Source organism: Lactuca sativa, chromosome 5 (assembly GCF_002870075.4).
Source record: "Lactuca sativa cultivar Salinas chromosome 5, Lsat_Salinas_v11, whole genome shotgun sequence".
Taxonomy (NCBI): Eukaryota; Viridiplantae; Streptophyta; class Magnoliopsida; order Asterales; family Asteraceae; genus Lactuca; species Lactuca sativa.
Window position 1 is genome coordinate 184,412,080 of NC_056627.2, and position 72,089 is coordinate 184,484,168.

Below are 72,089 nucleotides of genomic sequence, written 5' to 3' on the forward strand. Positions count from 1 at the left end.
ACAAGTAATCCAATTTCTTTTTTAAATCAATTGAAAATAAAAAGAGTGTAAAAATTAGCATTTCTTCATAAAAAGAATATCTCTAATCATAAATAAATATACTCATTAACACATGCTTACACTGTTATTCACAAATGAAAACATTGTTATTCACAAATAAGTACCATGTTATTCATAATTGAATAAATGAATATCTATAATCATAAATAAATACATTCATTCACTGTTATTCACAAATGAATACACTGCTATTTACACATGAATGCATTGCTATTTCATACACTGTTATTCACACATGAATGCACTGCTATTCACAAATGAATACACTGCTATTCATAGATAAATACAATTTTTCATTCTTCCATTTCCTCTCACACTCCCTTCTTTTTCTCCTGTCTTCGAGCTGCAACAAAAACACCCCCACCAGAGGTGTTTGCTGGTGGTTTCCGGCGAGCCAATGGCAGCAGCCCCCTCTGTTTTCTCCCACTGTTTTACAACACACCGAGCAACCCAAACACCCTATGTTTTCATTTTCTTTCTGCCTTCCTCCCCCTCTCATCGACAGTAACTGGAACAAGAAAACGAAGTGGTGAAGAGGTTGCCATAATAGCCCCTGCCACTCTACTACTGCGATGAACCACCAAATCGGTGGAGGTGCCCCTTATTCTTCGCTCCTGAAACAATTTCATACTTCCATTGTCAGATTCTAGAATATTAGACAAAGCCCAAACAAAATTCACTTATTTTACAGAAATTATAAGCATTAAAACATTACTCTAAATAACCAAATCAGAACATTTGAAAGGTAACATAGTCTATATGTCAATCCATCATCAATGAAAATAAAAAACCTAGCATATAACAATCTGCTCAATTTATTATCATTAAAAATGTCAACGTATCAGATTCAGAAAATCACCATATCAATCATGTACCTTCTGCTCTACCAAAATAACTAATTAGAAACTAACATAAGCAGCCTTCACGCATCATCTCATTCATAAAAAAAAAAAGGAATTAAAGCAAATAGAACAAAACAATGAATAAGTAGTAGTTTGACGACCAATAGAGAGAACTAGCAGATACCAAACATGGTTTGGAAGAATCGAGAACCGAGATTGACAGAAATTGATAATCGAATTTTTCTTCCCTTTTCAAATGGGAAGATTTTGCTTCCCAAATTAGCGATAGCGATTGTTCCATTCCCGCTTCTGCCCCCCAATGCCTCTATAGGATTCCGCCACTGGGTTAGGGTTTGGTTCTGAGGGGGTTTGCTGAAGCGAAAAAGGGAAATTGATAGAATGAGGACGGTGATAGAGAGATTGAAAATGGAGGTTTTCAATTTGTGTGAAATCGTCTTCATTATTATGTCGTCGATGTTCAAAGCAGGTAATGGAAGGGTTGGGGAAGGATCGTATGGTGCTGACGGCTCAATTAGGGTATAAAGGTTTGAATACGTGAGTGAGAAAGAGAGAGGGGGAGAGAGAGATATTCCAGCAACTTGACAAAAATAGGTTAACGTTTAATGACTATATTACCCTTTAGTTTATTAAAATTTACAATCTCATCCCATGACTTTTAGAAATTTACAATTTCAGCTCTAAGACTTTTATAAATTATATTAGCCTTAGATCGTAATATTTGAAGAGCTCATATATGTTCTCGCGTTCTCAATCTTTTTGGTGTTTTCATTTGATTCTACTCCTAAATATATATATATATAACCCATTAGAATTTATTGAAAATTTATTTTAAGAAATGTGAAATTCTCAAAAAATGACAAGTGGAAAATAACAATTTTAAAATTTTAGAAAAATAATATGTGTCAAAATGAAAAAGAATATAACAAGTAGCAAAAAAAACCTTTCATTTATATATATATATATATATATATATATATATATATATATATATATATATATATATATATATATATATATATATATATATATATATATATATATATATAATGATTCATATGATACGTCATAAATTTTTTGTTATACTAATTATATATTTTCATGTAAAATATGATAAAGTTGGTCCAAAAAAGAAGAGAAAAGGCGCGTGGGTAAAATGAAATTGGGAAAGAGACGTTTATATCCATGAATGAATGTCATTTGGGGTGAAGTTGACGTTTTCAACCAAACCAAAAGTGCGTCCAAGTTCTCTTCATCTTCGCTCATTTATATTAGTTTTGTATTTTACTTTTACTTTTCTCCAAGTACATCATACCACCTCACGTTTTTATTCATACTATATTTTTTATAAGTCGTGTATATATATATATATATATATATATATATATATATATATATATATATATATATATATATATATATATATATATATATATTTGAAGAATAACTTTATATAAATTGTGAAACCATAAAACCAAAGACCATACAATTGGTAAAATTTAATGAATTTACAGTTATACAATAATGATGGAACTTAAGAATATATGCATTTTATGGTCCAAATTCTGTAAAAAATATTGTATTTTTTTTTTTCATATTCTAAAGATTTCTTTTCTCTAATTTAACTATTAATAGTTTATTTTTATTAAAAAAAAAGTATTCTAAGTTTCTTTTTTATATTAATAAGTTGGTAAAAAGGAAGGTTATTTTTAGTTTTACGATGTTTATTTTTTAACTCCAAATTTTCAATAGTTAGTTAAATTGAATAAAAACATTTTGAATGGTTAAATCGAAAAGTTTGAAGTTGGTTTTTATAGAATTCAAAGTGTTTATGTAGTTTTATTGAAAAAGAAAAGAAACTCAGTAGTTGAAAAAAAAATAGTTAAACCGAAAAAAAAAACAAAGAAAAAATTCATGAGCGACGATATCTTTCGTTGTAATTACTTCGGTCAAAACCATAGTAAATTATATAAGACAAAATTGCAAAAATTGTCATGTGGTATGCATTTTTTCCGGGTTTTGGTCCAAACCATGTGTTTTTTGGTTTCGTGGTCCTTTTGGACTGGTTTGGTTGTGAAAATAGTCCCTTCGAAAATTGAAATGACTATAATACTCTTGGGGTATTTATTTATTCTTTTTCATTTTTTTTAAATCTCATAATAATTATTTAATTATTTAAACAATTAAATAATAAGTATCTCTCTCTCAATTTTTAATCTTCCCAACTATGGATTTGGCATCAAGATCCCGTTCACACAACCTTGGAGAACCTCCAGGTCAATCGCAGCCTAGAGTTGAGCTACCCAAACCTATCGTCGTTCTGTGCTTGTTCACTGAAACAACCTTGGGGGAAACGTACAAGGAGAACAGTGGCTCTATATCAAATGAAATCGCAAACGAAGCATCAGCGTCCTTTTTCCCTTTTGCTTCTGAATATACTCAGACCCGGTGCAAGTGCACACCTCTGTTTTTCTTCTCAAATCACCTGTCGGAGTAGTCACATAAACACCCTAAAATTCTCCATCGTTGCACTAATGGAGTTCAGATCAGGATTCAATGCGTAGCTGAAGTAAAATCAAGTCCAAGTCAATCTTCAATGGCGGTGTGATAAGAACAGTGCTTCAATTAAATGAAGTGTTCAGGCCCAGATTATGGATTCCACTCTAAAACCTGCAACTACTTCCAGTGAGTTTTTTGCTCTTTCTTTGAAGATCTTTTTTGTGGAGCAAAATTGAATCTCATGAACTCCCACTCCCCCCTTAAGATTGTTGCGATCGTTGCTGCCTTTCCCCCTTTCATCCTCCATTTCTTCTTCGTTTCCTATCTTGAACCCACCACCGAAGTGGGTGTTTCCCTAGAGCAAACATCGGAGGCGGAAGCCCCCTTTTGATTCCCCACCTTCTCACCTTCCTTCTTAGATAGAAGAAGCGCAGGAGCTACTTAAGCAACCCTTGCTGCTTTCCTTACTCCCCAGATACAAACCAATAAGGCACCGGAGGTGCTCTTCTTCTCAAAGGGTCTTCCACCACCGAGCCTTCCCTGTCACTGCCTCGTTCGTGATTATGCTTCTCGATCAGATGAAAACCAATGACTGGAGGTCCCTTTTCCCATCGTCGACAGCATAAGGTTCCCCCGTTCTCCTATTTCCTTTCTCGACAGATGAATCATTGGACGGACAGATGAATCATTGGAGGCGATTGATTAAAATAATTTGCTTTAGGGTTCTGATTCGGACTAGAAAAAAAATTAAAAGAGAGAGAGAGAGAGGGAGGGAGAGGGAGAGGGAGAGAGAGAGGGAGGGAGAGGGAGAGGGAGAGAGAGGGAGAGAGAGAGAGACTTATTATTTAATTGTTTAAATAATTAAATAATTATTATTAGATTTAAAAAAATGAAAAAAAAAATAAATACCCCAAGGGTATTATAGTCACTTCAATTTTCGGAGGGACTATTTTCACAACCAAACCAGTCCAAAAGGACCACGAAACCAAAAAACACGTGGTTTAGACCAAAACCCGGAAAAAATGCATACCACAGGGACCATTTTTGCAATTTTGTCATTATATAACAGCAAACATATTATATTGTCACTACATGGATTACAAATTTAATTTTGAAAGGACTCATCAATTACTTTTTTTGTTGTCAATAAAACCTCCTAAATTCTAATAAAATCTGCAAAACGGTTAAGTTTTAATCTAAGGCTACCAGTCTCTTCATCTGCAACACAAATATATGTTTTTGCCTCTCACTCCAATTTTTTATTTCTTCCCCCATTATTTTCCAACCCTCCTCCGTTTATTCCCCCATTTGGGGGGATATGAATAGTATTATACCAAATATGGTGATATACTATTCATATTTTCCAAAATGGAGATGAACTTTGCGTTGTCGGTTTTAATCTCTCTGTTTATATATTTATACATTTCTAGTTCATTTTTACCTACTAATTATAATTTAAATATAATATTTTGTTATATATTAAATTATATTAATTAATTATAAATATAAAGTTTGTGTTTTGTTCATCAAATTCATATAAAAGTTTAAATACATATTGAAATTTTAAAAAACGATAACGTATTTTACAAAAACTTATAATTAAAAGTGTGTATGTCTAATATTTATATAAATGTATGTATGATATTTATTTAAAAGTATGAAAGTGTAACATTTTTTTATAAATGCATGTATAATATTTATTTATAAGTTTATTATAAATATAATCTTTTGTATTTAATATTAATGTAATGAAAAAATATAGATTATATTTTGTTAAAACTAAATTAGTAGAGGGGTGTGTTTGACGATCTATGTAAGTTAGAATAATGAAATATACTAGGAATATATTTTTTGGGGGTAAAAATAGGATAAAAAATGGAGTAGGGTTGGAGATGAAACACTTTTTCCCCATTTTTTACTCAATTTTTGGGGGAAAAATGGAGATGGTCTTAGTATTTGTTTATCAATTCTACCTTTTCTGCAACTCAGCTGAAAGAGCGTCTGCATTTTCATTAAGTATCCGACTCTTTTCCGAGTCCCTTCCGTTGGCTTCTTCAATGCCATCATCGCTTTGAATATGTAATTAAACATTTTAGCTGATAGTTGTTGACTCGGGCTATTAAGAAATGAGTTAATATTGGAATAACTATAACAATATTCATCTTCACAATGTCAAACACAAAATTCATATTAACTCATTTTATAGTAAATAAAATAATGTTATGATTGAAACACTTTATATAGTACTTGTAAATAAAGTGAGAGGTGGAATGTAAATATTATTATGTGAAATTATAAAGAATGTGGAGTGGAAATTAAATATTGTTTGCTTAATTATAATTTTACTAAGAAGAGCGTCTTTATTGACAATTTTGTAAGAATGAATACTCTATGTGAAAAGTATCTTTTATTCTACATTTTCTTGCACCTCTTTGGAACATATGGATGTTCATTAAGTATCCAACTTTTTTTTTGAGTCATTTCCATTTGCTTCTTCAATTGGCCGTTATCGTTTCGAATATGTAATCGGTCATCATAGCTGATAGTGATTCACTTAGGCCATCATGAAAATTAGTTAATATCGAGACAACCATAACAATATTCATCTTTATAATGCCAAACACCAATTCATACTAACTCATTTTATAGAAAATAAAAGAATGTTATGATTAAAATACTTTATATAGTTCTTAAAAAGAAGATGGTATGTGGTAGGTGCTAGGTAAGTATTATTAGGTGAATTTGTAAGGCTTGAGGTAGTGGTTCCATCGTTGACACCATGTCACTACCGCATCATTTTTGCCACACTACAGGCTCAACATCCCATCATGGGGGAGGGTTGAAAATGGCAACACCGGTAAAAACACACATGCATGCTCTTTCTATTCCATCACTTTCTCTCTCCTCATCAACTTATTTTCATGGGGCTTCTTTTACCTTGTCATGCCACGATCGTGGGGTGATGTTGAAACAACCCAAAATACGATCCAAAAATTTTTGTTTTAATATTACTAAAAATCAAATCCTCGAATATCATATATAATAAAATCATGGAATGAGTAACTCAGATGTCATAGTATTGTGTCAAAACAAAACTATATCAATCATAACAATATCCGAAATAAACTCCCAGGATAAAATGAAGTTGTGGTGTGTGTGATGCCATCAACTCGAGATCTTCCCTTTGCTAGTGGGAGTACCTGAAACCAAAACTGAAATTGTAAGCATGAAGCTTAGTGAGCTCCCTCAAATTACCACATTGTTGGATTAATGTCTAAGTCCATAACTATAATTGGTAAGACTTGACCCGACCCGGCATGGTCCATTTGGGTTGCATGGCATCATGCATTTGGATAGACTATAATGAGAGAAATAACACTTAAGGTTTGTTAATATATTATAATTCTAATATATTAATAAGATTATTTAATTAGTATTGATCAAGAATTAATCTAGGATTAATTAAGTGATCAAAAGAAGACTAATTAAATATATGGGTTGATTGTGTAAATCATCCATACTTGTATAGTGGGCTAATGCTCCATGGATTATCAAGTTGGGCTAAAACCCATAGGATGCTCCATGAATGCTCCATGGTGTATTTGAACCCATGGATCCAAGGAAATGGAAAGCCATGACAATTAGGGTTCACCCTAATTGTCACTAACTATATAAGCATCTTATTGTTGACAAAATAGGCACTAGAGAATATGTGAAAGGGCTAGCCGATTTTCATGAAGTGTGGATTTCTCTCTAATCTATTCCAAGTGTATTTGGTGTTGTGTGAACCATTTGAGGTGTCACACTTGGGGCACTAGGCACTCAAGTTTCATGAAGACATTCTACATCAAAGAGGTATGTAATTCTAACTTGTTATATTCATATGAATCAATGTTATTATGCTAGTTAGGATGAATACCTTGGAAAGTTCATATTTGAATGTATAATAGAGAAAACATAGATACAAGGTATTTAGGGTTGCATGTACACTTAGGAGTGTTAGAATGCTCAACACCCAACAGTGGTATCAGAGCCTAGGCTTGTTTTCTTGTTTTCAATTATACTTGATGCAAATTGCTGAAAAATGCTGAAAAAATCAATTTTCTGGCTTTCTGGGCACTGGACTCGCCGAGTCCACTGATGAACTCGCCGAGTCCATCAAGAAAATCATCCTACTTATCGAGTAGGTTGATACACTCGACGAGTAGGAGCCCCAGACAACATATTTTTGAGTTTTTTTTGGCTAGAAATGGACTAGGAACATTACCCTAAGCTGTTTTTGAACTTATAAACTTATTTTTGATGTGGTAATGTTCATACTAATCCAATTTCAAAGATAATTGTCAATAGATTCATGTTTTGTATTAGTTTAAGTGTTACGCTAATTACATGAAAAAGTTTGATTCCAATTATCTTGTTCATATGAGTTGCTTAGATTAATAGAAAAGGTTGATTTATTATGTGTATTTGATCCATTTTAATCTAAGAATTGATTCTAAAATGTGTTTGTGTAACTTTTCCTCAAGTTACATGAAAGGTCACATTCAAGTTTCTTAAAACTCATAAAAGATGGCAAAGGTTACAAAATGAAGAGCCTTGTTCTCATTAAATGGTTTTATGACACCATAACGTGTCCTCAAGTTATGGACGTTCAAGAGTCACTTCATTAAGTAATAAAATGTGTAACCTTAATTAATTCCATAAGTTACAAAATAAAGAAAAGTTACATTCTTTTATTAGTTTAAAGTCTTCCATAACTTGTCCTCATGTTATGGAACTTGAAGAGTCTTTTAATTAAAACTAATTTAAACACATAAGTTATGGAATTAATTAGTTTTGAATAGTTTCAAAACTTTTCCTCAAGTTTTGGAATTTGAAAATTTTTCACTTATGAATACTTTAATTCCAAGTTAGCCCTTCGAATTTTAAAAGTTAAAATTCAAACCTTATACTTTATAATATTATAAGTTAATAATATATATATATATATATATATATATATATATATATATATAAGTATGTATGTATGTATTAGAGTAAAGTCAGTCTTACCGTTAGTAGGCCTCATTCACGAATCCGGTCTATAAGGGGGGAATAAGGTTACTGCCTATAAAATGGCAGTTTAATGGGTGTCCACTCTCACCCACCGCTTACTTGACCGGTGGAGGGTCGTTAGCCAAACGGGTAGGACAAGGACTAGAATTCTACCTTCATTAAAAGTATTAATGATAAATACTAAGTAACTAAACCTTTTATAAATACCCAATCTTAGTTACTTAGGAAAATGTGAATAAGGTGTTAATCCATGAAATTACACTTTGCACTTTGTTTAAGTCGGTTAGTGGAGCGTGTGTGGTTAACCGACACACTAACTCGTATTTAACAAGGTAGGCAAAGGGTAACTTAATGTTTATCATAGTATCGGTGGAGCGCGTGTGGTTAACCGGCACATCGATTGAGCGGTAAATATTAAGGGTACCAAGTATATTTGCATGGTTATTCACACCTTGTTTTGTGATCCTCGGCATCCCAGTCACAAAACCTGAAGGGCACACTCGAGATTGAAACATGCCATTGAAAAGTTCAATGAATCTCGAAAGAATCTAGGAGTTTCAAAAAAACCAATTAAAACCTAATATTACATTTCGTTTGTCTTGGTGGAAATTGGTGAATCGTCATTCACCTACCTTCAAATATTTTTTAGCTTGGATTACGACATCCCTCTTCCAAGTTATAAAATAGTTTGTTGGGTCCTAGCCTTAATATTTCATATTGGGTGTTATATTAGGGACTTTAAATCAACTACCTTGAATATCTCCCAAAATATGTATGGTTTAGACATTTATGATCTTCCCAAATCTCTTGAAACAAGCTTTCCTAAATGAAGATGATGTCCCATGGAAATCATACTTCTTTCACCTCCTCCAATTATTCTCCCTAACCCACAAGTTCTTGAAAAGTTTAAGGTCACTCAAGCCCTATTGGCAAGCAAAGGTCTATGTGTGATCACATCTTGGAGATGTAGTCACATATTGACAAGTCGGGAGAGTTGGGTGTCAAAGTCTTGAGAATGTTGGTGGCTCAACTACTTTCTAAGTCACATAGTGAGTTCCTTTGACATGACCCTTAATGATCTTATCTATTTGCTAAGATAAACTTCCTAAAACTTTATGGACATTGACAATGAAGACACTGGAAATCCAGAAAAAACATTCTCTTCCCAATGGAAATGGATCGGCCATAGTCAACTTGGTTGACCAAATGGTAAAGAGAAAAGCTAAGTCTGTGATAGTCCTGCATACCATTACTAAAGGGTCCATATGTTTATATTGCCAAAGGAAGGGGCATTAGTTGCGAAGCTTCCAATTTTACCTAAGGATGTTAAAGTCAATAAGTTTGACTCTACTTCAGGTAAAGTCCACTATCTAACTCTGCTAAGTTTCTATTTTGAGATTCTTGATAAATGATGTGACTGGGTCACATGTTGATGTTTTAAGAATCAAAGAAAAGTGAAGAAACTTAAAGAAAGAATATGTTGAATCTGATCACGTAGATGGATTTCTATCGCATAGTTTGAAGATTGGGTTCTTGAGCTACTTCTTAGGAGTTATGATATATTGCTTAGGAATAGATAACAACAAAGTTTTCATGTGCTTTAGCACTGTAAGGATAGTTTTTCCGCAAAGCTTTTAAAATAAAAGGAAAAATTTTGATTTCATTTATTTTAAAAATATCCTTACAATGGCATTTGTGGAAATTTTTTGTTGCTTATAAGATTCCATTAAGAGAAAGAGTGGAAATATGAATTTGATTCGTTCATTTGTGGTAGTGTCTAAATTTACCAAATAAGGAAAGAATCTCATCACCCAAGTTTCAGTTGGATAGAGACTTGGAATCATGCAAGTTGTATAGCATGATGAATGAGAACTTTCAAGCATCGGAAAAAAATTAAGACTAACTACTTGTTCACATGGATGTGTGAGTCAAGTAAAAGACTAAGGGATCGAGTACACATCCTTGTGCACTGGTTAAGTCCACCACAAAAGATCGATAAGACTATTCGTCATAATTTACTATAGCTCAGTAAATATGGTTATACTTACAAGCTTAAGTGTAATTCTGAGACATTGGAAAAGGTTCCAATGTATGGCAGAGCGAATAAGAAGAATCAACTTAGGCAGAAAGATACAAGTTTCTCAAATCTCAAAATATGGGAGAGTACTTTAGTATCATGTTTTAAGACCATCTTAATGATTTTGAGACCTTATCACAATTCATCCTCTAAGTGCATTCTGATAGTTAAGAAGAAGAGTTATGAATTGTTGAAGTGGTTAAATCAAGAAGATGATTCATACTTTGTTCCAAAAACAATTCTTAGAGTTATACTCTAAGATTGTAACTTGAGTGACATGTCTTAAAGAAGGTTTAAAACACTTGTCAAATGTAAGAGTAAAATTTTTCTACTCTTGTATATTTGAAATTGCTAAGTTGTGATGTTTTGGATAAAAACAAAGACCAACTAAGGCCAATTGTATGAAGTGTTTGTCTTGATTAGAATCCACACTATCTCTTGAATATCTGACAAGAAAGTCTTATATGTCAAGGGGACAGTGGGAGTCTTAAAGGTCTTGAAAGTCTTAAGAACTAATCAAGAATAAAACCTGAAGTTCTTCACTAGCACACGACTTGAGGTTTATAACCTATCGTGTTGACATATTCTGTGTCCATTCCAATTAAAGTTGGCTTTGCATATGAGTTCTTATAGTTCTCAATTGGTTGCGCAACAACTTCGAAGCAATGGCAGGCCCTTGAGCTGCCAGATGGCAAGAAATCAAGATTGAGTTCAGTCCATATGAGTTTGAATTTGTCATTATCCTTGTCTTGTGACTATGGTTTTGACAATTCACATGGATAAGAACACATAAACCATTAAATCTAAGTGTCATAAGGTTTCTCTCTGATTCATGAAAATGATGGTGAGGAAACACTTTCACTAAGTAGATTTTAACTAGATAGAAATTGTGATATTTGCATTCTCAAAGTCGTTAATGGAGCGTGTGTGGTTAACCAGCACACTAACATGGACTTGTGAGAAGTGGCAAAGGTCTAAACAATTGAGACTATGATTACGACATCCCTTTTCATAGTTCTTAAATTGTTTAGACACACTTATGAGCTATCTAAGATAAGGTGTATGATATTGATAAATTTTATCAAAGCAATCTAGTATAAAAAATCTGAACTTTGGTAAGAAAGTCAATAAAGTATTGTTTTTCTAGAAGTTCAGCTGATTTCTAAGTACATGTCAAAGCCAGTGGGAGCATAAGTGTTATGCTAATAATCATCATGTTAGTGGGAGCATGATAATTATGATAAAGGTTGCAAGTTAGCAATGTTAATTATAGAAAACAAAAGATTTCAATTAGGAAAAAGTTGTTTTTCTATAATTAAGGGAGAGGATATTATACTTCATCTCAAATCTAAAAGCTTAGATTGAGGTTTTAATCGTATTTAGTCAAGTATATATATGAATGTTATGTTGGAATGGTTCAACATAAGTAAATTTTATATATGGGTCCATTATTTGCATTCTAAAATTCGATTATGATTACAACATCCCTTTTCATAATCTGAATTATGAGAACCTGGCAAATCATGTGCTATAACATTCATCCTTTCTAAATTTTTCAAAATGCTCAGAGCATTAAGAGGGAAAAGTCTAGAATTGGATATGACTAAAATGATTAAGCAATTGTCGAGGACAATCTAAGGTTTACCAGAGATTGGTTGCTCAATGACAGTTGGTCGTATAGTGTTAATTCTGGAAGAACCATATTGACATAATCTATAAGGAGACAACACTTGTTCAGAAGTGATAGTCAAAATGGAATATGGAAATGTTTCAAAGTTAGAAATTTTTCAATCTGTGTAAGATTAGAAAAACTTAATGCAAGAAGGATGTCTCCATGGATTTGATATCCTTTGGATTGCTCTGTAATGTTTGTTGTCAAGTCTTTGTGACTTTATGCATAATCATTACAAGAGGATCAATGCATATAAGTTTAGAATCTAACAAATTTCGGTAAATGGCAGGAATTTGGAATTCTTGCATTTGCAGTAAGGATTTGGGACTGTGAAATGAGAATCATTAGAATTATGTTCAATCGATCTCTTTCACAAAGTAAAGATCGTAGACAAACATAGTATGCACACTTGGTGTATGGCATGACTAGTGTTTAGAAAACATAGTGTACATGCTTGGAGCATGGGACAACTATTGTTTTAATTCAAGAATAAAGTTGATAGCTGAAACAGTATACAATGAATAATGTGTAATCATATGGTGATAAATAAAAGGTGTTTTATTTATATTCATAAGTTCTGAGACCATATTGGATTCGATTATTATTGTGTTTCACTTTGCATGTTTTAACTTCCAGAATAACTAGGTTGTTTTGTCGAACTATTGGTGGGTTGACTTGACCAACAGTCCCACTGTAGTTTCCTTCCTCAGTCTGCCCTTCGTTCAACTCGGTCTGTTTGATCTGAATAGTCGCTTCCTCTCGATTTTGCTGGAGCAAACGTCTGGTTTCCTCCATTTGACGATCCAACATCGCTTGGATCATCGCTTGCACTTCGGCCATCGTGACTGGCTCAGCAGTGGCTTCCATCACCGGTATTTGCTCAATCGTTGGGGGCTGATCTCGGTTCCCATTTGCATTCTCATTTCCGCTACGGGTTCTTGCCATCTTGATCTATACACCGAATAAGGTGAATCTAGACCTTTACTTAGGATTGACGTTTAAATCATTCTTATCACTTTGAAACATTTATATGCTAGTTCTAATATCGTAGTTAAACGCTTAGAATCCTAAACACATAAGGTTTCCAGATTCGGTCGGCAACAGACCATAGATCCGAACAAATAACAGCATATCAGGCACAAGCATTTAGCACATAAAAGCATTTTAGGCACAATTCCTAAAATAATCTAGTGCTCACACCTCACAATCATCGCTTAGCATTCTAAGTTTAAGTCTAGAAATAAATCCATATTCCTAGTTCGCTTAAACTAATGCTCTGATACCAACTGTGACATCCCCAAAATCACGGCCAGAAAAGACCGGTTTGTTTATGCTTTATAAAAATCAGAGTAACTTCTTTTAAAAAATGTTGCGGAATTTGTTCCCAGAAAAACATGATAATCGCGTTATCAAAGCATTTCTAAAGAAATATATTTTTATTCACTTTTAAAAACATTTGGGATGTCGTCGTCAATACAGAAACATAAGCATAAACAGAACTTACATTTATTTACACTAGTGATCTACATCTCTTTTAAATCTCTCAGTGTAATGTGACTTCATATCGACACCTGTGATACAGATAAACTGAGTGGGTCAGGTTGGGAAACCTGGTGAGCACATAGGGTTTTCAACCCACAATAATATATTTATTATGTTCAAACAATCAAACAATCAACCCAATTACCCATCCCCATTATCTTCTTTACTCTTAAGGATTTACCCTAAGTATCAACCATTCCTCTTTCATACATTCCTAAGGATCATCCTAAGGAATCGGCATGAAGTCCATCGTCGTCGGGGTTTAGGCACTAAGTCTTCATAGTCGCCAGAATTTATACAACAGACACTAAGTCTGCATAGTCGCCAGGGTTTTGGCACCAAGTCTGCATGATCACCAAAGTTTAGGCATCAAGTCTGCATGATCGCCAGGGTTTAGCCTACACCGAGTGAACACATTGTTCACAACACTTACAGGTTGCGAGCCTGCTAGTGTTCCACTAGACTGTCTAGAATAGTCCGTGGCTGTCATCCATACTCTGCTGAATGACGGGGCCATCGTTTGGGAAAAGGCTTCTCACATCGTTCACCTCTCACCCTCACCTCGTGGTCTATAACACCTCTCAACTCATCATCCAACTTATATTCCATCTATTACATCTACCCATGTTTTACCCCAACATTTTTGTAGATATAAAATACATATACAGTTTAAATCCTTTAAAACGTGTATAAAATCGTTCAACTAGCATAGACAGCAAGTACTCAGATAATACGCACACATAACACATAATTTATATAGAATACTTCATATCTATGTGTAAGATGAAAGAGACCATGCACTCACTTGAGAAGGTGGTGACTCGGTACTTGGACAGCGCTTCGTTTACTTTAAAATAATTTCCTTCGACGAAATCTAGTATTATCACCACTATATTTTAGTCTAATATTACTGTGACTAATTATTAGTCTTATTATTATTATTATTATTATTATTATTATTATTATTATTATTATATAAGCGTTTAAACAATACTTTCCAACCACTATGTACAGACAGGGGCAGACATAAAACACTGGAGGGCAGGACCATTCTGGCGTATAGCACTTCTGAAATCCAACAACACTATGCGGCCCTTTAAACCAGATTCTCCGTACCGCGAGTAGTTAAAAAGATATTATAACGACACTTATATAAGTCATAATAATAGCTCAAATATTTATTATAAATTTATAATAACAATACTAATTTTAAATATAAAATATATTTTAAAATAGGGTAAGCATAACTTACTTACAAGGGGATTTTAGCTAGGAGTCGGGCTCTGCAGGGGCAAAACTTCGTCGCTGAATCTTTCTAAGAAAGATTCGTGCAGCGCTTCAGCGCTCACCTTACTATACTAAAACTACAGAAAGAGAAGTCGAATCACGAGGGACTGAAATGCTCAGGGGATAAGGAGAGAAAGAATCTTGAATCAAGAGAATGGTGTCAGAAATATGAGAGCCCAAGGCTCTTATTTATACTAATTGAATTTTCAAAAACTACCCTCCATAATTACTTAATGACTTTTTAGTTATATAAACAACTAAACACCCCTCTATAATACTATTTTAAATGGATTTAATGATATTTGTACTAAACTAATGTCGAAAGAACTCAACATTAGTCTTATAATGACCGCATCGTCGATACCTTTCTAATGATATATACATATGTATATATGTATACGTATACATGATTTATACTTTATTTTAATACGTAAATATGCTATTATAATTTGTAACTCGTTCATACGAACTCCGTTTTTGACGTTCTTTATATCCACGCATAGGTGGAGACGTACTCTACAACTTTCGTTTAGACTCCGTCGGCTAATTTTGACTTTATTTTTAAAGTTATATTTTTAACAGACCGGGACAGGATTGGTCCGTTAAAATCTCATAACTTCTTTATCCGATGTCCATTTTCGTCTGTCTTTTTATCGTTACGCTACTAATAACGAGATCTTCGATTCTCGTGTAGGTTGTGTCGGCTAAAAATCAATCGATCTAAAATTCGAATTTCGGGCTGTACACCGCTAATCCGAAACTTCGAAAAATTATAACTTCTTCATACGAAGTCAGATTTGGGCGTTCTTTTTATCGATGTTCTTAGTTTAACATATTCTACGACTTTCGTTTAGAGCGCTAAGGCTAAATCTCGCTCTATCATAAATTTACTATTTACGTTTCCCGGCGCCGTGCCGGTTCCGACGCGAAACTTCGACGGGTCATAACTTCTTCGTTATAACTCGGATTTTGGCGTTCTTTATATGTACGGAAACCTTGTGACATATTCTAAAACTTGGTTAAGATTATTTATTATAAATAATCTTTTTGTCGAAAAGTCGTTTTCGACCCCTATTGCCTCTAAATTGACTAGCCCGGATCTGCGGGCGTTACAGTCGTCATAAATCGGAAATCGGGAAACAACAAATGGACAGAGAGAATGATTATAATCCATGTCTCAGACCATATGATATCTAGAATGGAGGAATATATGATCCCTTCTCTAATGGACAAGTCATTGACAAAGGTCAGAGATCATCGGCAAGGTCAAAGTTCGACAGAAGCTTTTGAGAGCTGCGATTGCCAGTCGGTTCTTGAAGTCATACTTGCAATAATAGTTTTAGACTTATCCAAGTAAGAGACTGTTGGATTAATGTGTAAGTCCATAACTATAATTGGTAAGACTTGACCCGACCCGACATGGTCCATTTGGGTTACATGGCATCATTCATTTGGATAGACTATAATGAGAGAAATAACACTTAAGGTTTGTTAATATATTATAAGTTCTAATATATTAATCAGATTATTTAATTAGTATTGATCAAGAATTAATCTAGGATTAATTAAGTGATCAAAAGAAGACTAATTAAATATATGGGTTGATTGTGTAAATCATCCATACTTGTATAGTGGGCTAATGCTCCATGGATTATCAAGTTGGGCTAAAACCCATAGGATGCTCCATGAATGCTCCATGGTGTATTTGAACCCATGGATCCAAGGAAATGGAAAGCCATGACAATTAGGGTTCACCCTAATTGTCACTAACTATATAAGCATCTTATTGTTGACAAAATTGGCACTAGAGAATATGTGAAAGGGCTAGCCGATTTTCATGAAGTGTGGATTTCTCTCTAATCTATTCCAAGTGTATTTGGTGTTGTGTGTGTTGGATATAGTGTCTAAGTCCATAACTATATTTGGTATCTACTTGACCCGACCCGGCATGGTCCATTTAGGTTGCACTTCACCCGAACAATTTATGGATAATCTTTTAAGAATAGTATAAGTTATGTTTTATTAATATATTATAAGTTCTAATATAGTAATATAAGATCATATTATTTAATTAGTATTGATCTATAATTAATTTAGGATTAACTTAGAGATCAAAAAGTATTACTAATTAAATATGGGCTTCTATATTTATATAGTGTGGGCTAATGCTTATTTGGAATGGGCTAGGCTTGCTTGGAAAGTCCATGGATACTCCATGGAGCTTTAACCCATGGATCTCATGGAATGAAGAGACATGGGTATTAGGGTTTACATGGATGTAACCCTAATCCACCACAGTATATAAAGGAGGCGTTGGTTCTTGAAATCACACTAGTTGTGGTGAGTAAAGTAGAGGGCCGATTTCAAGATAGTTTTGACTATTCTCTCAAGGTTCCAAAGTTTGTGGTGATTTGTGATTTCCATTTGAGGCATCCACACTATTGGTGCTAGGCTCTAGAACTCCAAGCAATCAACTACAACTACAAGGTAAGTAATTCTACTAGCTTTATTTGATTCAAGTTCCCCATGCCATGCTAGATAGGATAAGAACCTTGGAAAATAATTATTTGCATGTATCTTAGTCAAACATAGATCCAAGGTTTATTAGGGTTGCATGTACACTTAGGAAGTGTTAGAATGCTCAAAACCCATCAGTGGTATCAGAGCCTAGGCTTGTTTGTTTGATACTTGATGCAGAATATTGGAAAAAGTCGAAATCTTGCTGTCTGTCTGCTGAACTCACCGAGTCCATGGGGGGACTCGCCGAGTTCATGTGTATCTTCATCCTACTCGCCGAGTAGGTTCGTGCACTCGACGAGTTGGAGCCTCAGAATGCAGATTTTCGACTTTTGCTGCTGGAAATGGACTAGAAACATTACCATAAACAGTTTTGGTGTTATAAAACTTGATTTAGATGGTGTAATGTTTATGTTAATCCATTTACAATGGCTATAATAAAAAAAATTTACAAGATTTATGAGTAATTTATGATTCTTGAAATGTTCATATTCATGTTCTTGAACTTACAAAGATTAGATGATCATAGGAATTGTTTGTAACCTACTTGGTAGTTTAATTCTTGATCATAATGTGTTTTAATGGAGTCCATAACTTGTCCTCAAGTTATGGAAAACCAAGAGTCACACTTGAATTAAAATCATTAAAAGAACACAAGAGTTAGAAAAATGAAGAGTCTTCATTTTAATACTCAATTAACTTCATAAGTTATAAGAAATGAAATGTTTTGAAATTTTACAAAACTTGCCCTCAAGTTTTGGAACAAGTAAAGTCATGATTAAAACTTTAGTTCCAACCCTTAGAATTTTAAAAGTTAAAATTCAACCCTTATACTTTATAATATTATAAGTTAATAATATATATATATATATATATATATATATATATATATATATATATATATATATATATGTATAAGATCAAGTCGTCTTACCACTAGTACGCCTCATTCACGAAGCCGGTCTATAAGGGGGGTATAAGGTTGTTGCCTATAAAATGGCAACTTAATGGGTGTCCACTCTCACCCACCACTTCCTTGATCGGTGGAGGGTCGTTAGCCGAACAGGTAGGACAAGGACTTATAAATTCTCATTAAAAGTATAATGATAATACTAAAGTAACTAAACTTTATTGAATTCTCAATCTTAGTTATTTTAGGAAAATGTGAATAAGGTGCTAATCCATGAAATTACACTTTACACTTTGTTTAAGTCGTTAGTGGAGCGTGTGTGGTTAACCGACACACTAACTTGAACTTAACAAGGTAGGTAAAGGGTGACTTAATGTTTATCATAGTATCGATGGAGCGTGTGTGGTTAATCGACACATCGATTGAGGGGTAATACATTAAGGGTACCAAGTAATTTGCATGGTTACTTCACACCTTGTTTTGTGATCCTCGACATCCCAGTGACAAAACTTGAAGGGCACACTCGAGATTGAAACATGCCATTGAAGAAAGTTCAATGAATCTCAAAGAATCTAGGAGTTTCTAAACCAATTAAAACCTAATTAAAAATTTCTTTTTTCATGGTGGAAATTGGTGAATCGTCATTCACCTACCTTCAAATATCTTATAGCTTAGATTACGACATCCCTCTTCTAAGTTATAAAATATTGTGTTGGATCCTAGCCTTAATACTACATTTGGTTGTTTTATTAAGGACTATCCCTAAATCTAATCTAATCTATTCCCTCTTCTTTTCAAATGTCTTTTGATAACAATGCTTCTGGCTCTAACCCTACTAGCTCCTTCTCTCTCATGAATCTTTGTGGGAGAGTCATCTTTGATGGATCCAACTTTACTGATTGGATCAGAAACATCAGGATGGTCACTCGGTATGAGAACAAAGAATATGTTCTCGACAAGGAGCTAAAGGTACCCGAGCCAACTGCTACTCCTGAAGAGCTTGCTGAATATGAGGTCCATGAAAGAGATGCTACAAAAGTAGCATGCATCATGATGGCCACCATGACAGCCGAGCTCCAAAAGTTCTATGAGGACTATTATCCTTTTGAGATGCACTAGGACTTGATGGACCGCTACCATCAAAGTGCTCGTCAAGAGCGATATGAAATAATCTCCTCCATGATAACAACACGAATGAAGGATGGTGAACCCATCACAGGCCACATGCAGAAAATGCAAAGGTATGTGGACCGTTTACTGAAGCTAAATGTGAACTTCCCCAAGGAGTTAGCAATAGACATCATTTTGCACTCCTAACCATCGTGTTATGATCAATTCCACATGACATATCACATGAACAAGGAAGAAGTCACCCTCAGCAAACTTCAGGGACTCTTGAAGACCGCGGAAAGTGGTCTAAAGGGTAAGTCGGTTGTTACTACTCCTACTCCTACTCCAACTGTGGCCAATGTCTTGGCAATCGGGCATGGCAAAGGGAAGAAGGGAAAGAACCCTTCTAAGGGTACCAAGGGTAAGACCCTTGAAGGCTCATCTTCAAGCAAAACCAAGAAAGGTTTTGTCACTTCTTCTGCTAACCCTAATGAGGCTGAATGCTTCTATTGCCATGAAAACTCGCACTGGAAGCGAAACTGCCCAAAGTACCAGCAAGATGTAAAGGATGGGAAAGCAAAACCCAACCATGCAGGTATATACACTACATTGTCAAATAACTCACCTCATTCTAAGTCTTGGGTCCTTGACACAGGTTGTGGTATTCACATATGTTGTGATTTGCAAGGACTAAGAAGAAGTGAGAATGTGGAGCAGGGAAAGATAAAATTGATCATGGGAAACAGGAAAGCTTCACCTGTCACCAAGATAGGAGTTTTTTCCTTAGTGCTAAATAGTGGGTTTACATTAGATTTGAATAGGTGTTATTATTCGCCAGAAATGGCAAGAAATGTTATTTCCTTTCATGCATTGTATAAACAAGGTTTTACCTTTTATTTTGATAAGAATAATGGTAGTATTGATGCTTTCTTTAATAATGTTCATTATTTTAAAGCATTACCTTGTGATGGCGTGTATGAAACTGTATCTGTTGTAGATAATCTAGGAAATAATGTATTGTGTATTGACTCTTCCACTAGCTTAGATAAAGCATCTTTATGGCATTGTCGTCTTAGACATGTAAGCAAGAAACGCATAGGCCAACTCCAAAAGGATGGAGTCTTAGAGTCATTTGACCTAAAGTTAGATGATAGTTGTGAATCTTGTTTGCTTGGTAAAATGACAAAGTCACCTTTTACTGGCACTTGTGCTAGGGGTGAAGGTTTGTTGGACCTCATACACATGGATGTGTGTGGACCCTTCAGAACCGCCACAAGAGATGCTAATCGGTTCTATGTGACTTTTACTGATGATTTTAGTAGATATGGATATGTCTACCTAATCAAGCATAAGTCAAAAACCTTTGAGAAATTCAAAGAGTTTAAGCAAGAAGTGGAGAATCAGATGGGCAGGAACATTAAGATGCTTCGATCCGATCGTGGTGGTGAGTATCTTAGTACTGAGTTCCTTGACTATCTTAAGGAATGTGGGATTATCTCACAATTGACACCTCCTAGGACACCACAGTTGAATGGTGTAGCTGAGAGGCGCAATCGGACCTTGTTGGACATGGTTTGTTCAATGATGAGTCAAGCTTCACTACCAATCTCATTTTGGGGGTATGACTTAGAGACTATCGCCCATATCCTTAATCTAGTCCCTACAAAGAAGGTTGCCAAAACACCTCACGAGATGTGGACTGGAAAAGTTCCCAATCTAGGCCACATCAAGATTTGGGGTTGCGAGGATTTCGTGAGACACGAGACTCACGATAAGCTTGAACCTCAAAGCGAAAGGTGTATTTTCATCGGCTATCCACAGAAATCCTTTGGCTACATCTTCTACAGACCCAGTAATAATGTGGTCTTTGTAGCAAGAAGAGGATTCTTTCGAGAGAGAATTCATGAGTCAAGGAGACAGTGGGAGGCAAATTGACCTTGAGGAACTTCAAGATTCAAGTGATGAAGGAACCTCAAACCATAGCCCTCAACCTGAGGAGGAAACTCCTGTTGAGCCAACTGAAGAATCTGTACCTCTCAGGCGTTCCACCAGAGCTAGGAATGCACCTGAGCATTATTATGGTTTCCATATTACTGCAGAAGGTGAGACACTTATTAGTGATAACACACTGGTAAATCTAGATGAGCCTAACAGCTACACGGAAGCCATGGCAGGCCCTGAGGCTGCTAAATGGAAAGAGGCTATGGATAGCGAGATACAGTCCATGTATGACAATCAAGTTTGGAACTTGGTTGACAATGTACCTGATCGTAAGATAGTTGGGTGCAAATGGATCTTCAAGAAGAAGACCGATATGGATGGTAATGTACACACTTATAAGGCACGACTGGTTGCAAAGGGTTATTCTCAAACTCCGGGAGTTGATTATGATGAGACCTTTTCACCAGTGGCCAAGATTAAATCTATTAGGGTTCTGTTAGCCATTGCTGCATTTCATGAATATGAAATATGGAAAATGGATGTCAAAACCGCTTTCCTTAATGGAAAGTTGGCTGAAGATGTTTACATGGTTCAACCAGAGGGTTTTGTCAGTACAGAGTACCCCAATAGAGTGTGTAAACTCGAGAAATCCATTTATGGATTGAAACAGGCACCTCGCAGATGGAATCTTTGCTTTGATGAGAAAGACAAAGAATTTTGCTTTTCAAGGAGTAAAGATGAATCTTGTGTCTATATCAAGGCTAGTGGGAGCATAGTCAGCTTTTTGGTACGGTATGTGGATGACATACTACTCATAAGAAATGACATCCCAACCCTGCAGGAAGTAAAGTCCTGGCTTGGGAAGTGTTTCGCTATGAAGGACCTTGGTGAAGCTCCCTATATTCTAGGGATAAGGATTTTGAGAAACAAGAGTAAAAGACTAATTGGACTTAGTCAAAGCACCTATGTGGACAAAGTGTTGAAAAGATTCAACATGCATAACTCCAAGAAGGGTGAGTTGCCCATCCAGAGTAACACCATATTGAGTAAGACACAAAGCCCTAGTACTGAGGCTGAGATAGCATAAATGAGTCGAATACCTTATGCTTCATCTGTAGGATCGATCATGTATGTTATGACGTGTACTCGACCTGATGTAGCCTTTGCTTTGAGCATGGTTAGCAGGTATTATGGGAACCCTGGTCAGGCACACTAGACTGCGGTAAAGAATATCCTCAAGTACCTACGAAGGACTAAGGACTGGGTCCTTACCCTTGGTGGGAGTGATGACTTGAGAGTTGTAGGCTATAGTGATGCTAGCTTTCAGACTGACATGGATAATTTCCGCTCTCAGTCGGGCTGGGTCTTTACCCTAAATGGAGGGGCAATTACTTGGAAAAGTTCCAAGCAAGAGACAGTGGTTGATTCCACTTGTGAATCAGAGTATATAGCAGCAAACGAGGCAGCAAAGGAGGCTATATGGCTAAAGAACTTCATCGGAGACCTTGGAGTTGTACCAACTATAAAGGAGCCAATGGAGATTTTATGTGACAACAATAGTGCGGTTGCCTTAGCCAAGGAACCAAGAGATCATGGAAGATCCAGACACATTGACAGAAAATATCACTTCATCAGACATCGAATAGAAAAAGGAATCCTTGTGGCAAAGAGGGTATCATCGGATGAGAACCCAACAGATCCCCTCACGAAGGGACTGACTCGGGCTAAGCATCTCCAGCATGCTTGGAGCATAGGGCTGAAGGATGATATTAGTTTTAGTAGTTAGATAATCTTGAAATTTGTAAAATGTAATTCACATTTGATGATAAATAAAAGCTGTTATTTATGAGTAAAGTGTTGCTATCACTTGTCAATCGTTTACTATATTTCTTTTGCATGTTTTGACTTCCAGAATAATTATGTTTGATATATCATATTATTCGAACCTCCACAGTCGTTCATATGTCGGAAGTAGGTATGAATCAAGACTGTCATGATTGGTTGCAGAGGTCTAAGATGTTGGACATGGCTACAACAATCATGAGTGCTCATAAGTTCTGAGCATTGGACTCAACCCACGCTCACTAGAATCACTTCATGGAATTTATCTCGAGTGATCGTGAGACGGTAATATCATATAAGTCATCAAACCTAGAGATATGATTTGTTACCTATGAGTTGGTTATGTATTGATTGTACGAAAACGCATTGGTAACTCGATGTTATAAAACGTACCTTTGTGTGTAATTCAACAAGTAGTAGAGCAAACATATGATTCGAAGTTTATCTGTTCCTTCTAGGATTAGAAGCGATATCTGGGCCCCTCGATGATTTTGTTTTGACCTATGTACCGGGCCCGGTCAGAACTAAATTGATGTGTTCAGTTAAGTTCTATGTCAAACAAATCAAAAATCGGGAAACAAATGTTGGACAATAAGCAAGACCATGTTCCATATATTTGTCCGGCTGATATCTAGAACAAAGGATTATATGATCACTTATCTAAAATGGCGTGTTCTAGTTCAACAGAGTTTAAAGAGCTACGATTGTTGATCGGTTCCTGAAGTCATACTTGCAACTATAATATTAGACTTATCCAAGTGGGAGACTGTTAGATATAGTGTCTAAGTCCATAACTATATTTGGTATGTACTTGACCCGACCCGGCATGGTCCATTTGGGTTGCACTTCACCCGAACAATTTATGGATAATCTTTTGAGAATAGTATAAGCTATGATTTATTAATATATTATAAGTTCTAATATATTAATATAAGATCATATTATTTAATTAGTATTGATCTATAATTAATCTAGGATTAATTTAGAGATCAAAAGTATTACTAATTAAATACGGGCTCCTATATTTATATAGTGTGGACTAATGCTTATTTGGAATGGGCTAGGCTTGCTTGGAAAGTCCATGGATACTCTATGGAGCTTTAACCCATGGATCTCATGGAAATGAAGATACATGGGTATTAGGGTTTACATGGATGTAACCCTAATCCACCACACTATATAAAGGAGGTTTTGGTTCTTGAAATCACACTAGCTGTGGTGAGTAAAGTAAAGGGCCGATTTCAAGATAGTTGTGACTATTGTCTCAAGGTTCCAAAGTTTTGTGGTGATTTGTGATTTCCATTTGAGGCATCCACACTATTAGTGCTAGGCTCTAGAACCCCAAGCAATCAACTACAACTACAAGGTAAGTAATTTTACTAGCTTTATTTGATTCAAGTTCCCCATGCCATGCTAGATAGGATAAGAACCTTGGAAAATAATTATTTGCATCTATCTTAGTCAAACATAGATCCAAGGTTTATTAGAGTTGCATGTACACTTAGGAAGTGTTAGAATGCTCAAAACCTATTCAGTGTGATCAATTTGAGGCGTCACACTTGGGGCACTAGGCACTCAAGCTTCATGAAGACATTCTACATCAAAGAGGTATGTAATTCTTACTTGTTATATTCATATGAATCAATGTTATTATGCTAGTTAGGATGAATACCTTGGAAAGTTCATATTTACATGTATAATAGAGAAAACATAGATCCAAGGTATTTAGGGTTTCATGTACACTTAGGAGTGTTAGAATGCTCAAAACCCAACACACATACCATACAATATCACATAAACAACTATTGGGCCTTGCCCACTGCATCGAACCAAAGTCCAGAAACTGTATCGGACCGAAGTCCAGAAACTGCATCAGACCGAAGTCCTGAACTACCCAGGGCCTTGCCCTCTGCATCGGACCGAAGTCCGGAACTAACTGGGACCGTGTCCCATGCATCGGACCGAAGTCCGGAATTAACTGCATCGGACCGAAATCTGGAACTGACTGGGACCGTGTCCCCTGCATCGGACCGAAGTCCGGAAACTGACTGAGCATGACATAGAATAAACATATCAACTAGCATAGGCACATATACTGCATACTGCATCGGACCGAAGTCCGGAACACATAGCACAAAGACATGCTTGAATCATAAAGACATCAAGCACACTGAACTACTGCATCAGACCAAAGTCCGGATCTACTGCTAACTAGACGGGTCGGCATTGTGGCCGTAGATCCGTTCTTAATGGAAGGAAACTCACCTCATAACGCTGGCTTCCGAGATGCTAAATCTGAAACTGCCTGACTGCTGCTCCGGAACTCCCCGACTACAAACCCCATAAACACTAAATCAGATACCGATAACTGAACTGAGGGTATAATGACCATTTTACCCCTGATCAAAGTTAAAGTCCTTAGCCAAGGTCAACAGTCCATGTTGACCTTAACTCACTGAGTACCCGAGGCTACTCGTCGAGTTCCTTGAAACTCCCTCCCACTCACCGAGTCACCGGGGTGACTCGCCGAGTTCTTACGACTTTCGATCGAAACCTTAAGGCCACTCGTCGGGTTTCCTTCTAACAACACGACGGATACACACGTATTCCTAACTTGGGGAAAACTCATCTGACTCGCCGAGTTGTTCATACAACTCGTCGAGTCTATGGCAATCTTCATCGGAGCCGCCGAGTTGCTCATCCAACTCGTCAAGTCCACGACTATCTTCATATGACTCGTCGAGTCAACCTTGCGACTCGCTGAGTCCATTCAGTCCCCTTTTCCATACAGACTTGTTTTGAGCCATGCAGCGGCTCCAAATCATAGATCCAAGCTTCTAGGGCATGCTTTTCACGTAAAGTTGCAAACTTTACGTGCATGCATGGCTATAAAGGCTCTAAATGCCTAATTTAAGTTCTTCATGGAGCTTCATGCTCAAGAGGGACCTCAATCATGACTAAGACTGCAACTTTATGCTTCTAGAATCCAAGGGGGGTCCAGATCTAAAGTTACAACTTCATATCTAGCCCATAACTCATCTTATCAACTTAACATTCCATAAAAGAAACCCTAGAACTCAACCAATAGAAGAGATCTACAAGGAAATGGCGATTTGGGTACCTCTAGAAGATAATAGCTGAGATAAGTGTTGATTCCCACACTCTACTTGCTCCAATCTCCTTCTCCTCCAAGTCTTCTGCCTCCAAAGATCATCTTTTCTAGCTTCAACACACAAAGGGGCACACACACACGGATTAGGGTCTTACAGAGCTCTCTAGAACTGTAAAGAGGCACAAAGGGGGTTGAGGTTCCTTTAAATAGGGTGTAAAACCCCGAGATTTAGGGTTTCATCTGCCAGCTCCTACTCGCCGAGTCCCAATATGGACTCGTCGAGTAGGTCACTTATCACGCGATCCCACCTCGTTGCTACTCGACGAGTAGGGCAACCAACTCGTCGAGTAGGCCTTAATCCAAGAAATCTTATTTAAACCATACCTGAGGATCGGGGCATTACAAATGTTTTCCATGATTGCCAAGAGCTTATCGAGCATAATGTCATCCCACTCCATTAAGCCTAAAAAATACGGCGGGTGAAAAGTAAATATTATCTTGTTAATTATAATTATACTAAGAAAAGTATATTTTTTCATTTCATAGATGTCATCTGCATAGTTGTAACAATAAGAGTTTTTTTGTAGATAACATGTGTCATTTTACATATGTCATCTGTGAAATAGTCATATATTTTTTTAAACAGAACATTAACCTCATATATGACATCATTTTTCTAAATGACATCAATATTTTTGCAAGATGTTATCTACGGAATTGATGACTATTTTTACAAGCCTTCTATTTTTTATTAAATCTTCAAAATTTATAAATATTTGTTTAATTTATCTTTTTCTCTAATATATATATATATATATATATATATATATACACACACACACACACATAGAATGTCACTTCTTTGTACCATATTCATTTGAAATTAATATAACTCTTAAAATCCTTTATTAATAATATTTTATTTTTGTGATGTACATGAAGAGTGAATAAATTCTCGATGCTTTTTTCATAGATTCTGACGGAATCATCGACACCAATCTTTTTCAGAGCATACACGTCTTCATGGACGGGTGTTTCAATACAGACATATTTTGATTTTTTCGAAAGGAACCCATCGATGATCAGATCCTGAAACACGACGATGTAAAACATCAAACATTTTTGAACCTTTGGCGTGGCGACGGAGACAGGGTTGAGGGTTACCGACGAAGAAGAGTTAAGGCGTCATGTGACGACGATGACCAGGTTTTGATTTGAAGAGAAGAAACATAAATACTAGCAGGAGTAGAATCTGGCGAAGGTATGGTTAGCTTCATCGAGGTTTGAGCAATGAGTGTTGAAGGAAAGAAGCAAATGGAAAACAAACTGAATGAAAAATTAGTGATGGAAATAATTCATTTCAGATGAGTTTTTGTAGGAAAATTCATGGGGAATCGTTCTTCATTAGTGAAATTGATTTTACTTTAGGTTTAGAGATACTTTGGATATATATATATATATATATATATATATATATATATATATATATATATATATATATATATATATAGAGAGAGAGAGAGAGAGAGAGAGAAAAGATATGTTTTTTATTTATGTTATAAAAAATTATAAAAATAAAATAGAAAAGATATTTTTTTAAATATTTTAATCAGAAAATTATTTAAATAAAAAAATACTGAAAGAATAAAAGTAAAGGCAAAATCATCCTTATAAAAAGTTCAAAACAAGTTGGACCAAATTGACAACAAAATGAAAGGTTTGGACCTCCGGTGGTAGTCCAAACCTTTTTGGACCAAAGTGACAACTTTCAACTAACCACATAGACAATTCTTGCAGTTTGGTCAAATTATTATGACAAATTACAAAAATGGTCCACGTGGGTTTTAAAATTATGTGATTTTGGTTTAAAAGGGTTAGTGATGCATCAGTGATGGGGATTTCGGATCTTTTAGTGATTTTGGTCCCTATAGACTTAAAAAGATGATTATATCCTTTTTATTTAATTTTTATTATTTTTATTTATGTTATTGTTTTTACTAATTAACATTAAAAAAAGACACTCTCTCTCAAGAAACCCGTTGTCAGCCTCCATCATCGAACAAAGTCATTGACATCACAAGACATCGCCACCTTCCCCACCGTTGTTGGCCACCTATGTAAACGTACCTCCCCGTCCCCTCTATCTTGTCATTAACGAGAGAACACCTCACCACTTCTCCTACCCTCGCCATCCTTCTTTTGTAGATATGGAGAACTACTATCTTTAATCCGTCGTTGGAACTAGGGTTTTACAGAGTTGTTGTAGCCAGAGAAAATGAAAGGGATTTCATCTATAGGTAAAGGACAAAACCACATGTTTTAGCCCGAAACAACATCACCATTGAGATAACCCTTTGAAATAATCTTATGGGGCTTCAAGAAAAATTGATTCTAAAAATCGGTTTCATATGAATGTATTTATATCATTTATGGGTTTAGGCAGTGTTCTAAAACTCCCCGATCGGCCTCTTACTGAACTGAGCAGTGTTGTAAAACCCGATCAACTCGGTGATTAATATATATATATATATATATATATATATATATATATATATATATATATATATATACTTAACGGTTTATTATTTAACACACACATGTGATTATTAGTACATATATATCTTAAAATTTCAGTAATTATTCATGAAGCGAGACCATTATATATTTTTCAGTTTTTGTGTATTCACATGTATCTAATTTTGTTATATATTTCAATCAACTTAAGATTTTAATTTATGATTTTAACATATATAAGTTCTCTAAAAATATTTCTATATGAATTACCGAATTCGAGTACTCCCAAGTACTATTGAGTACTCGCTACTCGGTAGTCAACCGAACAAGTACTGATTAACAAGTTCTACCACCTTGGGTTTAGGATTAACAGAATTAACGAAATAGATAGTGACGTTGAATCAAATCGTAGCTAAAATCATCCCATAAATAGAATCTGAAATCGTGTGTGCCTTGTGTTCTTGGAGAAAATCCCTAGCCACGACCAATGCGACTGGATCTTCTTGTGCCCAGATGGAGTAGACGAACTTAAGTATGAGATGAAGTAACAATGATGACTAAGGCTCTGAGAGCGTTTCCTGTGGTGGCGAGACAGGATGCACAAACGATGGGTTGGATTTTCTTTTTAGGAGAGATATGGAAATAGAGAAGGGTAGGGGTGAAATTTTCTTTTTGATTTTTTTGAAAGTTAAGATGCCTTAAAAGAATAATAAAAGAAATAAAAAAATTAAAAATGAATTATTAAAGGGGCATATTAGTAAATTTAGGTTGAGCGTGGACCAAAACCTAAAAAAAATTGTCAAAAATAAGGATCAAAACCACACAAGATATTTAAAATTGGACTACTCATGCATCATCAAATTTTTTTATACCCAAACCAAATAATTTTGACAATAAAAAGAACTATTTTTATAATTTTGAAAATTATTATTATAGTTAATATCAATGGTGTATAATCATTTCCAACGATGTATATTTGTCAAAATTTTGAGATGATAATTTCAAATCTGCAAACACACCATTCGCATAGTATATATTATTAAAATCATTTTTTTTCTTTTCTTTTATCATCATGGTGATATAAATCCTCATGCTTTTTAACATATAACATAATATTTAATTTATTAACATAAATATATTATTAAATATAAAAAATTATATAACTATTATTAAGTTGTTTAAATAATGAATATAATATATTTATTTTATCAATTTAAATATGTTAAATAAAAGGGAAATCTACAAAAAAAGTCGTAAATTTTTGGGAAAATTTTTAATAAAGTCATAATTTTTTTTTTTGAAAAGAAAAGTTATATTATTTTGAGAAAATCATATAATATGTCATTTGCCGGTCAAATATAAAAACAAAATTTTTCGTTAATTTAAGCAAAATGTTAAATAATCGGAACTTTTATGTTCAAAAATAAAAACTTTTAGGATTTTATTGAAACTTTTTTCAAAAATTTGGGACTTTTCTATAGATTTCCCTAAATAAAAAGCTAAATAAAAATATCTAATAAACTTAAAAAATAGTCATTTTTTAAATAGAAAAAATGGTTATTGGTTTAAATATAATACTTAAACAGTCATATATCAAATTAACTAAAAATTTCAAAAATTAATGTTTGTAATAACTGATTTTTTAAACAAGTGGTTCTAAATTAATTAACAATAATAATTGTTAAAAATTAAATAAAATTATAAATTGTATTGTATTACCTTACAACAATTGTTAATACATGATCGACACTAAAATAGTAAAAAAATGATTTCTAAATTAATTAATTATAATATTAAAACTAAATATAATAAAAAAAACATATTTAGTTTATTCACATACAAATCATAATAAAACCCATCAAAAGTTATGATTTTAATAAAACATTATTTTATAATATTATTAAAAATAATCACAATTTTATATATCAATTTGATACATGAATCAAAATTTCATAATTAAAATGACTAACATAACTATTTTGAATTTCTATAATTAATTAATTACTAAAATCTAACTATATATTCATTCCGTTCCAAAATGATACTTCATATTTTTTTTTTTGGTTTGTTTCAAAATAACAGTCTATCTCTAAAAATAAATAATATTTTTATCAAAATACCTTCATTATTATTTAACCAACTAAGCATTTAATGAAATAAAGACAAAACTGTCATTTTATTATATAAAATTAATGATGATTAATGTTTTTTTTTTTTAATTTGTATATTTTTTTGTATTTTTAATAAAATTCAATTTTATAAAATGGTAGGTAAAATCTTTAAAATTTTCTTTAAAAGCTTTTATCAAACCTTGGTTTTCCAGCTCGGCCGTCTCTCTCTCTCTCTCTCTCTCTCTCTCTCTCTCTCTCTCTCTCTCTCTCTCTCTCTCTCTCTCTCTCTCTCTCTCTCTCTCTCTCTCTCTCTCTCTCTCTCTCTCTCTCTCTCTCTCTCTCTCTCTCTCTCTCTCTCTCTCTCTCTCTCTCCTTTGGCAAACAACGGCGCGGACAAATCTTAAACCAAAACAGCTCTTTCTCTTTCTCTCTCTCGAAAAGCACGTTTCCCCCAAAGGCACATCAGTTTTGAAATTTCAGTACACAAAAGGAAATAAATAGGGGGGAGCTTGAAGAAGGTGAACAAACCGAGAAACTTACCTATAAATAATACGTATACCGATTTTGCACAACTTGTGTGTTTGTGTAAAGATTCAAAGTGGTTTTCTTTATTTGCCTCAAAAGATTGGATCACGCACAAGTTTTTCTCGGTTGGCTGTTTTTAAAGAACTTGTGTATTTATGTTGCACTGAAATTGATTGATGTGGAAGTGAGAGCGATAGATGAAGACTTCGTGTTGAATATATATTTCTTCAGGAATTATAACAAGTGTTCTATTCGGGAGATTGATTTTGATTTCTGTATGTTTGTTGATTCTCTAAAGATCTGATCTGAAGAAAAGAGAAATCCGGGTTTTAATGGCGGTGTTCCTTGATGTGTTCTTGCAAGGTAAAGGTAAAGCTCGTTTTCTCCGTCATACATTGTTGATTTTTCGATTGATTTCATGTGGGTTTTTCTGAAATTGAGTCATTTCTTTAACCCTTTTACTTAATTTGGTTATCAACTATTCATGCCGATTTCTCTCTTTCTTCTTTATCGTGTGTTGATACTCGACGAACAGTCAAATTTCATTGAGCTGATACAGTACGTAGATGAACGGTTAGATTTGTGTCCTGCTGATTAAATTTTATTTGATCTTCTGATTCTTCTGAAAAGGGTTCTGATTGATTTAAGTTTCTGCAATCTGTTGAATAGCAAGTTGGGAACATGCATGAATGTCATTCAAGTGGGGTTTACTGTCATATTATTTTATCAATTCCCTTTCTTTCTATTTTTTTAATAACCAATTTATGATTTTTCTTTTTCTACAGGATTATGTTGATCCTATAAACCTGCAGCTCGTGATGTCAAATTCGTTCAATTAACAAACAAAAAAGATTCAAAATTTCAAACCCTTATCAATACATGGATTGAAGAATCAATTCGACGGATGCAATGTCGAAAACATTAGCATCTCTCGGGTTGATTTCATTGCTTCTGGTCGGCGTTCTTGCCGTCGATGACGACGGGTCTGAAAACGGATTCGGAGGGTGTAATTGCGAAGTGGAAGGGTTCTTTGGGTACAGAAACATCATGGAAACACAAAGAGTAAGCGATTTCTTAATCGCAGTTGCTTATTTCTCAATTCCAATCGAGCTTCTATACTTCGTAAGCTGTTCAAACGTCCCCTTCAAATGGGTTCTCTTTCAATTCATCGCCTTCATCGTTCTCTGTGGAATGACCCATTTGTTAAACGGGTGGACCTACGAACCACACCCGTTTCAGCTCATGCTTGCTCTCACCATTTTCAAGTTCCTTACAGCTTTGGTTTCCTTCGCAACCGCCATAACTTTAGTCACTCTCATCCCTTTGCTTCTGAAAGTGAAAGTTCGAGAGTTTATGTTGAGGAAAAAAACATGGGATCTGGGTGTAGAAATGGGTATGATCAAGAAACAAAAAGAAGCCGGGTGGCATGTTCGTATGCTGACACAAGAAATCCGAAAATCACTCGATCGACACACGATTCTCTACACCACTCTCGATAAATTATCGGAAATTTTGGATTTACAGAATTGCGCGATTTGGATGCCGGATAATACGAAAACGGTGATGAATCTAACCCATCAGCTGAAAGGGGGGCAATCGTCGACGATTATTCCGATTCAAAATCCCGAAGTTCAAGAAATTAAACAGAGCGAAGTGGTGAAGCTTTTGGACCATGAATCAGAGCTCGGAACCCTAAGTAGTGGAGGGTCAGAACCACCTGGAGCGGTGGCAGCAATTCGTATGCCGATGCTTAGGGTTTCCGATTTCAAAGGTGGGACCCCTGAAATGATTCAAGCATGTTACGCGATTCTTGTTTTGGTTCTTCCCGGAGGTCAAATTCGATCTTGGACTGGTCCGGAGCTCGAGATAGTCAAAGTCGTGGCTGACCAGGTGGCGGTGGCTCTTTCCCATGCGGCGGTGCTTGAAGAATCTCAGCTCATGAGAGACAAATTAGCAGAACAAAATAGAGCTTTACAACAAGCTAAACATGACGCCATGAGAGCTAGTCAAGCAAGGAACTTGTTCCAAACTGTAATGAGCAAAAGTTTGAGAAAACCTATGCATTCAATCGTAGGTTTGCTTTCCCTTATACAAGATGATAATCTAATGAACCAACAAAAGGTTCTTATCGATTCAATGGTGAAAACTAGCAATGTACTTTCAATGTTGATCGATGATGTCATGGATGATTCATCGAAAGAAAGATTCCCATTAGAAATGAGGTCCTTTCGGCTTCATTCTTTGATAAAAGAAGCTGCACATCTTGCAAAGTGTTTGTGTGTTTATAAAGGGTATGAATTTATAATGGATGTTGATAAATCTTTACCGGATAATGTTATGGGAGATGAGAGGCGGGTTTTTCAGGTGATTTTGCATATGGTTGGGAATCTTTTGAATCGGGGGAATGGTGGAGGGGGAATGGTGTTGAGAATATTGAAAGAGAGTGGAAGTTATGGGAGGAATGATCAACGGTGGGCGAGTTGGAGATCGAATTCGGGTGATGGTTATGTCAGTGTGAAGTTTGAAATCGGGATCAATGATCATGATACGAAATTGGAACGGTCATTTGCTGATGAGAGAATTCGTAGCGGTGGAGTTGAGCAAAGTTTGAGCTTTGGAATGTGTCGAAAGCTTGTCGAGGTTTGTTCTTTTCTTTTCTTTTGTGTTCCTATTTTGTTTGTCACAACATGACTAGACATGACAGAACATACATGTTGTACTGCATTTTGCGTGTATTGGACTGAGACTAAAACTTAAGACAGAAACTTTCCATTTTTTGTAGACGCAAAAATTTTGAACATGATGGGATACAAAAATGCAATTTTTAACCCATTAACATATTTCTATGCCAAACTTCATCTAGTCTTAGGAGCGTTGGACTATGACTGAAACTGATATAATCGGATAAAATTGCAATTTTTTGCGCTATCCAAAAAGGTACAAAAGATGTGAATACCCTTATCATTGAAAATAGCCCTAGAACATTAGTCTAGTTCTATCTTTTTCACGGGATTGTATTAGACTAGCTATTTTGGAGGATAAGGATGAGGAGGACATTTGCGTCTTTTCCACAAAGTTGAAGAACAATGTTACATGATTTGTGTTTTTTCTTAATTGTTTTAAGCAGATGATGCAAGGAAAGATTTGGGTAGTTCCAAATCCGGTCGGATTCGATCAAGCAATGTCACTCATTCTCCGATTCCAACTCCGACCATCGATCGTAATCGGAATCTCCGAAGCCGGGGAATCATCAGACCACAACCCGCTATCCAACTCTATATTCCGGAACCTTCAAGTCCTGCTAGCAGACGAAGATGACATGAACCGAGCCGTCACCCGTAAACAACTCGAAAAACTCGGCTGCATTGTGTCAACTGTCGCCAGTGGTTCCGACTGCATCATGGCACTAAACCAACCCGTATCATCGTACCAAATCATACTTTTGGATCTTCATATGTCCGATGTTGATGGGTTTGAGGTGGCAGCAAGAATCCGGAAGTCTCGCAGCCGGAATTGGCCATTGATTGTGGCTTTAACAGCCAGTGGTGATGCAGATGTGTGGGAAAGATGCTTGCAGATGGGAATTAATGGAGTTATTCAAAAACCGGTGGTTTTACAGGGAATCTCTGATGAACTCAGGAGGGTGATGGTCCATGCCAACAAAGTCCATTGACTTTAGTCAAAGTCAAACTGTTGAACTAACAAATCTAACCAAGAATAGTGAGGGCTTTTTTTTTTTTTTTTTTTCTTCTTCTTTTGGATTTGTTTAAATTGCAGGCTTATTTAGTATAATATATATTTATATACAATACACCATGAAAAACGTGTGCAACTTGTTGAAGGGTCGCTGTAAAGGTTACTTAAAATGTAGATTCAATCGTCGGTTTGGAAGGTGTGTTGAATAAAAAAAGAAAGACATGTTTGGTCATATGGTTATAATACTAATAATAATATTTTAATAATTATTATGGGAAGAGGAATCATGATTCATGCATGAATATGAAGAGTACGTATGGGTGATATAAGTTTGAAGGAGACAAAAGCGACCACCACATTTGAAAAATTGAAAAATAGTCGATATCGGATTCAAGGCTACCTTCAATGTACAAAGGTGTGGTTGTCACTTTTCTTACACGTCAACATAAATGATATCTTTTGTTTTTATGGTCATTGTCAATTTAAGGTGGGATTCATTGCATTATTTGACTCATCTCGATGCTTTTATTTTGGACTATGAATCCCCTTGGAAGAGACAAACTAAAAGTTTAACTTATACCGATTTTTATATTATTTTTCAACAAGGGAGGGAATGAACACACGGTTAATGACATATTATCAATACAATTATTTTCCTTATTGTTATTATCTTTGTAATTTTTCTATGTTAGATTTCCTTTTTGTAACCATCATCCTCTATTTTTTTGCCACTTGTCACATTTTAATTCAATTTCTTAAATGTTATTTTGTATTTATTTTGAATTAATTTTTTTTCCACATTTCATTTTATGAATTTTTCTATTCTATTAAATTTCATATAATATTTTAATGTAATAAGTACAATAAATATAGTAACAAATAAATATCAATTTCATTAATAAACTTATCTTTTAATTTTAAAATTCTCAAAATTAAAGCTCTTTAATTTCTTTTAATTATTTGTTTAAATTTAAAAGATAAAACTTTTTAATTATAATAATTCATTATTTTTCTTATTATTATTATTTTTTAATTTAAAGTTCACAAATATTTTGACATTTATATTTAGCTTTTAAAAAAAAATTAACCCATGTAATACATGAGTCTCACACCTAGTAATCATAATATAGTTTGAATGTGATATGGCTATCTCCGAGTCATTCACGTCGTTGATATTTTATGATCATAATTATAATTTTAACATATTATTTATATTTATTAAGCTATTTTAACACACACACACACACACACACACACACACACACACACACACATATATATATATATATATATATATATATATATATATATATATATATATATATATATATATATATATATATATATATATATATATATATATATATATATATATATATATATATATAGGGTCCCGTTCCAGTGATGACACTTTTCGGTGAGGACTAATGAGGACTAGGGCTGTCAAAATTGTACCACGGAAAACCAACAAACATGCTACCAGCCAAACCAAGAAAGTTGGTAGCCAATATATTTGGTAGCCAACATGTTTGGTTGGTAATACCGTATCAATTGAACAATCTCAGTACGGTAATGATACAAATGTTTGAATATCATGATAATACCGTACCAACCAATTCATATATATATATATATATATATATATATATATATATATATATATATATAAACAAAATCGTAAATTTCAATTGTTAATTGTGTTTAGTGTTTATATTTTTAAGAATGTTATATAAGTTATTTTGTCACATTAGTTAATAGTTTTTACCACGTTAAATCACAAAATTAAAGCATTACTTTAGCGTTACTTTCAATAGAATTCTTTTGTAAATTAAGAACCGCGTAACAAATTTCTTTAATAAACGTCTAAATTACCCGATGTATTTGTTTATTTTAAAATCTTACAATGGACTATTAAAAGAAGTCGGTATATACCATTACCAATTTGTACCAACCAAACTTGTTGTTAGCCAAATATATTGGTACCAAGTATACTTGGTACGGTACCGGTAACAAACTTTTTATACCAATTATAATTGGTACGGTACACGGTTTAAAGAAAAACGAATTGGTACCGTACCAATTCCATCCCTAATGATGTGTAACAACGCAAATTTTCAAACAAAATTTTCATTTAAAATAAAGTGATTTTACTCAACCAATAACATTTATTCTGTGTTTCATATCAAATACATATATAAAATCCCCAAGATCTCAAATAGCAGCAGTGTGTATGCATCATGTCGGCGCCTTCCCACGGTCCTCGCTAGTACCTGAAACACATACATAACAACTTGTAAGCATAAATGCTTAGTGAGTTCCCCAGTATACGACTTACACATATACGCCTTTCCAGGCCCTAACCTTCCGGTCCACAATACATTGCCTTCCGGCCCGTAACGTAATCGCCTTCCGGCCCGTAACATATTGCCTTCCGGCCCGTAACATATTGCCTTCCGGCCCGTAACATATTCCCTCCCGGCCCATAACATTTACATAACATAATACATTTAATCTAGCACACATAGCACATATATCATACATCATACCTGACCTTTCTATCACATAACATATCGCCATCCGGCCCATAAACATACATAACATGCATAGCATCCACCTTTCTATTTATAGCATAAATAACACATATCATATCCGACCTTCCGGTCACACAGTCAAACCCTTCCGGGTGTAGTATAGTGAGAAGACTCACCTCGTGGTAATGAAAACTATCAACTCTTGAAACCACTCGCACTCGATCCGCCGACCCGCAGACTCCCTATAATACCATATACCCTTATTAATACTCTTATCATCCAAGACAACTGACCCTAAGAAATTACTCCCCCACTAGGGTCTCGTATAGTCACCAGCTGGCGCTCACAGTCGATGACAGCGCTGAATCGGCTCAACCAGTCCATGCCCACGATGACACAGACATCCCCCATCGCAATAGGAATTAGGTCAATCGGAAACGCAACCCCGAAAATCTCTAGTACGCATCCCCGAAGAACCTCCGTGGCAAAAACCACCCTCTCGGCTGCTATAGAAACGCTCAGAGGCCGACTTAACGGCTCACGACTAATGCTGATATGCTGACTAAAAGCTAAAGATACAAAGGATCTACTCGCACCCGAATCAAATAACACTAGAGCAGGCATAGAGTTCACAAGAAAAGTACCTACACATACATTAACATAAGCATAACATTTCGACTTTAAAGTAAATATGTGAATTACAGCATACCTGCCACAACATCAGGCGCAGCGCGGACCTCCTCCGCAGTCAGCTGAAAGGCTCTCCCGCGAGCCCTCGGGGCCTCGACCTTCGCCGGTCGGGTCTCAGTAGTCCTGGTAGTCGGTGTAGATCCTTGACGAAGCTGCGGGCACTCGGCCTTCCGATGGCCTGTCTGGTTGCAGTGAAAGCAAACCATAAACCCCTTAGGGCAATCCCTGGCAATGTGTCCTTCCTTACCACACTTGTAACAACCACCAGCTCGACACGCCCCCTCATGACTCTTGCCGCACTTTCCGCAAGTGCGGCCCTTCGGACCTCCCATCCTCGAATCAGCGGACTTGATCCGCTTGGCTGCCGGCTGAGACTGAGCCGGCTGCCGATCCACCTGCCGAGACTCGGTCTCCTCCCTGGCCTGAGTCTCCAACTCGATCTCGCGCTTCCTGGCGTTCGCCTGAAGCTCAGTGAAAGTACGATAGGTGGAGTTTGACACAAACTCCCGGATATCCCTCCTCAAAACGCCTAAATACCGGCTCATCCGTGACTGCTCCGAAGACACCAGCTCTGGGCAGAACATCGCCCTCTCGTGAAACTTCCGTGTGACCACCGCCACGGAATCAGTACCCTGCTTAAGGGTCAAGAACTCCTGAATCAACCGTTCCCTCTCCACTGGGGGAACATACTCGTCCCTGAACATCTCAGTAAACCTCTCCCATGTCACCGCTGTAACCTCCGCCAGAGTGAAGTTCGCCGTTACGAACATCCACCAATCCTTCGCTCCCAGACGGAGCTGGTTCAAGGCGAACCGTACCCTCAGATGCTCCGGGCATGAGCAAGTGTAGAAGCATCCCTCAATGTCGGCGATCCACCTCATCGCAGCAATCGGGTCCTGCGTCCCATCGAACTCAGGGGGTTTCGTGTTGCTGAATTCCCGGAACAACAACGAATCGCCCCCCTGCGGCCTGGCAGCGGCCACAGCTGCGGTAGCGGCAGCGGCTGCAACATCAGTCAGTGCGGCGTACCGCTCCTCGAACGTCTCCATCAATGTGGTCTTAATAGACCCAAACATCTCCGGGATCTCGGCCCGGATCGCTGCAGCTACCTCCTCCTGGATCATCTGACGAATATCCTCGTCACTCACGGTGCTCGAACTCGCCCCATGACGTGTGATAACCATGATGTCTCTGAAATACAACATAAAATTATCAGAGACTCCATCAAGTACTATTGTACTTGATAACGCAACCCTACTCAGTCTCCGATATCCAGGGATTCTTACTTGGGTCTTCCACCGACCCGGTGTCTTCGGTAGTATGGGCCCAATACTACCGACCACACCGTATCAGTATTCGTCCCAAATCTTCCTCCCCAAACCCCGAATAGTGAGTACTCTACCTCTAGTATGCACTATCTACCTGCACGCTATCGGATATCTCATATAAGCAACTCCCTAGACTAAGGCATCACAAAACAGGCCATTCTAGTCCTATCATGAATACCTAGTCTTCTAGCATGCATAACAATTCATAATTTAGTGCATAACATAACATTGTAAGGTATTCTGGGGATCTTTACCGTTCGGGCGCTGGCTGATCGTACACACTGCTCCGTTCTTGTTTACGCCTTTACCACTTATAAAAATTTACGTCTTTATTATTTTTAAAAGATTTTTTTTTCCTCAAATCCTCGGTTTGAGTTCAGTTACACCCGAAGGTACACCCGAATCCCTCAAACAAAGGCTCTGATACCAATTGTAACAACGCAAATTTTCAAACAAAATTTTCATTTAAAATAAAGTGATTTTACTCAACCAATAACATTTATTCCGTGTTTCATATCAAATACATATATAAAATCCCCAAGATCTCAAATAGCAGCAGTGTGTATGCATCATGCCGGCGCCTTCCCACGGTCCTCGCTAGTACCTGAAACACATACATAACAACTTGTAAGCATAAATGCTTAGTGAGTTCCCCAGTATACGACTTACACATATACGCCTTTCCAGGCCCTAACCTTCCGGTCCACAATACATTGCCTTCCGGCCCGTAACGTAATCGCCTTCCGGCCCGTAACATATTGCCTTCCGGCCCGTAACATATTGCCTTCCGGCCCGTAACATATTGCCTTCCGGCCCATAACATTTACATAACATAATACATTTAATCTAGCACACATAGCACATATATCATACATCATACCTGACCTTTCTATCACATAACATATCGCCATCCGGCCCATAAACATACATAACATGCATAGCATCCACCTTTCTATTTATAGCATAAATAACACATATCATATCCGACCTTCCGGTCACACAGTCAAACCCTTCCGGGTGTAGTATAGTGAGAAGACTCACCTCGTGGTAATGAAAACTATCAACTCTTGAAACCACTCGCACTCGATCCGCCGACCCGCAGACTCCCTATAATACCATATACCCTTATTAATACTCTTATCATCCAAGACAACTGACCCTAAGAAATCACATGCAGGTCAACTCTGGTCAACGGTCAACTTGACCGGACTCGTCGAGTGCAAAGGCGACTCGACGAGTCTAGACGTCCTCCCCAACTTTCCCTGTTGTTCCCTTTCTACTCGTCGAGTATCCCTCTTGACTCGACGAGATCCTCGTGGAAGAATCGCGGGGCCACCCCGACTCCACTCGCCGAGTCTGAAGAACAACTCGGCGAGTCCCAGACAATCTTCAAGCTACTCGCCGAGTCTGTTCATTGGACTCGGCGAGTCCATGCCATGCAGTCGATCAAACTGCTTCCTGAAATACGTATGGTCCCGAAATACACAATCATGGGACCTTCTGGACCTCTAAACATCCTATTACTGGGTTACAAACGTTTGGGTAACAATATAATAATCCATCTAATCACCAAATGGGTTTCATAAACCCTAAATTCGTGCACACCTCAATATAGCAGAAATGATCCGAAATATTACCTGAATAACACCCTCTCTGTGTCCCCAAACCTCAGAACTCGATCCCCTTGATATTCCTTTGGCCAAAACTCTTCTTCTTCTTGCCTAACAAATTCTTCAAGGTCCCAATAGCCTTCACTCCTGCTCTAGATGTCCACAAACGCTTAGGGTTCTTCTCAATCGGCCAAAAGACGGACAATGACGGCATATGGGACGTTATATACGATCCAAAACCAAACGGCTAGGGTTTCTGCTGAACAGCGTCGACTCGCCGAGTCCATATCTGGACTCGTCGAGTCCAGTCGCGAACCCGCGACCAAGTCTGCGGTCCTACTCGGCGAGTCTGGCTCCAACTCGCCGAGTCCCTTCCTAAAATGCCCCCAAAAATAGCTTTAAAGCAATACCTGAAATTCCGGGCTGTTACATGATGACACCTTAAAAAATTGAAAAAAAATACAAATCATAAAATCGAACATAGTACTATATTGGAGACGAAAAAATTAGAATTATAGATCATTAAAATTGAATCATGGATCATAAAAATGATCCATGATTCAATTTTAATGATCCATAATTTTTTTTCTCTCTCCAATATAGTACTATGCTCGATTTTATGATTTGTATTCTTTTTTAATTTTTTTAAAGTGTCCTTACGAGTCTTCACTAAAAAAGAGTCCTCACATGATCAGGATTCTTTCTCTCTCTCTCTCTCTCTCTGTATATATATATATATATATATATATATATATATATATATATATATATATATAGAGAGAGAGAGAGAGAGTTAGGTTCAACTATTTTAACTAATTATTGTGCGGATATCGTATCCTATGAGAATGATAAATAAAATATGTTGTTTGATAATATAAATATGTTCATTCTTACATAACTATTGTCATTAACACACATTGTCACTAATTAAATCGTCTATAAGGTTATTATACACTTATTATTATTATTTTCATTTCTGTCAAAATGTTGTTGTCAGAATGTTTTATTGGGTTGTATTCTGTCAGAATGAAAATAAGTGAAAAACAATGTGTGAGAACAAAAATAAATAATAATTAGCGAGAATGCATGAAAATGACGATATTTTTGTAAGGTTGAACGTATTCGAATTGCTAAACAACTTATTCTCTTAGTAATTCTCATAGCATACGATATCCGCGCAATAATTAGTTAGAATAGAATAACCTAAGCATATATAGAACTAGGTTAAAGTATTCTAAGTGAATATATTGTGCGAATATCGTATGCTATGAATTACTAAGAGAATAAGTTATTTAGCAATGTGAATACGTTCAACCTTACAAAAACATCGTCATTTTCATGCATTCTCGCTAATTATTATTTATTTTTGTTCTCACACATCGTTTTCACTCATTTTCACTCTGACAAAATACGACCCAATAAACATTCTGATAGAAATGAGAATAATAATAATAAGTCTATAATAACCTTATAGACGATTTAATTAGTGATAATGTGTGTTAATGACAATAGTTATGTAAGATTGAACGTATTTCCATTGCTAAACAACTTATTCTCTTAGTAATTCTCATAGCATACGATATCCACACAATAATTAGTTAGAATAGAATAACCTATATATATATATATATATATATATATATATATACACAAATAATTTACGAAAACAAGGAAAACCTATGAGATTGTAACCTCAACCTTATATTTTGGACAAGAATCCATTCAAACTTTGAACTAATGATGATAGTCGATGATAGAAGTGGTTAAGTACGTGAAAAAAAAACGATTGTTAAAACCACATTTAAATCTATATTACCATAACACCTCCAATGTAAACTTAGTATCTTTAATTTATTGCTAATAAATTTAATTTCTAAAGTACATATGTTTGAGTTTTATATGATAAAATATGTTTTCGCATTTTCGCAAAATATTTATGTATAGTGGTGTTTATCATCATGACATATGCGGAATTGATAAGATCTAGTGAATCATTGTAAGAATCATGAACACAAGGAGTAAATAAATTTGGTTTAAGCTCTCATTAGATCTAGAAAGAAAAATACAAAGTAGATCTTGTACAATTCTCTTTCTAGTCTAACTCTCCAAAATAAACATTACATAAATGAGTGTCACTCACTTCCTTATAAAGGAAAGACAACTCATTACACAATACAAGAGGGTAAGCACAAATGACATCCAAGAGTGATTTTGCACCCTAACATCCCCCCCCCCCCCCCCCCCCCAAAGTTAGGATTGGATATCCCGGCTTCAATATCTAATGAGCTTGCGCGATCAAGACCAACTCCCCCTCAAAGTAAAACCGGTCTTCAAATCCGCAAATGAATATCCGAGAAGCTTCGAATACCGACTCTTTAGTCTCCCCCTTTTTATAATAAAAAATGATTATAAAACCCACTAAGGTTGAGAATCGCCTGAGGAATAATCTTCACAAAACTCCCCTTTGATGCGTGCCAAAAATGAAACCGCAAAAAACTTGCATGGAAAACAATCAAGAAAAAGTTATGAAAAATTTCCAATTTTGTGAAAATTTTCAACTTTTTGGTGAGAGTTGCAAGAATTTCTAAAATCCGAGTAAAAACTGCCACTTTCAGAATACTGCAGGGACCTGTTGTGCCAAAAATAGCTTAAGATGCAAAACACTCCCCAATTGCGAAACTGGGCATAAAGCGTTAATTCGCATAAACTGTAGGGACTGAACTTGAAACATCTTCACATTCCTCAGAAATTTTAGTCCTATTTCGAAGTTGGGTAGTTTCTGCCAACATGTCAAAACTGCAGTGACTAAATGCAAAATTCATTTTTCTCAAACTTTTACTCTATTTCGAATCTGGATGTGTTTTTCCATTTTCACATAAAATGTATATAAAATATAAGAAAACATAAGTAACGATTTGTATTTTAACACAAGTTTTCTTGTGTTTCACTTGTATTCCCCCTAAAATATAGAAAAAGACGTGAAAAATGTAGGGGTATGAACTCATCTTATATGAATTTGCGGTTTGATAACGAGGTGACGGTGATGATCTTTACGTTAGAACACTTGAAGGTAGTCGTATCCTAATCTTTTTTAACACATAATAATGTGTAAATTTGATAAACTAACATGAAATGTATTTGTAAGAACACTAGATTAGATGAAAAATACTTACAACAATCCTTGACTTAGCTTGGAAGATGGTCTTGTTTTCAAGAGAAAAAATGAATGGGAGGAATGGGTTTGAAGACTTTAGAGAATATGAGGTGAAGTTATTTGACTGTGAATGAAGAATGGTGAAAGAGTTCCTAACTGTGGTTTATATATGGGATAAGAGTGAAATGAAGTGACAGTGAGTTGATGTTTACATTGGTATGTGTACTTATCATGTTGGGAAGCTAATTCAACCAATCTAGTGGCACCACCTGGCCTTCTTTTGGGTGATTTCGGTTTGGTTTCACCCATGAAGGGGTGATTTCAATCCTAATGGTCCATAGGCTTGTGATTTCAGCCAAACACAACTGAAAACCCTTTGATCTTTGATTCCAAAAACTGAAATCCCTATGTTCTAGATTCCTAAAACTGCAATCCCTTATAGTGGGGTATAATTCAGGTTTTAATTCTTAATTATTTGACTTGTGTTGACTTACAATAGTCCATTTCAACATGGTTTTAAATTTATATATATTTACTTATACAAATGATGCCTCTTTGGCTATAGATAATTCATTACAACAATGTTAAGATGTGGTTTCAATTATACATAATACATCTTTAGACTTTGCTTCACTCCATCTTTGCCAATTGTCACATCATCCCCCCGTTAGAGGGAATTTCATCCTGAAATTAGCATTTTGAGTGGGACTTTAAGGGTTAGGGAAAAGATGAGGGTACTTCTGTTTCATTTGATCTTCTTGTTCCCATGTGAATTTAGGTCCTCGCTTGGCATTCCAACGGACCTTCACTATTGGTATGCGGCTTTGTTTCGTCCTTTTGATCTTCCTATCCATGATTTCCATAGGTTCTTCTACAAAGTGTAGACTCTCGTTTATCTCGATTTCATCGAGTGGGATTACAAGAGTTTCGTCGGACAGACATTTCTTTAGATTAGACACGTGGAAGGTGGGGGTGTACGTTACTAAGTTATTGTGGTAGTCGAAGTTTATAAGCTACCAGACCAATCCTTGCGAGGATCTCAAATGGTCTGATATATCTTGGATTCAGTTTCCCATAACGTATGATTCCCTTCCAGGGTGAAACTTTTAACAGTACGCAATCACTAACCTGGAATTCCAAGGGTTTGTGTCGCTTATCTGCATAGCTCTTTTGTCGATCTCGAGATGTGTTAGGCATGTCAAACCCAACAAATAAAGGGTACAAATGACTCCTTAAACACTACTACTATGAACTAATAATGTAGTACAAGGTAAGCAGGGTCGATCCACAGAGACACGGGACAAGTGTTTATACCTTTTTGCGGAAGGTACAATAATGGTCACATAAATGGGGGGTTGGTATGCAAGGATTTAAACAAGAGGATAAAACAATAACTAAATGATCAATTAAATGAAACAAATTCAGGATTTGTGAGAACTCCAACTCTATGCAAGACAATTTAACAATGTGATTCCAAGGATGAAATGATATCTACTCAATTCCACCTAAGTTGGTACTTGAAAGTGTTAACAAGCTCTAACACTTTCCATTCACCACAATAATTAACCAAAACAAGCTCTTTGATTAATCCTAACCTTACTAACCTAATCTAAACAAGCTCTTAGAATTAGATTGGAAGATTGCATGAAGCTTTATGTGAATGTTCCCAACAACACCCAATACTCCTCATAAGCTCGGGAGTGTAAAAGTGTATGTGAATAAGATTTACACTAAATCCATTCAATGGAAATCAATTTAGTGTTTGTTACTTAGTTCAATTCACAAAACAATTACGGATTTTGCAATTTGATAACTTGAATGACCTAACCCTAATTCAAATGGCCAATAAGAATCACAATTAGAATCAAACATTCAATTGAAACAAAATCAAATTCACTAGGTAGGAATTAGAAGCAAACATCAAATCACATGATTGAAATCACAACTAAAAAGTCAAGACATGAAGTTGGAGAAACTAGGGTTCTAGCCACTCATGACTAGAACAAGATCACAAATCTAGAAAATGAAATTAAAGTTCTTACAAAATGAAATCAAATGTTCCCAAGTGTTAATCAACTCCAAAATCCTCTAGAAAATCGCCTTCTTTGCTCCCAAAATCGACACCTTCAAGAAAAAATCGGTTCCCCCCTTTAAGAATGGTGAAAAACTGCTTTAAAACCCACGTTTACGTTTACACAGCCCGCATAAATTAACACTGTCATTTACACGGCCCGCGTAAACGCAAACATATACTGCGCAGAAATTTACGTTTACACGGCCCGCGTAAACGCAAGGCTTGCATTTACACAGCCGTGTAAATCTCTGTAAAGCCAAAATGTTAATTTCTTTGATATCTTGCTCCTCGGTGCTCCGCAAGTCCTGAAATTTTGTCCGCAACTTTTATTTACCTCTTCCAACAATATCCTACCTCCAAAAGTCCCTGAAATATAACAAAAGTATTTGAATGAAATTGCCTCATGAAAAATCACGAAAAACATGCAAAATGCATGAGTTTAAGCCTATATGCAATGTACTTTTATAAAATAAAGCTACAAAATGGGTACATGAAATGCACCTAACAAGATGCTTTCAGTCTTTCTTGAATTTGGATGATCTTCTCTGCTGTCTCCCTTATGATCTCAGGGCCGGTGAGAGTGCTTTCAGGAACTTGTCCCTTGGCTAGTTGCGTGTTACCCACTTAGCCCTACACGGAAGTGATATGCACTTGCGGCCGGCTTCGAATGGAGCTACTCCGATGCTAGTGTGATAGCTATTGTTGTATGAGAACTCAACGAGTGGTAAATGGGTATACCAAGCTTTACCAAAGTCTATCACGCAAGCTCTTAACATATCCTCCAACGTTCGGATAATTCTTTCGCTCTGCCCGTCGTTATGTGGGTGGTAGGTCGTACTCATGTCCAACCTAGTCCCCATGGATTTTTGTAGTGAATGCCAGAACCGTGAGGTGAATCTACTATCCCTGTCGGAGATAATGGATATTGTCACCCCATGTAGTCGCATGATCTCTTTAATGTATGTTCTGGTCAATTTCTCCATCTTGTCCATCTCTTTTATTGGTAGGAAGTGTGCGGATTTGGTCAACCTGTCAACGATCACCTAGATGGTGTCGAGTCCACCCGTTGTCTTGGGTAACTTGGCTACGAAGTCCATGGTTATCCGTTCCCACTTCCACTTAGGTATCTCTGATTGTTGCAGCAAACCCGATGGCTTCTGGTATTTTACCTTAACCTTGGCACAAGTCAGGCACTTGCCCGCATAGGTAGCGATTTCCCCATGCAGTCGCATGATCTCTTTAATGTATGTTCTGGTCAGTTTCTCCATCTTGTCCGTCTCTTTTATTGGTAGGAAGTGTGCGGATTTGTTCAACCTGTCAACGATCACCTAGATGGTGTCAAGTCTGCCCGCTGTCTTGGGTAACTTGGCTATGAAGTCCATGGCTATCCGTTCCCACTTCTACTCGGGTATCTCTGGTTGTTGCAGGAAACCCGATAGCTTCTGGTATTCTACCTTAACCTTGGCGCAAGTTAGACACTTGCCCACATAGGTAGCGATTTCGGATTTCATGTTCGGCCACCAATAAAGTTTCTTAAGGTCCAGGTACATCTTGTCTAAACCGGGATGAACGGAGTATTGAGTCTTGTGAGCCTCATTCATGACAACATCTATGAATCCACTGAACTTCGGTGTCAAAATCTGATTCATGAGATAACGAACTCCGTCACCGTTGACTTCTAAATTTTTATCCATTCCTCTTAAGGATTCACCTACGAAATTTTTGGGTTTTGAGGCTTCTAGTTGAGCCTCCTTGATCTGCATGGATATGTGTGATCGGATATTTATTCCTAATGATTTTACTCAATGACCTGAGTATTCCTTTCGGCTGAGGGCATCTGCTACTACATTGGCCTTGCTTGGATGATAACGAATCTCGCATTCGTAATCATTTAGTAGCTCTACCCATCGTCTTTGCCTCATGTTGAGATCTTTTTGGTTGAGGATGTGCTAGAGACTTTTATGGTCCATGAAGATTGTGCACTTCGTACCATAAAGATAGTGCCTCCAGATCTTCAGGGCAAATACTATTGCTCCTAGTTTGAGGTCATGTGTTATGTAGTTGACCTAGTGAGTCTTTAGCTACCTTGAGGCGTAGGCAATGACATTTCGTCATTGCATAAGTACACAACCTAGCCCTTGTTTGGACGCATCGCAGTAGACCACAAAATCTTTTGCTCCTTTTGGAAGAGACAGGATCGGTGCATTGCATAGGGCTTACTTTAGTGTTTGGAAAGCAGCTTCTTGCTTCTCCTCCCAGTTGAAGGTTACACCTTTCTGATTTAAGGTGGTGAGGGGTTTATCGATCTTGGAGAAGTTTTTTATGAACCTTCAATAGTAGCCAACGAGGCCTAAGAATTGACGGATTTCTGTAGGTGTTCTCGGTGCTGCCCAACTTTCAATTGTCTTGATCTTGGAGGGATCCACATGTATCCCTTCCTTGCTGACCACATGTCCCAGGAGGTCCACTTCCCGGATCCAAAATTCGCATTTTGAGTACTTTGCATACTATTTCTCCGCCCTTAATGTTTCCACCACCTGTCGTAGGTGCTGACTATGCTCTTCTTCACTTTGTGAGTAGACCAGAATGTTGTCGATGAATACAATCACGAACTTGTCTAAGTAAGGCCGGCATACGCGATTCATTAAATCCATGAACATCACGGGTGCATTTGTTAATCCGAAGGGCATCACTACGAACTCGTAGTGACCATAATGAGTTCTGAATGCATTTTTTGGAACATCTTCCTCCTGGACTCGTAGTTGGTGGTACCCTGACCTCAGATTGATTTTTGAAAAATAGCTTGCTCCATGAAGTTGGTCGAACAGGTCGTCAATTCAAGGTAAAGGACATCGGTTCTTAATGGTAAGTTTATTCAGTTCCAAGTAGTCGATGCACATGCGGAACGATCCATCCTTCTTTTTCACGAATAGGACTGGTGCTCCCCAATGTGAGAAGCTTGGTCTACTGAATCCTTTGGTTAGTAGTTCGTTCAGTTGGCTAGATAATTCTTGCATCTAGGCTAGTGCTAAACGATATGGGTATTTGGCTACATGGGTGGCTCCAGGAATTAGTTCGATTCAAAATTTGACTTGTCGCGCAGGTGGTACTCCTGGAAGGTCTTCTAGGAGTACATCAAGAAAGTTACAGACTTCGGGAATATCTTTAATGTCTCTCCCTTTTGTTTCTTATCCACCACGTGAACTAGGAAGGCGTGGTATTCCTTGCATAGATATTTTTGAACCTTGATGCAAGAGATGATTTGTAGCTTTGCGTCGGGTTTGTCACCATAAATGGCGAGGGTTTCGTTACTTGGCAGATTAAGGCGAACGACCTTTCCGTAACACATGATATCGGCGCAATAAAGACTTAACCATTCCATGCCAATAATGACATCAAAGCTTCTTATGGTGATCGACATTAGATCGATTTGGAAGGAATGTTTGTTTAGGGTTAGAGTGTTGTGAGAACAAACGATAAGATGCGTAGGGACAAGGTTTGAGAACTCAAACCTTGAGTTAATGCTTAAGATCAATGTCTGCTTACTAAGGAATGTTCTAGTCAAGACTGGAAAGACCAGTCAAGTTTGAGTTAATGCAATCAACAAAGTATTTAATGAAGAGTGAATATAATGATCAAGGTAAAGACAACAAATGAAGAACAAGAAGAATGTTTGAGAGAATAAGTGAAGTAAATTGAAATATTTCTAGATATGTATGAATGATTCGTCGTTGATTTAACATTGAAAGCTCCTATAAATAGGAGAACATATTACATTAAACAAACCACTTAACATGCATAGGACCGGACAAAAGAGGTGCTTTTGACACCCTGATCTATTTGAGTTGACAATAAGACTAAGTCCTATGAAATGTTAAATCAAGCTAAAGAAAAATACAATAAATGTACATGGATAAAACATTGATTCAGAAAAGTTAACATTCCGTACATAACATTCATTCCATAATGCCTTCATATGGTTCGGAACATAAACATCAATCTTCTCTTCTGGATATCTTCACTTCCAGAGCAAGGCTTCAAGTTCGGACACCAACTTATTCATTTCATAACTCTAAATGACTTCAGATCTTCAAAGGTGATTGAGATTGCTAGAGGTTCACTTTTAGGTTCGAACAATCTCCCCCTAAGTGAACTTAGCTATCAAGTCATATCAATTTGATTCTTCCTTGATGAAAGTGTAGGCTCTGAACAACCAATCCCTGACTTCAACATACTATTGCAACTGACTTATAAACTTTGCCTTGACATGTTCGGGAGCTTTGGACCTGGATGCTCGACTGATAAACTTCTTGAGGGCTCTTGAAGGAACTAGGTATTTGTCAATGACTCTGAAAAAGTCCTTTTTGTTTATCTTCTTTGTCTTGTACACAAACCCTAGAACCGGAACATCAATAGGTCCTTCAGCTAGCAGTTCAGCTTCAGGAAGCACATAATCAATCTTGGCAACAAAATCTTCAGTTCCAAACAAGTGAGCTAGCTCATAGTCGCATCAACAAAATTCCGCGACATAGTCCTTGAGAAAGCTTAAGGTTGCATGGTAAGCACCCATGCTAATATAATTTTTTTGAAGACTCCGGAGATGAGCAACAATGGTCAGAATATCGTTAGGATTGATTACAGGAAAGTCAGCATCAGTGATTGTGCGTTATGCTGGTTTGTGATGGGTTTTGGTCCTAAGAACATCCTATGTGCTCATACAAACCCTAATGCTTGGATCTAGGTTTCTCTATTGTACATGCGAGTTATCCAAGACTATAAACCCTAATTCTAGCATACAAGTAATCATATTAACATAAGAATGGGTTTAAGTTATTACCTTGATTGTTATGTAGCAATAACAATCCCAAATCTCCTTGTGTTGACTTTAGAAAGCTTAGAGTCACAAATGTCACTCCTCTAATGGTTCACAAACACCATAAGCAAGAGGATGAAGAGGAGAGAGGATGGAGGCTGCCCAAAACGTGTTTTAACCTTACAAGAAAGCTTCTCCACGTTTTTGGTCCTTAAGGGGTCTATTTATAGTAAGGCTATTAGGGTTATCTAACAAGGAAACCCTAATTTGGATGCTTAAGCCCTAAGCAACCCATAGACTCCTTTAATCAAGCCCTTGGACGATTTCCTTATGGGTTTCCCCATAGAAGTCGTCCACCCCTTGATACAAGGCAATCCATGGCCCAAATTGCAATTATCTTATAATTACAATTCCAGTCCCTTAAGTTTAATTAATCTCTTTTAGTCACAAAACTAATTACCAATTAATTCTTGACTAATATTAATTAAACAATATGATTTCTCCTTTAATATATTATTCTCATAATATATTAATAAATCATATTTAATCCTTTCTCTCCATAATTCATCCTATCAAGTTGCTTTGGTGAAGGCAACCCAAAAGGACCATGCACCATCGGGTCAAGTACATACCAAAATAGTTATGGACTTAGACACTAATCCAACAGTCTCCCACTTGGATAAGTCTAATAACTATTCTGCGTATGACTTCAGATCCTGATCTGCAATTGTAGCTTTCCAAAGTCGCTATCAACTCTGATCCTATCAGATACGCGTGTCCTTTAGATAAGGGATCATATATTCCTCCATTCTAGATATCGTATGAGACATGATTTCAAATCATTCTCTTTGTACTATATCTCGATTCCCGATTTATGACGACTAACTAATTGAATAAATCAAATTAGCCCTAGCCCGGCCGAGCATTTACGTTTTTCATCACTAAATCATTGAGGGGCCCAAAGATATCGCTTTTATCCTACTTTGGATAAAAGGAACGGATAAACTTTGATTCAATGCTCGCTTGCACTTACTCACCGAATCACACACAACAATATGTTTTATAACACCAAGTTACTAGTGCGTTTACATATTATCAATGTGTAACCGATTTGCAAGATACAACTCACACATCTCGGTTTCAAGAATATAAGATGTTATCGTCTCACCAATCACTTGTGATACAATTCATGGAGTGATCCAAGTGAGCGTGGGTTTAATCCAATGCTCAAATCATATTCATAAGCACTCACGAACATTGCAGCAAACCTTTGCTATGTCTAATACGCTCTAGACAATCTACAAACCAATTCATGACAGTCTTCATTCATACTTACTTCCAACGTATGACTAACTGTGGTCCGTTTGAATAATTCGATTATTCTTAATAAACTCAATTATTCAGGAAGTCAAAACATGCAAATGTGAAACACAAGAATAATACTAATCCCATATGGCCTCAAACCTTTGAGTATAAATAAAACACCTTTTATTTATCACCATATCGATTACTCATTATTTGTCGTTTCGAGTAATCAACTTCTTACTTGATTTATTACACTTGTCCCATGCTCCTAGCATGCACACAATGTTTACCTATGGTTCTTACTTTGTGAAATAGACCAAATTGAGCACATTTCCAATCATTCTCATTTCACAACTCCAAATCCTTTTTCATAAGTGAAAGAATATCAAATTCTTGCTACTTATAGAATATGCTAGATTCTAACATTTTATGCAATTGTCCTTTCGTAAATTCACTGCACCAAAGTCACAAGACTATTGCCAATGATATTACAAAGTCCTCTATCAGAGATTGTCACAAGACAATTCCTTACATATGATGTCTCTCACTCAAAGTACATTCCTTTGAACATCCTTTTGCATAAAAGTTTCTAATCTAGACATAGATTTTCAATATTCAATTCCCAATATGGAAACGTTTCCATATTTTTCCATATGACAACTCATTCTTAATAGAATCTCATCTACTCATAATAATGTCGATATGATCCATCCAATATGGAAACATTTCCATATTTCCAATACTATACTTCCAACTACTCACAAGCGACCAATCCTCGACTAACTTTGGATTGTCCTTTGATAGTTGTTTAATTATTTTAGTCAAAACCGATTCTTATCCTTTTTCCCTCTAAATGCACTAGACATTTGGAAAATTTTAGAATAGTCAAATATCATAGCATTTGCAATCGATCCAAATACCCGAAGCGTATGGGACACGATGCATAAAGATTTGATACTTCATCAATCTTCTGCCATATCATTTTATTTGCTATGTTCTCAAAATTCGAATTGTGAAGAGGAATGTCGTAATCATAATCGAAATTTTAAGAACACACTATGTACCCTTGACTAAATTTATTAACATTTCTCAACCTAATCCTTTGGTTTTGAAATGAAGCATAATATTCTCTCCCTTAATTATAGCAAAACAACTTTACAACCCTTACGACTTTGCAAGGTATAACTCTTGTTTTCTATAATTAATATTGCCAACTTGCAATACGTGCCTTAATAATCATACAATCATAACTTTTTATGTTCCCACTATCATGATGATTATTATAAACATAACACTTATGCTCCCACTAGCTTCGACATGTATTCAGAAACAGCTAACTTCCAGAAAACAATACCTATTGAATTTCTTAAGTCCATGTTTCTAATACTTAATGCTTTGATAATCTTTTACCAAAGCCTCTTAAACTTATACACCTTTGCCTTAGATAGTTCATATGTGTGTCTAAAAAATTAAGACTAATTGCCAAACCTCACAATTCAAATTATGGAAAGGGATACCGTAACCATAATCAAATTCAAGAATGCAATTTTACAATCACTATCTTCTTAAAATCTTTCTTAGTGAAAGCATTTCCTCACAATCATTTTCATGAAGGAGGAAATATTATGACACTTAGATTTAAACGGTGTATGTGTTCCTATCCATGTGAATTTGTTAAAACCAATGTTTTACGACAAATTCAAACTCATATGGACCGAACTTTCTTAATCTCGATTTCTTGCCTTATGGTAGCACAGCTGCCCACCACGTCTTCCAAGTAGTTAAGCAGCTCACCTTTTCTCATCAATGTACTTTTCATTGATCAAGGTCCTTGCCTTTTATGCATTCAAATGAGAACTCATAGGACTCACATGCATAATTAACTCAATTGGAACAACACAGAAACAAAATAATGTCAACACGATAGGTTGTAAACCTCAACTCGTGTGCTAGTGATGATCGATAAGGTTTATTTGATTTGTTCTTGAACCTTTTCAAACCACTAAGACTCCCACTGACTCCTTGACATATAAGATTCTCTTGTCAATAAACATTTCTTGACAAACAAATATTCAAGAGTTAGTGTAGTTTTTATCAAAACACTTCATACATTGGTCCTAGTTGGTCTTTGTCTTATCCAAGACATCACAACTTTCCATATTTGATGAATGTTATAAACCTTCTTAATACTTTTCACTCATTGTCACAATCTTAACTTTAAGACTTGTTATTTGAATGAAGTATGATAGACTTCTTGATTTAACCATTTCTTCAATCCTTGATTCCTCTTCTTAAACATACAATTGTACTAAGTCTCACTTAGAGGATCAATTGAGATATGGTTCTTAATCATTAAGACCTATCATAAAGCATAAAAACTACTCTCCCTTCTTCTTAGAATGGAGAAACTTTTATCTTTCTGCCTACTTGATTCTTCTTATTCGTTTTGATATTGATTTAAACCTTTTTAATCAATTCCGAATTATACTTAATCTTATAAGTCTAATCATATTTACTAAACCTTTAGTAAATCATGATGAATATCTTGTTACTCTTATGGTGGATTTGATCAACACACAACTTTGCGTACTCGATCTCCTAGTCCTTTCACTTGACACTTTGTCAACGAATTAGTCTAATTTCCAAATATGAACTTTCTCATTCATCATGCAACCAAGTTGCATGATTCCAAGTTTCTGTCCAATTGAAACTTGGGCGATGAGAAACTCTCCCTATTTGGTAAACTCTCGACTTTACATAAATAACATAATAAGAACCAAATCCATTATTGCTAATAATAGAAACATTCAAACATCAATTTTTCATATACGCCATTGCAAGGATAAATAAATAATATAAAATCAAAATTTATTTTATTGCGGAAAATTTTTGTCCTTACAATGAAATTCATTGAAAAACTATGCTAATAAATCTTTCTTAGCAATCTAATTCTAACTCTAAGCAGTATCTCAAGAATCTAATCTTCGAGAAATGCGATCGAAATCGATTCCTTCATGGTTAGATTTTGCTCACTTCTTCCCTTAAGCTTCCTTTCTTTTCTTCGATCCTACAAAACATCAATTGCAATCTTATCACATTATGTATTAAGAATCTAGAATAGAAGCTTAAAAGAGTTAGTTAATGGATTTTACCTATATTAGAGCCATACGTTTCGACTCTATCATCTCTTAGATCTCTTAGGTAAATGGGGCAGCTTCGTCTCCAATGCCCCTTCTCTTGGCAATAAAAGCAAGTTGACTCTTTTGGAACAGCACATGGAACTATTTCAGATATTGCCTTTCTATTATGATCAAACTCTTCGATCATGGCATGTCTTTCGTTGCCATTGCCTATATCCATAGAGGTCTGGAAGGCAGATTCACCAATCAACTTTGCTTTTCCATTGCGCCAAATCATTGTTGATTCAGCGACAATAAGCATGTAGGTGAGATCTATAAGGGCCACTTCGTGGTTCATCATATAGTACTCTCTTACGAACTCACTATATGAGTTAGGAAGTGACTGAAGAACCCAATCAACAACCATTTCCTCACAGGCAACGGATCCCAACATTCTTAACCTATCAATGTGTGACTTCATCCCTAGGACGTGTGCACACACCGGCTTTCCTTCTTTATGTTTACTTGCCAAAAGGGCGTGAGCGATCTTGAACTTTTCAAGCCTTTGAACTTGAGGGTTAGGGAGAATAATTGGAGGAGGTGGAGGAAGTGAAGCATGATTTCTTGTTCCTCGATCGAATCGTGGAATATCATCTTCATGCGGAATGCTTGTTCCACGGGATTTGGGAAGACCATAGTTGTCGTACTTTGATATCTACAAAACGGGAGAAAACGAATGCAAGTTAGTTGATTGATTGAGTCCTTAGTAAATCACCCAAATGAGATACTAAGGCTAGGACCCAACACAATATTCTACAACTCGGGAGAGGGATGCCGTAACCCATATTACAGAACATTTGAAGGTAAGTGAATGACGATTCACTAATTTCCACCATGAAAAACAAAAAAGAAATTTAAGTTTTAAATCTATGAAAACTCCTAGATCCTTTGAGATTCATTGAACATTTCAATGGCATGTTTAAATCTCGATATGCCCCTCTTGTTTGTGACTGGGATGCCGAAGATCACAAATCGGGTGTGAATAACCATGCAAACTACATGGTGCCCTCACATGTTACAATCACCTATTCGATGTGCCGGTAAACCACACACGCTCCACCGAACTATGAAAAACATTGAGTCACCCTTTGCTACCTTTGCTTAGAACCATTTAGTGTGCCGGTAAACCACACAAGCTCCACTAACGTCTTCGCAAGGGCACAAAGTGTAATTTCATGGAATTGCATCAATTCACTTTTGCCTAAGTAACTAAGATTGGGAATTTGAAAAACATTTAGTTACTTTAGTAATTCATTATACTTATAATGGAAGGTTTCGTCCTATCCTACCCGTTCGACTAACGACCCTCCACTAGTCAAGAGTGCGGTGGGTAAGAGTGGATACCCATTCAATCGCCATTTTATAGGCAATTTCCTTAAACACCCCTTATAGACCAGCTTCGTGAATGAGGCCTACTAACGGTAAGACTGACTTTTACTCATACATATATATAATGTTAGACTTTTAATGTTATATATAGTATAGGGTGTATTTTACGCTTTTAAAATACTATGTGGTCAAATTTAATAATTACACTTTTAATTCAATTAAATTGTTAACCTAAACTTTTATGGCTTTATTAAACCTCTTTTAATCATACACCTTAATTAATTAATAAAACCATAAGGGTGTGATTTGAACTTTTTCAAAACAATACTAGGGTTTTAAAATTTAGCATTCCAAATTAAACTTTTAATCAACTTTTAAATTCCAAAACTTGAGGGCAAGTTTTTGAAACATTTCAAAACATTAGGGTTTAGAATTTAAATATACATCAAAATTAAACAATTAATCAAAATTTAAATTCCAAAACTTGAGGGCAAGTTTTGAAACCTTTTTCAAAACATTAGGGTTTCAACTATTTAAATTTCAAAACAACAAAACTTTTGAGGTCAAATTTAAACTATAAAACCTAAAGGGGAAAATGTGAAACTTTTCATAACACAAGGATCAAATAACAAATAATCTAAATTAACAATTAATCACATAATTATCCATATTTGATTTATTTAATGATTTCTTGCAAAACAATTTATCAATTTAATCAAAATAATTAATCAATTATCACATAAGGAAACAAATATTTTATTAATTGATAAATATCTTCAATTAGATCAAGAATATAGTCATATATTTCAAAAAATCGGATTTATATTGATCTAATATGATAAGGCAAGTGTCCTCAAGCAAAAACACCAAGAAATCCCGGGTTTCCCTCTCACTGACCAGTCGACTCGTCGAGTCAGGCATGGACTCGTCGAGTTCAGCATGAACTCGGCGAGTTCATCTAAAAAAACTCCACGAGTTCTGCCCCCAGAAACACAAAAATCGAATTTTTTCAACATACAAAGCATCAATACAATAGAAACCAATCTAGGCTCTGATACCACTGATGGGTTTTGGTCCTAAGAACATCCTATGTGCTCATACAAACCCTGATGCTTGGATCTAGGTTTCTCTATTGTACATGCAAGTTATCCAAGACTATAAACCCTAATTCTAGCATACAAGTAATCATATTAACATAAGAATGGGTTTAAGTTATTACCTTGATTGTTATGTGGCAATAACAATCCCAAATCTCCTTGTATTGACTTTAGAAAGCTTAGAGTCACAAATGTCACTCCTCTAACGGTTCACAAACACCATAAGCAAGAGGATGAAGAGGAGAGAGGATGGAGGCTGCCCAAAACGTGTTTTAACCCTATAAGAAAGCTTCTCCACGTTTTTGGTCCTTAAGGGGTCTATTTATAGTGAGGCTATTAGGGTTATCTAACAAGGAAACCCTAATTTGGATGCTTAAGCCCTAAGTAACCCATAGACTCCTTTAATCAAGCCCTTGGACGATTTCCTTATGGGTTTCCCCATAGAATTCGTCCACCCCTTGATACAAGGCAATCCATGGCCCAAATTGCAATTATCTTATAATTACAATTCCAGTCCCTTAAGTTTAATTAATCTCTTTTAGTCACAAAACTAATTACCAATTAATTCTTGACTAATATTAATTAAACAATATGATTTCTCCTTTAATATATTATTCTCATAATATATTAATAAATCATATTTAATCCTTTCTCTCCATAATTCATCCTATCAAGTTGCTTTGGTGAAGGCAACCCAAAAGGACCATGCACCATCGGGTCAAGTACATACCAAAATAGTTATGGACTTACAAACTAATCCAACAGTTTGTTCCAGATAATGTGATATCGGAACAATGGGCAGTTGAGTTCATATTTCACCAAGATCTTGCTTCGGAACCCAGAGATCTTTGTTATCCTTTTCCTTGTTCACACTTCATTTTGAGGTTGTGCGTTCTCAGAGTAGAATGTTTTGAATCTTTCACGCTCAGTCCGGATGATCATCTTCGGATCATCATTTGGGTGAAGAGGAGCAAAATTGATATAGAACTTGCTGTATGGAGAGAGAGGCAGATCAAGCTGTTCCGAATCAATTGTTGGAACATCGTAGTACATGAAAGGTACTATGTCTGAATCAAGAAGAATGCCTTCACGACATAGAGGAGAGATACCGCGTATCCGGTCAGAATTGTCTTTGAGAGCTTGGATCCGAATGTTATCCTCTAGGGCTTTGTTGATTTCCTCCTGATACCATCCAAATTTTTGCTTTGGTGGAGGTCGGAGTGTAGAGCGTGATGTTATTCCGTGATGGGCTTCTTGCCTTTGTCTTCATTGAGAAACGAGATAACATGCATCATGTTCTCGTCAGTAGTGAACTTTGGAGGAGAGGATTGAAGAGGTTTTTCTGGAATGTCGTCTGGAGTCCGGAGGGGAGAACCTTCATCAATCGGAGCAATTTTTGGAGCTAGAATTGGTGGCAGCATGGATAGAGTGGCCCGTAAAGCATCAACCGTTAACTTGGTTTTGGCTTTGGCCATTTGAACACTTCTTTGAAATACATCCGGCAGAGTGGATGACCATGAGACTGCAAACCAGATTCTTTGCTCTTCCTCCGTAAGCACCTTAATAGGAAATCTCTTTGGTGCTGGGATTCCAATGACCGCATTGGTGACATACTCAACTTCCTCTTCATCACTTCCATCATCATCATCATTATCATCATTTCTTAGAAGTCCGGAAAGAATTTGGACTTCATCATCAGAATTTTCATCTTCATCTTGGTGCTGATATTTTGAGGCAGTCTTCCAAGATTGACTTGGGCCTTTTCCTCCTCTTGCAACGGTGGGCTTGACAACCGGTGCAAGCAAAAGTGACTCCTTTATCTCAAAAAAAATTTCAAACACCTTTTAGAAGCTAGTGTTGAGCTAAAGGGTGAGAGCATCGTAGGCTTCAACAGTTAGAGATTGGTCTTTAAGATGGTTGAATAGGCTGGAAAGAATAGAGATCATCTCACCGAAATTTTGGTTCAGAACATCCACAATATTCTAGCAAGAACGAAGAAGCTTGAGGAGGACTTGTTGTATAATGAGATTCATCTCATCCTTCTTCTGGATTTGCTTTTCCAGGCGTTGGATCTGCTTCTCATGACGAATATGTGTTTGCTTTATAAGTTCATTGGAAGCATTTAACATATTGTCATGGACCTTCAACATCTTTGTGATCGTGTCAAGATAGTGATTGACACTTTCATCATACTTCTTTTCAACTTTCTCAACGGTATGCTTGAGCCGTAAGGAGATGATTTGATCCAGCTGGGCTTCACGTTCAGGTATAGTAGGTCCGAAATTATTGGATTCAGACAAAGATTTAAGGATGACATCTAGCTTTGAATTCAGTTCGGAGACTTTCTCATCAAGCTTGGAGTTAAGCCCTACTACGGAGGTTTCAAGAGAGTTGACCTTCTTCCTGGTGTCTGGCACATTGGTTTGGATTTCAAGAAGAGCAAACAGATCAATGTAGTCTCTTGCGGAGGATCCGGTGTTGGAATTGGAGTGTTGAGGCTTGTGCTTGTGAGATTCAAGATTAAGAGGAGTAACTGAAGGACCAGGTTTGTTGGTATCTGCGTCATCATGAAGTTTCTGAGTGGATTCAGATTCATTGTCAGGAGTGGAGGAGGAGGATCTGAAATTAAATGCAGAGTTGGATGAGGATGGCTTGAAGAGAAAACGAACAAAGGAAAGCACATTTGTATCAACAACATTTGCACCATCTTTAGTCATCAACACTTCTTCGGAAGGTTCATCATCCGAAGTGGAATGCATTGAAGCGTGGGGTGAAGTCTTGGGAGTTTCTCCGAAGGTAAACGCGAGATAAACTATCTCGTCTGATGGAGCATCATAAGGCAGATTGCTCTGGATGGCTCTCTTCTTCATTGCAATCAAAGTGGACTCCACTTGTGATCTAGTAAGATCCGGATGCCGAGAATGATCCCTGTTCACAAAATTTTCCCATAAAGGATCATTAACACCTGGTCGTCCTGTACCCTTACCGGGTATCGAACCAGTTGAGGCACCTGAGGTTGGAGGGACAACTCCATCCTCCGAATGCTTGGGGTCCGTAACAGGGGTTCCAGAGAGAGAGAGAGAGTGTGTGTGTGTGTGGAAGAAGATGGGATAGAAAATGTGACTCATGGGTTTGTTCCAGTGGGCAAGGAACTTTGTTTAACTCCAGCATCACCTTTTTGAGAAGGTGAAGGTGGATTATGTGCGGATTCCCCGTGGGTGTGTGCATGTGGTTTTGAAACATCGAGGGGTACCTCGGATGAGTGGGTTGGTGGGGTTTTCGGACGGCCAGATTCAGCCTGAGTGTCATGAGTTCTTTCCTACTGAGAGGGAGAACTGTACTCTTCAGACCAAAAACTAGTGTTTACGTTGTATATAAGTACTATTTCAACTTATGTATAAATGTATTTAGAGTGTTATCAATGTTACAATGAGTCCTTATAACCGAGTTGCTGATTGTTATGCTCCTCGTGACACTTGATCAGACATTTTAACGTTTAGAAAATCATCACCCGGTGTGACTCTTTCATTGAAGTTGTAGCTAGAAACCACAGGTGGGGGTGTCAAATTGTATAGATCTATACATAACTTTGAAAGATCTTAAATGCCCTAGAGTCATTATAGAATGATATTACTAATGACCTATGATCATATACGGTCACACCATATAGCAAGTTACCACTAATTGATTATTTATTAGTATAACTTGATTATTAACACTTGTATTTAACTGGTTAAACATTACTTTATGAAAATAATATTTTACCAAATTAATGGGAGTTATTGTTTCTAGGAAATAATAATAAGGAGAACAGAAACTAATGAAATATCATATGGTATGATTTTTAATGTTGTGTAGAAACCTTTTGGACATTTTGAGTAATGACTTGGTTTGTTTCCAACTAGCTAGCTGTGGATTAAGTCAAAAGCACTACATCATCTGGCTTCTAATCATGATGGCCGAAAACACATTTTAGAGTGACTAGAGGTGTGATGAATTGTTTAATACCTTCCTCCATGCCTGTAAGAAAAAGCCTTAATATTTCGCTATATTTTTATAGAATTTTGTGCATACTTGCATATATAAAAGAAAGGAATTAGATGAGAAAATGTTGATTATTTTCTATTGACTTTCTTTTTCCTCTTTTTCTGCCTTATTGTCGAGTGCTATATGCCTCCCCTCTCCTCTTTATGTTGCTTTTTTTTTTTGCAAGATACAAGTTCTTTTTGTTGGTTCTTTTAAGGGTTTATTTGGTATAAATCTTAAAGCATAAGAAAAACATATATATAAGTGAAGACCAGCATCTTTGATGGTATTTCCTTTCTTGGTGTATATCTCTAGCGAGCTTCTAATTTGGAGTGTGTTGCCATATCCATCAACTTCAAAATTGCCAAAAGGAACCAAAGACTTCAAAAGTTGTAATCTTTTCCTTTTCTATGGTTGTTTTAATCTTTTATAAGCTTTGAAAATGATCCTTTATGGGTAGATAGTTTTAGTTTATTCAAATCTTAAAATGATTCAGTTTCTAATTACGTCGAATTTGTCACTATAATTAAATTATTTTTTAATAAAAAACCCAACTATTGATATCAAATCCAATTTTGCAAACTTGGTTAGATTATTTTATAAGTTTGTAATATCTTTGTTTCTAGAAAACATGGATGATTTTTTTGTAAGAAAATTCATACATGTTTTCTATGACAACTTTATAATTATTATTTTATATTGACAAAAGTTAACATGTATTTTTTGTTAACAAAAGTTGTCTTAGAAAAATAAAGTGTTGTTTAACATAATTTGAGTATATATATATATATATATATATATATATATATATATATATATATATATATATATAAAGTAGTAGGGACCTCTTTTGTTTTTATATGTGTTGATTTGGTGAAATGTTTCTAATATTGATTTATTCATATGGTATGTGAGAATTAAATAGATTAGTTTTTATTATTTTATTATTTCTTGTTTTTTTAAGTAATATTTTAGTTTTAGAAGTACTTTATTTTTATAAAAATATAATAAGATGAAGATGAAGACCATTTTGAAGGACAAGTGTTCACCCCATGGTTTTATAAAGTTTTCATAACTTTTATAAAATTATGTAGTTTTGGAGCATAGAGTTGTCAAAGAAAGTTAGAGAACATAATATAAACATGTTTAAGTTTTTTGGATCCCTTTATGTCCCATATCAAGGACATGTTATTTTTGTGGCGACTCACAAAAATGTCACTTGATGGTTGGTTTACTCACATATGTTTTGCATGCTTGTGTTTTTTAAATTTGTGTTGATATTGTGTTATTGTTATTGAATAAAATATTTTCAATATAAATAACATTACAAGATGTTTAATTTTAATGAAATTTGTCATCTAACATAAGACGATAAAAATTATTTTTTTAGAAAAGCAAGTTTTATTATTTAAAACTAGCGAATAGTAGCAAACGACAAATTTTGGGATTAAAATTATATAAGTTTAAAATTGAGATTTTATAAGCTTATCAAACTCCAAACTTTATTTTATAAAATGAAGTTTTATTAAAAGGCTTGTAAATGTTCTATAACTCTCAAACGGTAAAACATAATACTAATTATTAAATTTAAAATTTGATCGTATCATTTTTATAAAATTTGGATTTTATAAAAGTACATTGTTAAAATGTGATTTTAAATAAAAGTGTTAAAATGTGATTTTAGAATAAAAGGTATATCATGGTTTATTGGATGCATTCAATAACCATGATATAATATATGTTACTAAAGTTTGAGTTATAAAACAAAAAAGACCCCTTAAAAAACTCAAATCCATGGAATATATTTTGAAAGTGCGTGCACGTCACTTGGTACAATAGTGGGATAAATATCACCTAACTACATAATATTAACTTTTGATGGCGGGGTGTATTCATGATTTCTATAACCAAGTTATAGGCCGTTTATACAAGTTTTTCAAATTGGATGATATGATCGGAAATATTTTGTGATAAGGACACCTAAGCAATAGAGTTCCGAGGCATAGATGGGATAAAACATGTCTGCAAAATTTTGTTATTAATGATCCCATAAATCTAGGAATTATATAATAGAATATAATTGATACTTGATATCAACCTAGCTGGATTCAAATGAATGTGATAAAGGATACCTAACAATTTATTTGTTTTGTAACTTGGATCCTAGAGTTTGATAACTAATGCTCTTAGAAACTAAAAGGGTATTCACTATTAAAGATTTAAATATCAAAAATACTAAATGAATTTTGTTAAAAACATTTAGATGAATAATCCACTTTCATTTCCATGAATCATCTTTCTCTTGATGATCTATGAGGCACCCTGAGAACTAAACCTCGTGCAATAAAAAACTGCATTTCGAGAAATAATCCACAACCTCATCCTCCTCTAAAACGTCAAGAATCCCTAGAAATTGCTCAAAAAATAGCTTCAACAAACCCAACATAACTATAGAAGTCTCTTATATGCTGATGGTGCCTAATGTGCACTAGCTCTCTCTTCCTCCTCCAGACTTCTAGTCTGAATTTTTGAATCAATTTCTCGATCTACGATGGAAACACCTGATCTTCTCAAAACTGGTTTGAAGGCTCAATTCGCAACATGATCTCCACTACGACCACCGAACCAAAGAAAAATTAATCTCAATCATTCTTATACTAAAAGACGAAGATGATTTAAAGCGAACATGACTTTACCCCTTGCGGCAAAAACCGAGGCGGTGAACACCATCCCTTTATTTTATCCATCAAATGACACACATACTTTCTCCCTTGAACGCGGGAGGCTAGAAGAATATAACCTCGTCGTAGAAAATGACATCTCAAATGATCAACTGACCATTCTGCCAACAACTGCAATCCCCAAATCGATCATCACAATTTCTTCCTCTTGAGTCTGATGACTCAAATAGGAACTACTACGAAGAAGGTCCTCGAAACCTCATGACCAACTATCTCGTATTGGCCTGCACCATTCATACCTAATATGCTTTGGATACTTAGTCTCGAAAAAGCACCAGATTCATCCTCATCAAGAGAAACCATATCTAAAAGACCAATAAAGACGACTAAAACTAAAACTAATGATATACCATACTATCTGCTATCATTCAGTTCCCTAGTAACCCTTCAACTCTTCATAATCCTTATACGAATCTTGTGCTTTCGGTAGTGTGGTCCAATACTACCTTACACACCTATATGTACTCATCCTTAGAATTATCTCAAGGTTCCTAAGTCACTACACTCGAGAACTAGTAGATGTACTAACACACCTATGTGCTCAGAAGATCCACAAGCTACACTTCCTACATTCTCATCCTAGGAGTCTCCGCGACCATGCTCCTGCACTACTAGGAGTCTTTACTATCATCGTTGGTTTCCTTGTGTATGCAAGGCGTACATTATACTAAGTCAAATAGACGATCAAATAAATGATTTTTCCCTAAGCCCACAACCAAATAAACAACATTAATTAAGACAAAATCAAGCATTCTAAGGCTATACAATCCTAACCATGTACAACTATAAATCATACACTTAGCAGCTAACAATATCAATATAAACTTCAAGTATCGCATAAAAAGAAACTCCTTAGGCTAGAAGGTGTCACAATTATTAGGTCTTTCTAACATGCAATTCCTAAAAATATCCTTACACCACTATAAAAAACGTTAAAAGACCCGGTTAAATAGATTAAAGAAGCCGGTTTTGCAACCGGGTTTGATGCTGGCGAGTCCTATGTGGAATCCGTAATAGAACCCGGTTCTAAACTGGGTCTTTTTATTACAAATAGAGCTCGGTTTGCATTTATATATCGGGTCATATAACACTTTCCGTCCCATCTGCATATGAATATTTGGACCGGTTCCCTTCAATATAACCGGGGCATATGAAAACAAAATATATATCCGTTCATACAAACAACCGGGCTGTAATAGACTTTTACCCGGCTTAGAACCTGGTTTCTAGATAAGCAACCGGTTTCTTTTAACACTCTTATATTTTTTTAATATCATTTTATAAAAATAACAGTACAATAGTTATAGACTATCAATTTATAACACAAATTATACAGATAAACAATGTTTTTTTATGTGGAAATGTTAAATAAACCATAATAGTCATTGATAAAAATATAATCAAACAAAGAAAATTGTCTAAGTAGCAAAAGAAATCATGGATTTGGTAATTTCATACATCATACAACTTGCATGAAAACTTACAAAAAAAAACATTTGTCTTCACTTGGCATAGGGTTTGTCCAAAAAATCAATTGTAATGGCTCTTTCTTCTAACCTCCCTAAAAAACAAACAAATGAAAGTAAAATGGTAAGAACTCTTAAACCAAAGTTAGGAAGTTTTAGAATTCAATAACTAACAATATATGCTTTTTTTTAGAGGACCACATCATTCATATAGTTATTCAAAAACTCTCTAGACCAGGTAGCAACAGTTGCAAGCAACACCTTTTCCTCAAAGAGACTTTTGTTATCCCAAATGCTACCGGACTATATTAAATGTAAAATTAAACATATTCATTAACAAACCAAATATTTGTTGCAATAAACAAAATGAAAATATATTAAAAAGGTACTTACTTTACTAGGAAATCCATGTTGTCTTGTCGTCAAGAAATCAAACATCCATCACATTACATAATGCCCGCTCTCGAAACTACCAAGTTGTTGGTTGCACTAAAAATTGTAGCAAAAAGTAAACATTAATCAAACAAATGAAACTACAACAATTATTTGTTTTGGTATATAGCAAGATAAATTACCTCAACAAAAATCCATCCAATTGGAGTTGAAGTGTCTTTTTTCATACCTCATGAAAGCCCTTAAAAGCAATTAACAAGTGTTGTGTTCAAAATAAAAAAAAAATTATCTTGCTATGATGTAAGTAATTTCTTACATGTCCACATGTTTTTTTGAGAAGGTAATGGTGGTCGGCAGAATTTTCTATACGATCCTTAAGAGAATCCAAAATATAGACAATGCGATTGCGAAGGGAAATCACCAAGAGCACCCAATGCTTACTAGAAATGTTTAAACATTTAGTATAAATAATAAGAAAACCAACAAAATAATAATAATAAAGATAAGAAATTATTGTACTTTTGCAAATATGGTGCAATGAGAAACAATTTTCCATGGTGCAGACGAATGGAATCAACAAGATAACTAACGACACCCTCTGGGTTTTTCTGGAATGCCTCCCCTAGAATATTATAAGGGTTCAAGAAAGCACATTTGTTCATACGCGTTCGAACCATTGAATGAAGAATCCTACAAACAAGAAAACAAAAAATGTTATGGTCAACTAATGGTAGTAAAATTTTATGGACTTACAGTTGCCAAGCAGTTATGATGGAAGCATCAGTTGTTTGTTTTCTCAGCATTCAAAAATATTCTTCACATGTAACCGAAAAATCATATGTCCCGACTTCCAAAATCCCAGAATCGGATACAATGTTAACCACTTGGTTGGTCTTCAAGCAATCACGAAGATATTCAATCGGCCTCGCCTTGCTGGATGTTTGATTGGGTATGTTCTTGTTTGTACCAGCCCTTGCAATTGTTGGCTCCAAACTTGTGGTTGGAATTTGTTTCTTCGCTCTTTGTTCCTACATTTTAATTCATTTGAATATCACATACAATTATGATTTGTTGTTTATATAGTAGCTTAAAAAGTAAACGATAATGCATATGTACCTTTGCAAGAATAATTGCAATTCGGGGCCATTGAATTACAGTGCCAACCGCCCCTTGTAGATTAGCAACTTCTTTTGTCATCACACGAAGAGGAAGATTTTCATATCTACTATCGATGTCGTCTATCATAACCTTCAGGTGATTTTCTCGTAAAGGCAATGTGTGTATTAACCCATTCCCATATGGAAAGACCAATCCCTTGGCACATTTTTGGTCCAACTCCCCATAGGGTAATACCAATTCACAAGGGGTAGGCATCTGTACACATATAGTAAAACAAAAATAAAAATAAAAGATCTCTGAAGGATAATAAACAAAAAAGTGCATAATAATGTAACAACTATATTTGAATTTTTAACCATTCTAAGTATATCTATTATAGTTCAAACCCTTCTAAGAAAAAATTTTAATTAAAAAAGTAGAGTCTTTTGTCTCAATTATGCATCGAAAATGATGATATTAAGGTAAACTCAAACACAATTCTTACAATGTTGCATTTTCTAACACAAATATTGTAATAAAACTAGTATTTGAGCCTGCGCTTTGTCGTGGGTTACTACGTGTGTTTTTCATACAGATATCATAGCTTAAAATACACTAAAATTTTAAAAGAAATAAGCATTGAGTGAGTTCTCAAAAGCTGAGAAGAGTTAAGAGACTATTTTTTTAAGTTGGATGGTTTTTAGATAATCAATAAAAATGTAACTTTAAATAGAAATAGTACAATGCCCAATATAAGTAAAGCTGAGAAGAATTTTAGAGATTATTTTTGTAAGTTGGATGTTTTTGAATAATCTATAAAAATATAGAGGATAACTGTAAAAAAAATATAAAATAAAAAAAGAGTTGTTGCAGCGGGTCCAATCTATTTTTAGTTAAATTTAACAATTGTGTTGATAAAAAGTAGGTATATTTGTATTTGTTGGTAGAAAAGTATATAAAGTCCATACCATTTCATATACCGATCTTGCAACGTGTATATATAAAAACATAGTTTTCCAGGATAAAAATGGAAAAAAAAGTTAAAGGGCTTCAAATGGCATGCATTTGTAACAGTCCACATATCAAAAAATATATGCAATAAATATGGATATTTTGGGAACCACTTTTACTTTCGAGCTTTGGATGACTGTACAAATTACATCTTCCTGATAAAACTGAAGTTGAGTCAAAGATCCATGTACACAATCCCAGGACAACAATCAGACAAGAACATGACGAGGAATCGAGTTCATGGTTGTAACCCAACAATTTCCTTAAAATTCCTATTAAAGACATTTTTGAAAATTCTCAGATTCTAGTTTGAGTTTGGATTCACACGAGTGGTTATCCAAATCCTTCAAGCTAGGGCTCTGATACCAACTTGTAATATCTCAATTTTCAGAATACAATTTTCTTTTTAAACTGGAATAAACACCCATTTCATAAAGATCTATTCAAATAAAAACCATTTGTTCATAAACCATAATCCAAAAATCAGTGTTTTAAAGAAAAGTATCATGGAATCTCAAATTGTAAGACTGTTGATGTGTGTGTATAGTCACATCTTTGCCTTTCCATGATCAGCTGAAGCACCTGAAAAAGTGTTTAATCCACAACTATAAGCACAAAGCTTAGTTAGTCCCCCAAAATACCAAATGCAACAATATACATAAAATGCATACACATATGGCCTTCAACACGAAGTTGGTCTACCCCTTTGGCCACCATAGAATGGATCATCTCTAATCTAGTTGTAAGGTCATATCCCCAGAAGACCATCTTTCTTTTCTTCCCTATCCTTATCCCTTAAAAGCCCAGTTGGGCGCTAGCGCTTGACTAGTAAACAAAAAAAGGATGTCTGGTCTGGTGTAGCTAATGTGACTTTATTGAAGCTGGTCTGCCTCGATCTTCAACATGTAGTTGGTCCGTCCCTTTGGTCTTCAACATAAATTTAGTCTGCCCTGGCCTTCAACACATAACTTTTCCTCTACTTTTTTTCTTTAGCATAAAGTTGGTACCCCCAACAACAATACAACTAAATCAAACTTCATAATGCCAAACTAAGACAAGTCCTTAGTGAAATACCTAATGCTACCCAAGCTTGTGTAGAAGTCAACGATGAAAGTCAACACTGACCGCTGCACTTTCACCAATTCCCTTGACTTCCCTGTCGTCACTAATGGACAAAATATACTTGAGACTTACAGTCCACCACATTATAGCTAGCACCCCACCATGCCGTAGAAGGTGTCCTCAACAACTTACCTCATTATCCTTTTAACCCTTAAGCCCAAGCTTCAAGCTTTTCAGATCTAGTACTTAATAGGTTCATAATGAATAAAGTTTCCAACATTATTCATTAGGGTGATCCAAACATCTGAAATCTAAACTTTAAGTCTCAAAGAGTCCAAGAATGCATCTTTCTCGATTTAATACACTAAGTCCAAGCCTCGAACTTTTAGATTTTAATCACGTGACGTTTCATTGAATAAAGTTTCCAAATTTACCCATAATAATTCCACAAACTTGCAATCTATAAAACCCTAAGCTAAGAAATGAGCAAAAACCCCACTTTCTTCATGCATGGAGTAAAAAGAGTTCTTTCATAGACTCTTTACCCCACCAAATCACTGGATCTAAACATTAAACATGAACTAAAGCTTATGGAGTTCTTTGAGCTCCATGGAACAACTCACAAAGGGACCAAAACTAATTAAAATGGACCCAAACATCAAATACTCATAGATATAATGATGAAACACAATAAAGCAATGATCTTTGCAACTCACAAGGGTCTATAAGGTAAACCAAAGGCGATATCTTTAGTTACAAAGCTTCAAAACCAATTCTTGAAGGATAAAACACTCAAAAGTCCCAAAACACCATAAATTTGGATGAGATGAGAGAGAGAGAGAGAGAGAGAGGAGCTCAATCAATAAAAAAAGGGAGGCTAGGGTTTGCTCCCAAGGATTTCTTGGTGTGATGGAGTCTAGAAAATGACCTAAAACATGAAGGTAAGGTTCTTAAATACATGGGAAACCCTAATTTAATGGGCTTCGGGCTGCACAGCTCACCATGTCGTGGTAATAGTCTTACCACGTCGTGGTTATGGGTTTTCTTAGATTCCATTCAACTTCAAAAAATTGTAAATTCTTTGTCCAAATCTATTTTCAGTGATATTTATATACACATAAAGGTATTAACAATCCCCACAATTCTATCCAATTACTTTTGAATTAATGAATACCAAACTTAATTCATTAATATATGTAAAGAGACTAAAATATCACCTTTCCCCATTTTACCCACTTTAGATCCAAAACATAGTTCAAGGATTAAATCAAGTAACCAACATTATCAACATCTAATAAGGTCTAAACTTGAATACCAAGACATTTACTCAATCGAATTATGGTCTACTATCAAGATATTTGAGATATCCTGAAACTGAGTGTTACTGGTGAAGTCAAAAGAATGAGGCGATTTATATATGCTTTTGCTATAGGATCAATCATATGTATCATGGCATGTACTCGACTTGATATCTCATATGCTTTAAGAATCATGAGTTGATTTCAAGAAAATCTTGGCGATAATCATTGAACAATAAGTATATGAGTACAACTAAGGATAACCTTTTAGTATGTATAGGAACAAATAAGTTTAGAGTTACAGGGTACAGTGATGCGAGCTTTCAGACTGACAGGGATAACTTGTGTACACAGTCAAGATGGTTATTCAAATTGAATGGAGGAGTAGTAACATTGAAATGTTCCAAGTAGAAGACAGTGGCAGACTCAATGTGCAAGTTAGAGTATTTGAATATTGTTAAATAACAAAGGTGGCTACATGGTTAAAGAAATTCATCAATGAACTTGTAGTTGTACCAAGCATCAGAGAACCTATGGAGATCTTATGTGATAAC

At 35.7% G+C, this 72,089-nt stretch overlaps 1 protein-coding gene across 3 annotated transcripts; it reads left to right on the forward strand.

Moving 5' to 3' along the window:
• Positions 1-31,467: 31,467 nt before the first annotated feature.
• On the forward strand, positions 31,468-35,562 carry LOC111897216 (ethylene receptor 2). Of its 3 annotated transcripts, XM_023893171.3 has the most exons (4): positions 31,468-32,003; positions 32,170-32,334; positions 32,420-34,274; positions 34,762-35,562. In XM_023893171.3, the coding sequence occupies exons 3-4, from the start codon at positions 32,544-32,546 to the stop codon at positions 35,305-35,307; spliced, it is 2,277 nt and encodes a 758-aa protein (XP_023748939.1). In that variant the 5' UTR covers positions 31,468-32,003; positions 32,170-32,334; positions 32,420-32,543; the 3' UTR covers positions 35,308-35,562. The 3 variants fall into 3 exon arrangements, with proteins under 3 accessions (XP_023748939.1, XP_023748940.1, XP_023748944.1); XM_023893172.3 differs by lacking the exon at positions 32,170-32,334; XM_023893176.3 differs by lacking the exon at positions 32,170-32,334 and having other exon boundaries at positions 31,468-31,997.
• The last annotated feature ends 36,527 nt before the right edge of the window (positions 35,563-72,089 follow it).

Coding starts and splice junctions, on each gene's coding strand:
- LOC111897216 (XM_023893171.3), top strand. CDS start 32,544: ATGTCGAAAACATTAGCATCTCTCGGGTTGATTTCATTGCTTCTGGTC. Junction 34,275..34,761: donor TGTGTCGAAAGCTTGTCGAG/GTTTGTTCTTTT, acceptor TGTTTTAAGCAG/ATGATGCAAGGAAAGATTTG.